Here is a 72,089-nt window from a genome sequence, read left to right as displayed (position 1 = left end):
ACAATACCCTTTTCTAATTTGTTTTGGCGTATATACACCAACTCAATATGCACTCTAATGTAAAATACAGAAATTCTAATTTTACGCGAATCGAAAAAAATCTAAATAATATCTAGGCGCCCCAAAGTTAAAAGAAAATGGCTCTGAATATATTCTGTTAGAAAAAATATACATTGCCTTATTCTACTCTGTACTGTAGTATATACACAAACTCAGTATGCTCTCTCACGTAAAATACAGAAATTCTAATTTTACGTGAATTGAAAAAAATCTAAATATTATCTAGGCACCCCAATGTTAAAAACAAAATTACTCTGAATATAATCTGTCAGAAAATATATACAATGCCCTATTCTACTATGTTTAAAATTATATACACCAACTCAGTATGCTCTCTCTTGTGAAATAGAGAAATTATAATTTTATGTGAATTGAAAAAAATTTAAATATTATCTAGGCACCCCAATGTTAAAAGTAAAATTTCTCTGAATAACATCTGTCAGAAAAATATACAATGGCCTTTTCTACTCTGTTTTGGTGTATATAAATCAACTCAATATGCTCTCTCGTGGAAAATACGGAAATTAAAATTTCACGCGAATCGAAAAAAAACCTAAATAATATCTGGGTGCCCCAAAGTTAAACGAAAATGCCTCTGAATATATTCTGTTAGACAAAATATAAAATGCCTTATTCTAATTTGTTTTGGAGTCTATACACCAACTCAGTATTCTCTCTGATGTAAAATACCGTAATTGTAATTTTACGTGAATCGAAAAAAATTTAAATAATATCTAGGCGCCCCAAAGTTAAAAGAAAATGTCTGTGAATATAGTCTGTTATAATGAATATACAATTTTTTATTCTACTCAGTTTTGGAGTATATACACCAACTCCATATGCTCTCTCTAGTAAAATACAGAAATTGTATATTTAAGTGAATCGAAAAATATCTAAATACTATCTAGGACACCCAATGTTAAAAGCAAAATTTCTCTGAATATAATCTGTCAGAAAAAATATACAATGCCCTTTACTACTGTTTTGCAGTATATACACCAACTCAATATGCTGTCTCATGTAAAATAACGAAATTCAAATTTACGCAAATCGAAAAAATTCTAAATAATATATAGGCGACCCAAAGTTAAAAGAAAATGGCTCTGAATATAGTCTATTAGAAAAATATACAATGCCTTATTCTACTCTGTTTTGGAGTATATACATTAACTCCATATGCTCAATAACGTAAAAAACAGAATTCTATATTAAAGCGAATCGAAAAAAATCTAAATATTATCTAGGCACCGCAATGTTAACAACAAAATTGCTCTGAATATAATCTGTCAGAAAAAATATACAATGCCCTATTCTACTTTGTTTTGGAGTATATACACCAACTCAATATGCTCTCTCATGTAAAATACAAAAATTCTATATTTAATCGAATAGAAAAAAATCTAAATATTATCTAGACACCCCAATGTTAAAAGCAAAATTGCTCTAAATATAATCTCTCAAAAAAAATATGCAATGCCTTTTTCTACTCTGTTTTGTGGTATATACACCAACTCAATATGCTCTTTCATGTAAAATACGGAAATTCTAATTATACGTGAATCGAAAAAAAATCTACATAATATCTAGGCGACCCAAAGTTAAAAGAAAACGGCTCTGAATATAGCCTGTTAGCAAAACATACATTGCCTTATTCTACTCTGTTTTGGAGTATATACATTAACTCCATATGCTCAAACATGTAAAATACAGAAATTCCATATTTAAGCGAATCGAAAAAAATGTGAATATTGTCTAGGCACCCCGATGTTGAAAACAATATTGTTCTGGGTATAATCTGTCAGAGAAAATATACAATGCCCTTTCCTACTTCGTTTGTAGTATATACAATAACTCAATATGCTCTTTCATTCAAAATACAAAAGCTCTAATTTTACCAAAATCGAAAAAATCTAAATATTATCAAGGCACCCCAAAGTTAAAAACAAAGCTGCTCTGAATATAATCTGTCAGAAAAAATATACAATGACCTATTCTACTCTGTTTTGGAGTATATACACCAACTCAATATGGTCTCTCATGTAAAATACAGAAATTCTAATTTTACGCGAATCGAAATAAATATAAATAATATCTAGGCACCCCAAAGTTAAAAGAAAATGGCTCTGAATATAGTCAGTTAGAAAAAATATAGAATGCTTTGTTCTACTCTATTTTGGAGTACATACACCAACTCAGTATGCTCTCTCATGTAAAATACCGAAATTCTAACTTACTCGAATCGAAAAAATCTAAATATTATCTAGGCACCCCAATGTTAAAAGCAAAATTACTCTGAATATAATCTGTCAGAAAAAATATACAATGTTTTTTTCTACTCTGTTTTGGAGTATATACACCAACTCAGTATGCTCTCTCAGTTAAAATACCGAAATTCTAATTTCACGTGAATCGAAAAAAATCTAAATTATGTCTAGGCACAAAAAAGTGACAAGAAAATGGCTCTGAATCTAGTCTTTTAGAAAAAATATACAATGCCTTGTTCTACTCTGTTTTGGAGTATATACACCAACTCAGTATGCTCATATGTAAAATGCAGAAATTATAATTTTATCCAAATCGAAAAAATCTAAATATTATCTGGCACCCCAATGGTAAAAACAAAATTGCTTTGAATGTAATATGTCAGAAAAAATATACAATACCCAATTCTACTCTGTTTTGGAGTATATACATCAACTCAATATGCTCTCTCATGTAAAATACAGAAATTCTAATTTTACCAGAATCGAAAAAATCTAAATATAATCTAGGCACCCCTATGTAAAAAACAAAATTGCGTTGAATATAATCTGTCAGAAAAAATATAGAATGCCCTATTCTACTCTGTTTTGGAGTATATACACCAACTCCATATGCTCTCTCATGGAAAATACAGAAATTCTATATTTAAGTGAATCGAAAACAATTTAAAAATTATCTAGGCACCCCAATGTTAAAAGCAAAATTGCTCTGAATATACTCTGTCAGAAAAAATATAAATGCCTTTTTCGACTCTGTTTTGTAGTATATACACCAAGTTAATATGCTCTATTATGTAAAACACCGAAATTATGATTTTACACGAATCAAAAAAAATCTAAATAATATCTAGGCGCCCCAAAGTTAAAAAAAAATGCCTCTGAATATAGTCTTTTAGAGAAAATATACAATGCTTTATTCTGCTCTTTTTTGGAGTATATACACCAACTCAGAGTGCTCCCTCATGTAAAATACTGAAATTCTAATTTTTCCCGAATCGAAAAATATCTAAATATTATCTAGGCACCCCAATGTTAAAAACAAAATTGCTCTGAATATATTCTCTCAGAAAAAATATACAATGCCCTATTCTACTCTGTTTTGGAGTATATACACATACTACATACGGTCTCAAAAGTAAAATACAGAAATTCTCAATTAAAGCGAATCGAAAAAAATTTAAATATTATCTAGGCACCCCAATTTTAAAGGCAAAATTTCTCTGAATATAATCTGTCAGAAAAAAATATACAATGCTCTTTTCTACTCTGTTTTGGAGTATATACACCAAATCCATACGCTCTCTCATGTAAAATATAGAAATTATATATTTAAGAGAACCGAAAAAAATGTAAATATTATCTAGGCACCCCAACGTTAAAAACAAAATTGCTCTGAATATAATCTGTCAGATAAAATATACAATGCCCTTTTCTACTCTGTTTTGGAGTATATACACCAACTCAGTATGCTCTCTCATGTAAAATAATGAAATTCTAATTTTACGCGAATCAAAAAAAATCTGAATAATATCAAGTCGCCCCAAAGTTAAAAGAAAATAAGTCTGAATATAGTCTGTTAGAAAAAATATACAATGCCTTATTCTACTCTGTTTTGGAGTATGTACACCAGTTAAGTATGCTCTCTCACGTAAAATACAAAAATTCTATATATAAGCGAATCGAAAAAAATCTAATTATATAGGCACCCCAATGTTACAAGCAAAATTGCTCTGAATATAATCTGTCAGAAAAAATATACAATGCTATTTTCTACTCTGTTTTGTAGTACATACATCAACTCAATATGCTCTCTCAGGTAAAATACAGAAATTCTAATTTTACCAAAAACGAAAAAATCTAAATATAATCTAGGCACCCCTATGTGAAAAACAAAATTGCGTTGAATATAATCTGTCGGAAAAAATATAGAATGTCCTATTCTACTCTGTTTTGAAGTATATACACCAACTCAATATGCTCTCTCATATAAAATACCAAAAATCAAGTTTTACGCGAATCGAAAAAAATCTAAATAATATCTAGGCGCGCCAAAGTTAAAAGAATATGGCTATGAATATAGTCTGTCATAGAAAATATACAATGCTTTATTCTAATCCGTTTTGGAGTATATACACCAACTCAGTATGCTCTCTCTTGTAACATACAAAAATTCTATTTTTACCCGAATCGAAAAAATCTAAATATTATCTAGGCACCCCAATGTTAAAAACAAAATTGCTCTTAATATAATCTGTCAGAAAAAAATATACAATGCCCTGTTCTACTCTGTTTTGGAGTTTATACACCAGCTCCATATGCTCTCTCATGTAAAATGCAGAAATTCTATATTTAAGTGAATCGAAAAAAATCTAAATATTATCTAGGCGCCTCAAAGGTAAAGGAAAATGGCTGTGAATATAGGCTGTTACAAAAAATATACAATGCCTTATTCTACTCTGTTTTGGAGAATATACACCAACTCAGTATGCTCTGTCATGTAAAATACCGAAATTCTAATTTTACCCGAATCGAAAAAATCTGAATATTGTCTAGGCAACGCCACGTTAAAAAAAACTGATCTGAATATTATCAGTCAGAAAAAATATACAATGCCCTATTCTACTCTGTTTTGGAGTACATACATTAATTCCATATGCTCTCTCATTTAAAATACAGAAAATCTATATTTAAGCGAATCGAAAGAAATGTAAATATAATCTAGGCACCTTAATGTTAAAAACAAAACTGCTCTGAATACAATCTGTCTGAATAAATATACAATGCACTTTTCTACACTCTTTTAAAGTATATATACCAACTCAAGATGCTCTCTCATGTAAAATACCGACATTCTAATTTACGTCTATCGAAAAAAATCTTAATAATATCTAGGAGCCCTAAAGTTAAAAGAAAAGGGCTCTGAATATAGTTTGTTAAAAAAATATACAATGACTTATTCTACTCTGTTTTTGAGTATATAAACCAACTCAGCATGCTCTCTCATGTAAAATACCGAAATTCTGTATTTAAGCGAATTGAAAAAAATTTAAATATTACCTAGGTGTCTTAATATTTTAAGCAAAATTGCTCTGAATATAATCTATCAGAAAAAATATACAATGCCCTTTTCTACTCTGTTCTGGAGAATATACACGAACTCCATATGCTCTCTAATGTAAAAAACAGTAATTCTATATTAAAGCGAATCGAAAAAATTCTAAATATTATCTAGGCACCACAATGTTAAAATCAAAATTGCTCCGAATAAAATCTGTCAGAAAAAATATACAATGATCTCTTCTACTCTGTTTTGGAGTATATACACCAAATCCATATGCTCTCTCAGGTAAAATATAGAAATTATATATTTAAGAGAATCTAAGAAAATCTAAATATTATCTAGGCACCCCAATGTTAAAAACAGAATTTCTCTGAATATAATCTGTCAGAAAAAATATACAATGCCCTATTCTACTCAGTTCTGGAGTACATACACCAACTCCATATGTTCTCTCATGTAAAATACAGACATTCTATATTTAAGCGAATTGAAAAAATCTACATATTATTTAGGCAACTTAAGGTTAAAAACAAAATTGCTCTGAATATAATCTGTTAGAAAAAATATACAATGCCTTATTCGAATCTGTTTTGGAGTGTATACACCAACTCAGTATGCTCTCTCATGTAAAATACCAAAATTCTAATTTTACCCGAATCGAAAACATCTAAATATTATCTAGGCACCCCAATGTTAAAAACAAAATTGCTCTGAATATAATCTGACAAAATATACAATGCCCTATTCTACTCTGTTTTGGAGTATATACACCAACCCAATATGCCCTCTCATGTAAAATACCGAAATTCTAATTTTACCCGAATCAAAAAAATATAAATATTATCTAGGCAACCCAATGTTAAAAGCAATATTGCTGTGAATATAATCTGACAGAAAAAAAATAAAATGCCCTTTTCTACTCTCTTTTGTAGTATATACTATTCTACTTCTTTTGGTGTATATAAACTTACTCACTATGCTCTCTCATGTAAAATAGAGAAATTCAAATTTACGTGGATCTGAAAAAATCTAAATATTATCTAGGCACCCCAAAGGTAAAAGTAAAATTGCTCTGAATATAATCTGTCAGAAAAAATATACAATGCCCTATTCTACTCAGTTTTGGAGTATATACACCAACTCCATATGCTCTCTCAGGTTAAAAACAGAAATTCTATATTTAAGTGAATAGAGAAAAATCTAAATATTATCTAGGCAATCCAATATTGAAAGCAAAATTGCTCCGAATATAATCTGTCAAAAAAAATATACAATGCCCTTTTCTACTCTGTTGTGGTGTATATACACCAACTCAATATGCTCTCTCATGTAAAATACCGAAATTCTAATTTTACGCGAATCGAAAAAAATCTAAATAATATCTACGTGCCCCAAAGTTAAAAGAAAATGGCTCTGAATATAGTCTGTTAGAAAAAATATACAATACCTTATTCTACTCTGCTTTACAGTATATACACCAACTCAGTAATCTCCCTCATGTAAAATACCGATATTCTAAATTTACGTGAAGCGAAAAAAATGTAAATAACATCTAGGCGCCCCAAAGTTAAAAGAAAATGGCTATCAATATAGTCTGTTAGAAAAAATATACAATGCCTTATTCTACTCTGTTTTGGAGTATATATACCAACTCAGTATGCTCTCTCATGTAAAATAAAAAAATTCAATTTCACCTGAATTGAAAAAATCTAAAGTATCTAGGCACCGCAATGTTAAAAACAAAATTGCTCTGAATATCATCTATCAGAGAAAATATAAAATGCCCGATTCTACTCTTTTTTGGAGCATATACACCAACTCCATAGGCTCTCTCATGGAAAATACAGAAATTATATATTTAAGCGAATCAAAACAAATCTAAATATTATCTAGGCACCCCAATGTTAAAAAAAAATTGCTCTGAATAAAATGTGTCTGAAAAAATATACAATGCCCTTTTCTACTCTGTTTTGGAGTATATAAAACAACTCAATATGCTCTCTCATGTAAAATACCGAAATTCTAATTTTATGCTAATCGAAAAAATTCTAAATAATATCTAGGCGACCCAATGTTAAAAGAAAATGGCACTGAATATATTCTGTTAGAAAAAATATACAATGCTTTATTCTACTCTGTTTTGGAGTATATACACAAACTCAGTATGCTCTCTCATGTAAAATATCAAAATTAGAATTTTACCCGATTCAAAATAATTTCAATATTATCTAGGCACCCCAATGTTAAAAACAAACTTGCTCTGAATATAGTCTGTCATAAAAAATATACAATGCCCTATTCTACTCTGTTTTGGTGTATATTCACCAACTCAGTATGCTCTCTCATGTAAAATAGAGAAATTCTAAATTTACCTGAATCGAAAAAAATCTAAATATTATCTAGGCACCCCGAAGTTAAAAGGAAAATTGCTCTGAATATAATCTGTCAGAAAAAAAATATAGAATGCCCTATTCTACTCTATTTTGGGGTATATACACCAACTCCATATGCTCTCTCATGTAAAATACAGAAATTCCATATTTAAGCGAATAGAGAAAACTCTAAATATTTTCTAGGCACTCCAATGTTAAAAGCAAAATTGCTCTGAATATAATCTGTCAGAAAAAATATACAATGCCGTATTCTACTCTGTTTTGGTGTAAATACACCAACGCAGTACGCTCTCTCATGTAAAATACAGAAATTCTAATTTACTTGAATCGAAACAAATCTAAATATTATCTAGGTACCCGAAGTTTAAAAGCAAAATTGCTCTCAATATAATCTGTCAGAAAAAATATACAATGCCCTTTTCTACTCTTTTTTGGAGTATATACACCAACTCAATGTGCTCTCTCATGTAAAATACAGAAATTCTAATTTTATGTGAATCAAAAAAAATGTAAATATTATCTAGGCACCACAATGTTAAAAACAAAATTGCTGTAAATGTATTCTGTCAGAAAAAATATACAATGCCCTATTCTACTCTGTTTCAAAATATGTACACCAACTCCATATGCTCTCTCATGTAAAATATAGAAATTCTAATTCTACCAGAATCGCAAAAATCTCAATATTATCTAGGCACTGCAATGTTAAAAGCAAAATTGCTCTGAATATAATCTGTCAGAAAAAATATACAATGCCCTCTTCTATTCTGTTTTGAAGTATAAACACCAACTCACTATGCTCTGTCATGTAAAATACAGAAATTCTAATTCTACCCGAATCGAAAAAAATCTAAATATTATCTAGACACCCCAATGTTAAAAGCAAAATTGCTCTAATATAATCTGTCAGAAAAAATATACAATGCCCTTTTGAACTCTGTTTTGGAGTATATACACCAACTCAATATGCTCTCTCATGTAAAATACAGAAATTCTAATTTTAGGTGAATCAAAATAATCTAAATAATATCTAGGCGCCCCAAAGTTAAAAGAAAATGACTCTGAATATAGTCTGTACGAAAAAATATACAATGCTTTATTCTACTCTGTTTGGAGTATATACACCATCTGAGTATGTTCTCTCACGTAAAATACAGAAATTCTAAGTTTACGTGAATCGAAAAAAATCTAAATATTATCTAGGCATCCCAATGTTAAAAACAAAATTGCTCTGAATAAAATCTGTTAGAAAAAATATACAATGCTTTTTTCTACTCTGTTTTGTAGTATATACACCAACTCAATATGCTCACTCACGTAAAATACAGAAATTCAAATTTTACACAAATCGAAAAAAATCTAAATAAAATCTAGACACCCCAAAGATAAAACAAAATGGCTCTGAATATACTGTATTAGAAAAAAAATACATCGCCTTATTCTACTCTTTTTTGAAGTACATACACCAACTCTGTGTGCTCTCTCATGTAAAATACAGAAATTCTAATTTTACGTGAATCAAAAATAATCTAAATATTATCTAGAAACCCCAATGTTAAAAACAAAATTGCTCTGAATATAATCTGTCTGATAAAATAAACAATGTCTAATTCTACTCTGTTTTAAAGTATAAACACCAACTTCATATGCACTCACATGTAAAATACAGAAATTTTATATTTAAGCGAATCGAAAAAAATTGCTCTGAATATAATCTGTCAGAAAAAATATACAATGCCCTATTCTACTCTTTTTTAGGGTACATACACCAAATCCATATGCTCTCTCATGTAAAATACAGAAATTCTAATTTCACCCGAATCGAAAAAATCTAAATATAATCTAGGAACCCCAATGTTAAAAACAAAATAGCTCTGAATATAAACTGTCAAAAAAAATATACAATGCTCTATTCTACGCTGTTTTGGAGTATATACACCAACTCAGTATACTCTCTCATGTAAAATACCAAATTTCTAATTTTACGTGAATCAAAAAATATCTAAATATTATCTAGGCACCCCAATGTTAAAAACAAAATTGTTCTGAATATAACCTGTCATAAAAAGTATAGAATGCCCTTTTCTACTCTCTATTGGAGAATATGCACCAACTCAATATGCTCTCTCATGTACAATGCCCAAATTCTAATTTTACGTGAATCGAAAATAATCTAAATAATATCTAGTCGCGCCAAAGTTAAAAGAAAATGGCTCTGAATATAGTCTGTTAGAATAAATGTACAATGCCATATTCTACTATGTTTTGGAGTATATACACGAACTCAGTATGCTATCTCGTGTAAAATAAAGAAATTCTAATTTTACCCGAATCAACAAAACCTAAATATTATCTAGGCACACCAATATTAAAAACAAAATTGCTCTGAATATATAGTGTCGAAAAAATATACAATGCCCTTTTCTACTATGTTTTGGAGTATGTACACCAACTCCATGTGCTCTCTCCTGTAAAATAGAGATATTCTATATTAAAGGGAATCGAAAAAATTCTAAATATTATATAGGCACCCCATTGTTAAAATCAAAATTGATCTTAATATAATCTGTTAGAAAAAATATACAATGCCCTATTCTTCTCTGTTTTGGAGTATACACACCAACTCCATATGCTCTCTCAGGTTAAATACAGAAATTCTATATTTAAGCGCATCGAAAAAAATCTAAATATTATCTAGTCACCCCAATGATAAAAGCAAAATTTCTCTGAATATAATCTGTCAGAAAAAACATACAATGCCCTTTTCTACTCCGTTTTGGAATATATACACCAAATCAATATGCTCCCTCAGGGAAGATACCAAAATTCTAACTTTATGCGAATCGAAAAAAATTTAAATAATATCTAGGCACCCCAAAGTTAAAAGAAAATGGCTCTGAATATATTTTGTTAGAAAAAATATAAAATGCCTTATTCTACTCTGTTTTGGAATATATACACCAAGTCAACATGCTCTCTCATGTAAAATACCGAAATTCTATAATTAATCGAATCGAAAAATATCTAAATATTATCTAGGCACCCTAATGTTAAAAGCAAAATTGCTCTGAATATAATCTGTAAGAGAAAATACACAATGCCATTTTCTACTCTGTTTTGTATTATATACACCAATTCAATATGCTCTTTCATGTAAAATACAGAAATTCTAATTTTACCCAAATCGAAAAAATCTAAATATTATGAAGTCACGCCAATGTTAAAAACAAAATTGCTCTGAATATAATCTGTCATAAAAAATATACAATGCCCTTTACTACTCTGTTTTGCAGTATGTACACCAACTCAATATGCTCTCTCATTTAAAACACCGAAATTCTGATTTTACACGAATCGAAAAACATCTAAATAATATCTAGGCGACCCAAAGGTAAAAGAAAATGGGTTTGTGTCGTTTGTAGGGACATGGAATAATCTGGAAAACATCATACTCAGCAAACTGACACAAGAACAAAAAATGAAACACCGCATATTCTCACTCATAGGTGGGTGATGAATAATGAGAACACATGGACACAGAAAGGGGAGTACTAAACACTGGGGTCTATTGGGGGAAAAGGGGAGGGCCAGTGTTAGGGGTAGGTGGGGAGGGATAGCCTGGGGAGAAATGTTAAATGTGGGTGAAGGGGAGAAGAAAAGCAAAGCACACTGCCATGTGTGTACCTACGCAACTGTCTTGCATACTATGCTCATGTACCCCAAACCTAAAATCCAATAACAAATTTAAAAAAAAAAAAAAAGAAAGGAAATGGCTCTGAATATAGTTTGTTAGAAAAAAATACAATGCCTTATTCTACTCTGTTTTGGAGTATATACACCAACTCAGTATGCTCTCACATGTAAAATACCGAAATTCTAAATTTACGTGAATCGATAAATATCTAAATATTATGTAGGCACACGAATGTTAAAAGCAAAATTGCTCTGAATATAATCTGTCAGAAAAAATATACAATGCCTTTTTATACTCTGTTTTGGACTATATACAATAACCCAATATGCCCTCTCATGTAAAATACAGAAATTATAATTTTACGCAAATCAAAAAAATCTAAATAATATCTAGGCACCATAAAGTTAAAAGAAAATGGCTCTAAATATAGTCTGTCAGAAAAAATATACAATGCCTTATTCTACTTTGTTTTGGAGTATATCCACCAAATCAATATGCTGTCTAATGTAAAATAACGAAATTCAAATTTTACACGAATCGAAAAAATCTAAATATTATATTGACACCCCAATGTTAAAAGCAAAATTTCACTGAATATAATCTGTCCGAGAAAATATACAATGCCTTATTCTTCTCTGTTTTGGAGTACATACACCAACTCCATATGCTCTCTACTGTAAAATTCAGAAATTTTATATTTAAGCGAATCGAAAAAAATCAAAATATTATCTAGGCACCCCAATGTTAAAAGCAAAATTGCTCTGAATATATTCTGTCAGAAAAAATATACAATGGCTTATTCTACTCTGTTTCGAAGTACATACACCAACTCAGTATGCTCTCTCATGTAAGATACAGAAATTCTAATTTTACGTGAATCGAAAAAATCTAAATATTACCTAGGCACCCAAATATTAAAAACAAAACTGTTCCGTATATTATCTGTCAGAGAAAATATACAATGCCCTATTCTACTCTGTTTTGTAGAATATACACCAACCCCATATGCTCTCTTATGTAAAACACCGAAATTCTAATTTTACGCAAATCGAAAAAAATCTAAATAATATCTAGGCACCCCAAAGTTAAAATAAAATGCTTCTAAATATAGTCTGTTTGAAAAAATATACAATGCCTTATTCTACTCTCTTTTGGAGTATATACACCAACTCAGTATGCTCTCTCAAGTAAAATACAGAAATTCACATTTTACCCAATTCAAATAAATCTAAATATTTTCTAGGCACCCCAATGGTAAAAACAAAATTTCTCTGAATATAATCTGTCAGAAAAAATATGCAATGCCCTATTCTCCTCTGTTTTGGAGTATATACACCAACTCCACATGCTCTCTCATATAAAATACAGAAATTCTATATTTAAGCGAATTGAAAAAAATATAAATATAATCTAGGCACCACTATGATAAAAGCAAAATTGCTCTGAATATTATCTCTCAGACAAAATATACAATGCCCTTTTCTACTCTCTTTTGGCGTATATACACCAAATCAATATGCACTCTTATGTAAAATAAAGAAATTCTAATTTTACGTGAATCGAAAAAAATATAAATAATATCTAGACGCTACAAAGTTAAAAGAAAATGGCTCTGAATATAGTCTGTTAAAAAATATATACAATGCCCTATTCTACTCTGTTTTGGAGTATATACACCAACTCAGTATCCTCTCTCATGTAAAATACCGAAATTTTAATTTTACGTGAATCCAAAAAATCTAAATATTATCTAGGCACCCCAATGTTAAAAGCAAAATTTCGCTGAATATAATCTGTCTGAAAAAATTTACAACGCCCTTTTCTACTCTGTTTGGGAGTATCTACACCAACTCAATATGCTCTCTCATGTAAAATACCGAAATTCTAATTTTACGCGAATCAAAAAAAATCTAAATAATATCTAGGCACCCCAAAGTTAAAAGAAAATGGCTCTGAATATAGTCTGATCGGAAAAATATACAATGCCTTATTCTACTCTGTATTGGAGTATATACACAAACTCAGTATGCTCTCTCATGTAAAATACCGAAATTTTAATTTTACATGAATGAAAAAAAATCCAAATAATATCTAGGGACCCCAATGGTAAAAACAAAATTGCTCTGAATATAATCTGTCAGATAAAATAAACAATGCCCTATTCTACTGTGTTTTGGAGTATATGCACCAAATCCATATGCTCTCTCATTTAAAATACAGAAAGTCTATATTAAAGTGAATCGAAAAAAATCTAAATATTATCTAGGCACCCCAATGTTAAAAGCAAAATTGCTGTGAATATAATCTTTCAGAAAAAATATACAATGCCTTATTCTACTCTGTTTTGGAGTATATACACCAACTGAGTATGCTCTCTCATATAAAATACCGAAATTCTAATTTTACAAAAATCAAAAAAAATCTAAATATTACCTAGGCACCCGAATGTTAAAAGCAAAATTTCTCTGAATATAATCTGTCAGAAATAATTTACAATGCCCTTTTCTACTCTGTTTTGGAGGATCTACACCAACTCAATAGGCTCTCTCATGTAAAATAGCGTAATTCTATTTTTACGCGAATCGAAAATTCTAAATAATATCTAGATGCCTCACAGTTAAAAGAAAATAACTCTGAATATAGTCTGTTAGAAAAAAAATACGATGCCCTTTACTACTCTGTTTTGCAGTATATACACCAACTCAATATGCTCTCTCATGTAAAATACCGAAATTCTAATTTACGCGAATAAAAAAAATCTAAATAATATCTAGAAGACCCAAAGTTAAAAGAAAATGCCTCTGAATATAGTCCGTTAGAAAAATATACAATGCCTTATTCTACTCTGTTTTGGAGTATATAAATTAACTCCATATGCTCAATCATATAAAATACAGAAATTCTATATTAAAGCAAATCGAAAAAAAATCTAAATATTATCTAGGCACCCCAATGTTAACAACAAAATTGCTCTGAATATAATCTGTCAGAGAAAATATACAATGCCCTTTTCTACTCTGTTTTCTAATATATACATGAACTCAATATGCTGTCTCATGAAAAATACAGAAATTCTAATTTAACCAGAATCGAAAAACCAAAATTTATCTAGACACCCCATTGTTGAAAACAAAATTGCTCTGAATATAATCTGTTGGAAAAAATGTACCCTGCCCTATTCTACTCTGTTTTGGAGTATATATACCAACTCAGTATGCTCTCTCATGTCAAATAACGAAATATTCATTTTAGGTGAATCGAAAAAAATCTAAATATTATTTAGGCACCCCAATGGGAAAAACAAAATTGCTCTGAATATAATCTGTTAGAATAAATATACAATGCCCTATTCTACTCGCTTTTGGAGTATATACACCAACTCAGTATGCTCTCTCATGTAAAATACCAAAATTCTAATTTTACGTGAATCGAAAAAATTCTAAATATTAGCTAGGCACCCCAATGTTAACAGCAAAATTGCTCTGAATATAATCTGTCAGAAAAAATATACTATGCCCTTTTCTACTCTGTTTTGGGGTATATACACGAGCTCAATATGCTCTCTCCTGTAAAATACTGAAACTCTAATTTTACGCGAATCGAAAAAAATCTAAATAATATCTAGGCACCACAAAGTTAAAAGAAAATGGCTCTAAATATAGTTTGTTAAAAAAAATATACAATGCCTTATTCTACTCTGTTTTGGAGTATATACACCAACTCCATATGCTCTCTCATGTAAAATACCGAAATTCTAATTTTACGTGAATCAAAAAAATCTAAATATTATCTTGACACCCCAATGTAAAAACAAAATTGCACTGAATATAATTTGTCAGAAAAAATATACAATGCCTTATTCTACTCTGTTTTGTAGTACATACATCAACTCCATATGCTCTCTTATGTAAAATACAGAAATTCTATATTTAAGCGAATCGAAAAACTCTAAATATTATCTAGGCACCCCAATGTTAAAATCAAAATTGCTCTGAATATTATCTGTCAGAAAAAATATACAATGGCTTATTCTACTCTGTTTTGGAGTATATACACCAACTCAGTATGCTCTCTCATGTAAGATAAAGAAATTCTAATTTTACGTGAATCGAAAAAATCTAAATATTTCCTAGGCACCCAAATGTTAAAAACAAAATTACTCTGTATATAATCTGTCAGAGAAAATATACAATGCCCTATTCTACTATGTTTTTGAGTATATACACCAACCCCATATGCTCTCTCATGTAAAATACCGAAATTCTAATTTTACGCGAATCGAAAAAAATCTAAATAATATCTAGGTGCCCCCAAGTTAAAAGAAAATGCCTCTGAATATAGTCTGTTAGAAAAAATATACAATGCCTTATTCTATTCTGTTTTGGATTATATACACCAACTCAGTATGCTCTCTCATGTAAAATACCGAAATTCTAATTTTACCCAATTCGAATAAATCTAAATATTTTTTAGGCACCGCTATGTTATAAACAAAATTGGTCTGAATAAAATCTGTCAGAAAAAAAATACAATGCCCTATTCTCCTGTGTTTTGGAGTATATAAACCACCTCAATATGCTCTCTCATTTAAATACCAAAATTGTATATTTAAGTGAATTGAAATAAATATAAATATAATCTAGACACCACTATGTTAAAAGCAAAATTGCACTGAATATAATCTCTTGGACAAAATATACAATGCCCTTTTCTATTCTCTTTTGGCCTATATACACCAACTCAATATGCACTCTCATGTAAAATACCGAAATTCTAATTTTACGTAAATCGAAAAAAATCTAAATAATATATAGGCGCCACAAAGTTAAATGAAAATGGCTCTGAATATAGTCTGTTAAAAAAAATATACAATACCCTATTCTACTCTATTTTGGAGTATATACACCAACTCAGTATGCTCTCTTATGTAAAATACCGAAATTCTAATTTTACCTGAATCGAAAAAATATAAATATTATCTAGGCACCCCAATATTAAAATCAAAATTGCTCTGAATATAATCTGTCAGAAAAAATATACAATACCCTATTCTACTCTGTTTAGTGTATACACCAACGCCATATGGTCTCTCATGTAAAATACCAAAATTCTATATTTAACCAAATCGAAAATATCTAAATGCAATCTAGGCACCACAATGTTAAAAGCAAAATTGCTCGGAATATAATCTCTCAGAAACAATATACATTGCCTTTTCTAATTTGTTTTGGCGTATATACACCAACTCAATATGCACTCGCGTGGAAAATACGGAAATTATAATTTCACGCGAATCAAAAACAATCTAAATAATATCTAGGCACCCCAAAGTTAAATGTAAATGCCTCTGAATATAGTCTGTTAGAAAAAATATAAAATGCCTTATTCTACTTTGTTTTGGAGTCTACAAACCAACTCAATATTCTCTCTGATGTAAAATACCAAAATTCTCATTTTACGTGAATCGAAAAAAATCTAAATAATATCAAGGAACCCCAATGTTAAAAACAGAATTGCTCTGAATATAGTCTGTCAGAAAAGATAAACAATGCCCTATTGGACTCTGTTTTGAAGTATATGCACCAACTCCATATGCTCTCTCATGTAAAATACAGAAATTCTATATTTTAGCGAATTGAAAAAAATCTAAATATTATCTAGGCACCCAAATATTATAAGCAAAATTGCTCTGTATATAATCTGTCAGAGAAAATATACAATGCCCTTTTTTACTCTGTTTTGGAGTATATACACCAACTCAATATGCTCTCTCATGTAAAATACGGAAATTCTAATTTTACGCGAATCGAAAAAAATCTAAATAATATCTAGGTGCCCCAAAGTTAAAAGGAAATGGCTCTGAATATAGTCTGTTAGAAAAAATACACAATACCTTATTCTACTCTGTTTTTGAGTATATACACCAACTCAGTTTGCTCTCTCATATAAAATAGAGAAATTCTAATTTTACCCAATTCGAAAGAATCTAAATATTATCTAGTCACCCCAATGTTAAAAACAAAATTGCTCTGAATATAATCTGTCAGACAAAATATACAATGCCCTATTCTACTCTGTTTTGGGGTATATACACCAACTCCATATGCTCTCTCATGTAAAATACAGACATTCTATATTTAAGTGAATCGAAAAAAATATAAATATTATCTAGGCACCCAAATATTATAAGCAAAATTGCTCTGTATATAATCTGTCAGAGAAAATATAAAATACCTTATTCTACTCCGTTTTGGAGTATGTACACCAACTAAATATGCTCTCTCATGTAAAATACCGAAATTCTAATTTTATGTGAATCAACGAAAATCTAAATATTATCTAGGCATCCTAATGTTAAAAGCAAAATTTCTCTGAATATAATCTGTCAGAAAATATATACAATGCCCTTTTCTACTGGGTTTTGGAGTATATACACCAACTCAATATGCTCTCTGCTGTAAAATACCGAAATTCTAATTTTACGTGTATCAAAAAAAGTCTAAATAATATCTGGGCGCCCCAAAGCTAAAAGAAAATGGCTCTGAATATAGTCTGTTAGAGAAAATATACAATGCCCTATTCTACTCTCTTTTGGAGTTTATACACCAACTCAGGATGCTCTCTCGTGTAAAATACCGAAATGTTAATTTTATGAGAATCAAAAAAAATCTAAATATTATGTAGGCACCCCAATGTTAAAACAAAATTGCTCTGAATATAATCTGTCAGAAAAATATACAATGCCCTATTCTACTCTGTTTTGTAGTATAGACACCAACTTCATATGCTCTCTTATGTAAAATACAGAAATTCTATATTTATGCGAATCAAAAAAATCTAAATATAATCTAGGGACCCCAATGTTAATAGCAAAATTACTCTGATTATAATCTGTCAGAAACAATATACAATGCCTTATTCTACTCTGTTTTGGAGTATATACACCAACTCAGTGTTCTCTCTCATGTAAAATACCGAAATTCTATTTTTACGTGAATGGAAGAAAATGTAAATGTTATCTAGGTATTCCAATGTTAAAAAAAAATGGCTCTGAATATAGTGTGTTTTTAAAAATATACAATGCCTTATTCTACTCTGTTTTGGAGTATATACACCAACTCAGTATGCTCTCTCATGTAAAATACCGAAATTCTAATTTTACCTGAATCGAAAAAAGCTAAATATTATCTAGGCACTCCAATGTTATAAACAAAAATGCTCTGAATATAATCTGTCAGTAAAATATACAATGCCCTTTTCTACTCTGTTTTAAAGTATATAAACCGACTTAATATGCTCTCTCATGTAAAATACAGAAATTCTATATTTAAACGAATTGAAATAATCTAAATATTATCTAGGCCCACCAATGTTAAAAACAAAATTGCTCTGAATATAATCTTTCAGAAAAAATATACAATGCCCTATTCTATTTTGTTTTGGAGTGTATACACCAACTCCATATGCTCTCTAATGTAAAATTCAGAAATTATATATTTAATCGAATCAAAAAAAATCTAAATATAATCTAGGCACCCCAATGTTAAAAGGAAAATTGCTCTGAATATAATCTCTTAGAAAAAATATTCAATGCCTTTTTCTACTCTGTTTTGTAGTATATACACCAACCCAATGTGCTCTTTCATGTAAAATACAGAAATTATAATTAAACTCGAATCGAAAAAAATCTAAATATTATCTAGGCACCCCAATGTTAAAAACAAAATTTCTCTGAATATTATCTGTCAGGAAAAATATACAATGCCCTATTCTACTCTTTTTAGGAGTATATACACCAACTCAGTATGCTCTCCCTTGTGAAATACAGAAATTCTAATTTTACGTGAATCAAAAAAAATTTAAATATTATTTAGGCACCCCAATGTTAAAAGCAAAATTTCTCTGAATATAGTCTGTCGAAAAAAATATACAATGCACTTTTCCACTTTGTTTTGGAGTATATACACCAACTCAATATGCTCTCTTATGTAAAATACCGAAATTCTTATTTTACGGGAATCAAAAAAAATCTAAATAGTATCTATGCGTCCCAATGTCAAAAGAAAATGGCTCTGACTAGAGTATGTTAGAGAAAACATACAATGCCTTATTCTACTATGTTTTGGAGTATATACACCAACTGAGTGGGCTCTCTATTGTAAAATAGAGAAATTCTAATTTTACCCGAATTGAGAAAATCTAAATATTATCTAGGCACCCCAATGTTAAAAACAAAATTGCTCTGAATGTAATTTGTCCGAAAAAGTATACAATGCCCTATTCTACTCTTTTTTGGAGTATATACACCAACTTTATATGCTCTCTCATGTAAAACACAGAAATTCTATATTTAAGCGAATTGAAAAAAATCTAAATATTATCTAGGCACCCTAATGTAAAAATCAAAATTGCTCTGAATATAAACTGTCAGAAAAATATACAATGCCCTATTCGACTCTGTTTTGGAGTATATACAACAACTCCATATGCTCTCTCATGTAAAATACAGAAATTCTATATTTAAGGGAATCGAAAGTAATCTAAATATTATCTAGTCACCCCAATGTTAAAAGCAAAATTTCTCTGAATTTAATATGTCAGAAAAAATATACAATACCCTTTTCCACTTTGTTTTGGAGTATATACACCAACTCAATATGCTCTCTCTTGTAAAATACCAAAATTCTAATTTTACGCAAATCGAGAAAAATCTAAATAATATCTAGGCGACCCAACATTAAAAGAAAATGGCTCTGAATATAGTCTGTTAGAAAAAAAATACAATGCCTTATTCTACTCTGTTTTGGAGTATACACATCAACTCAGTATGCTCTCTCATATAAAATAACAAAACTCAAATTTTACCCGAATTGAAGAACTCTAAATAATATATAGGCGCCGCAAAGTTTAAAGAAAACGGCTCTAAATATAGTCTGTTAGAGAAAAGATACAGTGCCTTATTCTACTCTGTTTTGGAATATATACACCAACTCACTATACTCTCTCATGTAAAATACCAAAATTCAAATTTTACCCGAATCGAAAAAATCTAAATATTATCTTGGCACTTCAATGTTTGAAACAAAATAGCTCTGAATATAGTCTGTCAGAAAAAATATACAATGCCCTATTCTACTCTGTTTTGGAGTATATACACCAACTTCATATGCTCTCAAATAACAAATACTTAAATTCCATATTTAAGCCAATCGAAAACAATCTAAATATTATCTAGGCATCCCTATGTTAAAAGCAAAATTGCTCTGAATATAATCTGTCAGACAAAATATAAAATTCCTTTTTCCATTCTGTTTTGGTGTATATTCACCAACTCAATATGCTCTCTAATAGAAAATACATAAATTCTGTATTTAAGCGAATCGAAAAATATCTAAATACTATCAAGGCATCCCTATGTTAATAGCAAAATTTCACTGAATATAATCTGTCAGAAGAAATATCCAATGCCGTTTTCTACTCTGTTTTGGAGTATATACAACAACTCAATATGCTCTCTCATGTAAAATACGGAAATATAAATTTTACATGAATAAAAAAATCTAAATATTATCTAGGCACACCAATGTTAAAAAGAAATTTGCTCTGACTATAGTCAGAAAAAATATACAATGCCCTTTTCTACTCTGTTTTCGAGTATATACAGAAACTCAGTATGCTCTCTCATGTAAAATACAGAAATTCTAATTTTACGTGAATCGAAAAAAATCTAAATATTATGTAGGCACCCCAATGTTAAAAACAAAATTGCTCTGAATATAATCTGTCAGAAGAAATATACAATGTTCTATTCTACTCGGTTTAGGAGTATATACACCAACTCAGTATGCTCTCTCTTGTGAAATACAGAAATTCTCATTTTACGTGAATCAAAAAAAAATTTAAATATTATCTAGGCACCCCAATGTTAAAAGCAAAATTGCTCTTAATATCATCTGTCAGAAAAAATATACAATGCCCTTTTCTACTCTCTTTTGGTGTATATACACCAACACAATGTGCTCTCTCGTGGAAAATATGGAAATTATAATTCACGCTAATCAAAAAAATATAAATAATATCTAGGCGCCCCAAAGTTAAACGAAAATGCCACTGAATATAGTCTGTTAGAAAAAATATAAAATGCCTTATTATACTTTGTTTTGGAGTCTATACACCAACTCAGTATTCTCTCTGTTGTAAAATACCGAAATTCTAATTTTACATGAATCGAAATAAATCTAAATAATATCTAGGCACCCCAATGTTCAAAACAAAATTGCTCTGAATATAGTATGTTAGAAAAAATAAACAGTGCCCTATTCTACTCTGTTTTGGAATATATGCACCAACTCCATATGCTCTCTCATGTAAAATACAGAAATTCTATAATTAAGCGAATCGAAAAAAATCTAAATATTATCTAGGCACCCCAATATTTTAAGCAAAATTGCTCTGTATATAATCTGTCAGAGAAAATATACAATACTCTTTTCTACTCTGTTTTGGAGTATATACACCAACTCAATATGCTCTCTCATGTAAAATACGGAAATTCTAATTTTAGGCGAATCGAAAAAAATCTAAATAATATCTAGGTGCCCCAAAGTTAAAAGGAAATGGCTCTGAATATAGTCTGTTAGAAAAAAAACACAATACCTTATTCTACTCTGTTTTTGAGTATATACACCAACTCAGTTTGCTCTCTCATGTAAAATAGAAAAATTCTAATTTTACCCAAATTGAAAGAATCTAAATATAATCTAGGCACCCCAATGTTATAAACAAAATTGCTCTGAATATAATCTGTCAGAAAAAATATACAACGCCCAATTCTACTCTTTTTTGGAGTATATACACACACTCCATATGCTCTCTTTTGTAAAATGCAGACATTCTATATTTAAACGAATCGAAAAAAATCTAAATATTATCTAGGCACCCAAATGTTAGAAGCAAAATTGCTCTGAATATAATATGTCAGAAAAAATATACAATGCCTTATTCTACTCTGTTTTGAAGTATATACACCAACTCAATAGGCTCTCCCATGTAAAATACCGAAATTCTAATTTTACGTGAATCTAAAAAAATCTAAATAATATTTAGGAGCCCCAAAGCTGAAAGAAAACGGCTCTGAATGTAGTCTGTTAGAGAAAATATACAATGCCCTATTCTACTCTCTTTTGGAGTTTATACACAAACTCAGAATGCTCTCCCGTGTAAAATACCGAAATTCTAATTCTACCCAAATCGAAAACATCTAAATATTATCTAGGCACCCCAATGTTAAAAGCAAAATTTCTCTTAATAAAATCTGTCAGAAAAAATATAGAATGCCCTTTTCTACTCTGTTTTGGAGTATGTACACCAACTCCATATGCTCTCTTATGTAAAATACCGAAATTCTAATTTTAGGCGAATCAAAAAAAATCTAAATAATATCTAGGCACTCCAAAGTTAAAAGAAAATGGCTCTGAATATAATCTGTCAGAGAAAATATACACTGCCTTATTCCACTATGTTTTGGAGTATATACACCAACTCAGTATGCTCTCTTATGTAAAACACAGAAATTCTAATTTTACCCGAATCGAAAAAATCTATATATTATTTAGTCAACCCATTGTTAAAAACAAAATAGCTCTGAATATAATCTGTCAGAAAAAATATAGAACGCCCTATTCTACTCTGTTTTGGAGTATATACACCGACTCCATATGCTCTCTCATCTAAAATACAGAAATTCTATATTTAAGCAAATCTAAAAATATCTAACTATTATCTAGGCACCCCAATGTTAAAAGGAAAGTTGCTCTGAATATAATCTGTTAGAAAAAATACACAATGCCATTTTCTACTCTGTTTCTTAGTATATACACCAACTCAGTATGCTCTCTCATGTAAAATACCAAAATTCTAAATTTACCCGAATTGAAAAGATCAAAATATTATGTAGGCAACCCAATGTTACAAACAAAATTGCTCTGAATATAATCTGTCAGAAAAAATATTCAATTTCCTATTCTACTCTGTTTTGGAGTATATGCAGCAACTCCATATGCTCTCTCATGTAAAATACCGAAATTCCAATTTTACGCGAATCGAAAAGAATCTAAATAATATCTAGGCGCCCCAAAGTTCAAAGAAAATGACTCTGAATATAGTCTGTTAGAAAAAATATACAATGCCTTATTCTACTCTGTTTTGGGGTATATAAACCATCTCAGGATGCTCTCTTATGTTAAATACCGAAATTCTAATTTTACCTGAAATGGAAACATCTAAATATTATCTAGGCGACACAATGTTAAAAACAAAATTGCTCTGAATAGAATCTGTCAAATAAAATATACAATGCCCTATTATACTCTGTTTTGGAGTAAATACACCAACTTTATATGCTCTCTAATGTAAAATACAGAAATTCTAATTTTACACGAATCAAAAAATATCTAAATAACATCTAGGCGCCCCAAATTTAAAAGAAATTGGCTCTGAATATAGTCTGTTAGCAAAAATATACAATGCCTTATTCTACTCTGTTTTGGAGTATATACACCAACTCAGTATGCTCTCTTATGTAAAATACAGCAATTCTAATTTTACGTGAATCAAAAAAAATCTAAATATTATCTAGGCACTCCAATGTTAAAAACAAAATTGCTCTGAATATAATCTGTCAGAGAAAATAAACAATGCCCTATTCTACTTTGTTTTGGATTATATACACCAACTCAGTATGCTCTGTCATTTAAAATACAGAAATTCTATATTTATATGAATCGAAAATAGTCTAAATATTATGTAGGCACCCCAATGTTAAAAGCAAAATTGCTCTGAAAATAATCTGTCAGAAAATATATACAATGCCCGATTCTACTTCGTTTTGGAGTATATACACAAACTCCTTATGCTCTATCATGTAAAATACCGAAATTCTAATTTTACCCGAATCGAAAAAATCAAAATATTATGTAGGCACCCCAATGTTAACAACAAAATTGCTATGAATATAATCTGTCAGAAAAAATATACAATGCCCTATTCTACTCTGTTTTGGAGTATATACACCAACTCCATATGCTCTCTCATGTAAAATACAGAAATTCCATATTTAAGCAAATCATAAAAAAGCTATATATTATCTAGGCACGCGAAAGTTAAAATCAAAATTTTTCTGAATATAACTTGTCAGAAAAAATAAACAATGCCCTATTCTACTTTGTTTTGGAATATATACACCAACACAGTATGCTCTTTCATGTAAAATATAGAAATTCTAAATTTACGTGAATCGAAAAAAATCTAAATATTATGTAGGCACCCCAATGTTAAAAGCAAAATTGCTCTGAAGATAATCTGTCATAAATATTATACTATGCCCTTTTCTACACTGTATTTGAGTTTATACACCAACTCAATATGCTCTCTCATGTAAAAAACAGAAATTCTAATTTTACCCAAATCAAAAAAATCTAAATAATATCTAGGCTCTCCAATGTTAAAAGCAAAATTATTCTGAATATAATCTGTGAGAAAAAATATACAATGCTCTTTTCTACTCTTTTTTGTAGTACATACACCAATTCAATATGCTCTCTCATGTAAAATAACGAAATCCTATTTTTACACGATTCGAAAAATATCTAAATAATATCTAGGTGCACTAATGTTAAACGAAAATGCCTCTGAAAATAGTCTGTTAGAAAACATATACAATGCCTTATTCTACTCTCTTTTGGAGTATATACACGAACTCAGTATGCTTTGTCATGTAAAATATAGAAATTCTAATTTTACCCAAATCAAAAAAATCTAAATAATATATAGGCGCCCCAAAGTTAAAAGAAAATGGCTCTGAATATAGTCTGTTAGAAGAAATATACAATGCCTTATTCTAGTATGTTTTGGAGTATATACACCAACTCAGTATGCTCTCTCGTGTGAAATACAGAAATTCTAATTTTACCCGAATTGAAAAAACCTAAATATTATCTAGGCACCCCAATGTTACAAGCAAAATTTCTCTGAATATACTCTGTCAGAAAAAATATACAATGCCCTTTCTACTCTCTTTTGGAGTATATAAACAAACTAAACATGCTCTCTTATGTAAAATACACAAATTCTAATTTTACGTGAATCGAAAAAAATCTAAATAATATCTAGGCACTCCAAAGTAAAAAGAAAATGCCTCTGAATATAGTCTGTTATGAAAAATATACAATGCCTTATTCTACTCTGTTTTGGAGTAAATACACCAACTCAGTACGCTCTCTCATGTAAAATACCGCAATTCTTATTTTACGTGAATCGAAAAAAATCTAAATAGTATCTAGGCACACCAATGTTAAAAGCAAAGTTGCTGTGAATATAATCTCTCAGAAATAAAATACAATGCCCTTTTCTACTTTATTTTGTAATATATACACCAACTCTACCTGCTCTCTCACTTAAAATACAGAAATTCTATATTTCAGCGAACCAAAAAAAATCTAAAAAATATCTAGGCACTCCTAAGTAAAAAGAAAATGCCTCTGAATATAGTCTGTTAGAAAAAATATACAATTCCTTATTCTACACTGTTTTGTAGTAAATACACCAACTCAGTATGCTCTCTCATGTAAAATACCCAAATTATAATTTTACGCGATTCGAAAGAAATCTAAAAAATATCTAGGTGCGGCAGAGTTAAAAGAAAATGGCTCTGGATATAGTCTGTTAAAATCAATATACAATGCCTTATTCTACTCTGTTTTGGAGTAAATACACCAACTCAGTATGCTCTCTCATGTAAAATACAGAAATTCTAATTTTACCAGAATCGAAAAAATCTAAATATTATCTAGGATCCCCAATGTTAAAAACAAAATTGTTCTGAATATAAACTGTCAGAAAAAATATACACTGCCTTATTCTACTCTGTTTTGGAGTATATACACAAACTCAATATGCTGTCTCATGTAAAATACCGAAATTCTAATTTTACGCGAATCGAAAAAAAACTAAATCATATCTAGGCGCCCCAAAGTTAATAGAAAATGGCTGGAATTTTGTGTGTTAGAAAAAAATATACAATGCCTTATTCTACACTTTTTTGGAGTATATACACCAACTCAGTATGCTCTCTCATGGAAAATACCGAAGTTCTAATTTTACATGAATTGAAAAGAATCTAAATATTATCTTGCAACCCCAACGTTAAAAGCAAAATGGCTCTGAATATAATCTGTTGGAACAAATATACAATTCCTTATTCTACTATGTTTTGGAGTATATACACCAACTCAGTATGCTCTCTCAGGTAAAATATAGAAATTCTAATTTTCACCGAATCAAAAAAATCTAAATATAATCTAGGCACTTCAATGTTAAAAACAAAATTTCTCTGAATATAATCTGTCAGAATAAATATACAATGCCCTATTCTACTTCGTTTTGGAGTATATACACCAACTCCATATGCTCTCTCATGTAAAATACAGAAATTCTATATTTAAGCGAATCGAAAAAAATCTAAATATAATCTACGCTCCCCAATGATAAAACCAAAATTGCTCAGAATATAATCTGTCAGAAAAAATATACAATGTCCTTTTCTACTCTGTTTTGTAGCATATACACCAACTCAATATGCTCTCTCATGTAAAATACCAAAATTCTAATTTTACACGAATCGAAAAATATCTAAATAATATCTAGGCACCCCATATTTAAAAGAAAATGGCTATGAATATAGTCTGTTAGAAAAATATACAATGCGTTATTCTACTTTGTTTTGGAGTATATACACGAACTCAATAAGCTCTCTCATGTAAAATAACGAAATTCTAATTTTACATGAATCAAAAAAAATCTAAATATTATCTAGGCACCCCAATGTTAAAAGCAAAATTGCTCTGAATATAATCTGTCAGAAAAAATATACAATGTCTTGTTCTACTCTGTTATCGAGTATATACACCAACTCCATATGCTCTCTCATGTAAAATACAAAAATTCTATATTTAAGCAAATCGAAAAAAATCTAAATATTATCTAGGCAACCCAATGTTAAAAACAAAATTCATCGGAATATAATCTTTCATAAAAAATATAAAATGCCCTATTCTACTCTTTTTCGGACTATATACAACAACTCAGTATGCTCTGTCATGGAAAATACAAAAATTCTAATTTTACGCAAATCGAAAAAATCTAAATATTATTTGGCACCCCAACGTTAAAAGCAAAATGTCTGTGAGTATAATTTGTTGGAACAAATATACAATGCCTTATTCTACTATGTTTTGGAGTATATACAACAGCTCAATATGCTCTCTCATGTAAAATACAGAAATTCTCATTTTAACCGAATCGAAAATATCTAAATATAATCTAGGCACTCCAATGGTAAAAACAAAATTGCTCTGAATAGAATCTGCCAGAAAAAATATACAATGCCCTATTCTACTCTGTTTTGGAGTATATACACCAACTCCATTGGCTCTCTCATGTAAAATAAAGAAATTCTATATTTAAGCGAAGCGAAAAAAATCTAAATATTATCTACGCACCCCAATGTTAAAACCAAAATTGCTCTGAATATAATCTGTCAGAAAAAATATACAATGCCTTTTTCTACTCTGTTTCAGTAGCATACACACCAACTCAATATGCTCCCTCATTTAAAATACCGAAATTCTAATTTTACGCGAATAGAAATAAATCTAAATAATATATTGGCACCCCAAATTTAAAAGAAAATGGCTATGAATATAGTATGTTAGGAAAAATATACAATGCCTTATTCTACTCTGTTTTGGAGTATATATACCAACTACATATGGTCTCTAATGTAAAATACAGAAATTCTAATTTTACGAGCATCGAAATAAATCTGAATAATATCTAGGCACCCCAAAGTTAAACGAAAATGGCTCTGAATATAGTCAGTTAGAAAAAATATAGAATGCTTTATTCTACTTTATTTTGAAGTATATACACCAGCTGAATATGCTCTCTCATGTAAAATACAGAAATTCTATATTTAAGCAAATTGAAAAAATCTAAATATTATCTAGGCACCCCAATGTTTAAAACAAAATTGCTCTGAATATAATATGTCAGAAAAAATATACAATGCCCTTTTCTACTCTGTTTTGGAGTATATACACCAACTCCATAAGCTCTCTCGTGTAAAATACAGAAATTCTATATTTTAGCGAATCGAAAACATCTAAATATTATCTAGGCACCCCAATGTTAAAAACAAAATTGCTCTGAACATAATCTGTCAGCAAAAATATACAATGCCCTATTCTACTCTGTTTTGGAGTGTATACACCAACTCCATATCCTCTCTCATTTAAAATACAGGAATTCTATATTTAAGCGAATCAAATAAAATCTAAATATTATCTAGGCACCCCAATATTAATAGCAAAATTTCTATGAATATAGTCTGTCTGACAAAATATAAAATGCCCTTGTCTACTGTGTTTTGGAGTATATACACCAACTCAATATGCTATCTCATGTAAAATACAGAAATTCTAATTTTACACGAATCGAAAAAAATCTAAATAATATCTAGGCGCCCCAATGTTAAAAGAAAATTGCTCTGAATATAGTCTGTTAGAAAAAATATTCAATGCCTTATTCTACTATATTTTGGAGTATACACACCAACTCAGTATGCTCTCTCATGTAATACCGAAATTCTAATTTTACGCGAATTGAAAAAATCTAAATGATATCTAGGCACCACAAACTTAAAAGAAAATGGCTCTAAATATAGTCTGTCAGAGAAACTATAAAATGGCTTATTCTACTCTGTTTTGGAGTATATACACCAACTCAGTTTGCTCTCTCATGTAAAATATAGAAATTCTAATTTTACACGAATCGAAAAAATCTAAAAATTATCTAGGCACCCCAAAGTTAAAAAGAAAATTGCTCCGAAAGTAATCTGTCAGAAGAAATATACAATGCCCTATTCTACACTGTTTTGGAGTATATACACCAACTCCATATGCTCTCTCATGTAAAATACAGAAATTCTATATTTGAGCGAATCGAAAAAATTCTCAATATTATCATGGCAACCCAATGTTAAAAGCAAAATTGCTCTGAATATAAGCTGTCAGAGAAAATATACAATGGCCTTTTCTACTCTGTTTTGGAGTATATACACCAACTCAATACGCTCTCTCCTGTAAATTACCGAAATTCTAATGTTACGCGAATTGAAAAAAAATCTAAGTAATATATAGGCGCCCCAAAGTTAAAAGAAAATGTCTCTCAATATAGTCTGTTATAAAAAATATACATTTCCTTATTCTACTCTGTTTTGGAGAATATACACAACTCAATATGCTTTCTGATGTAAAATACAGAAATTCTAATTTTACATGAATTGAAAAAAATCTAAATATTATCTAGGCACGCGAATGATAAAAGTACAATTGCTCTGAATAAAATCTGTCAGAAAAAATATACAATGCCCTAATCTACTCTGTTTTGGAGTATATACACCAAATCCATATGCTCTCTCATGTAAAATAGAGAAATTCTATATTTGAGCAAATTGAAAAATATGTCAATATTATCTACGCACCCCAATGTTAAAAGCCTAATTGCCCTGAATATAATATGTCAGAGAAAATATACAATGCCCTTTTCTACTTTGTTTTGTAATATATACACCTACTAAATATGCTCTCTCAGGTAAAATACAGAAATTCTAATTTTACCAGAATCGAACACCAAAATTTATCTAGGCACCCCAATGTTAAAAACAAAATTGCTCTGAATCTAATCTGTCAGAAAAAATATACAGCCCTATTCTACTCTGTTTTGGAGTATATACACCAACTCAGTATGCTCTCTCATGTAAAATACAGAAATTCTATATATAAGCGAATCGAAATAAATCTAAATATTATCTAGGCAACCCAATTTTAAAAGCGAAATTGCTATAAATATAATCTGTCAGAAAAAATATATAATGCCCATTTCTACTCGGTTTGTAGTATATATACCAACTCAATATGCTCTCTCATATAAAATACCGAAATTCTAATTTTACGCGAATCGAAAAAACTCTCAATAATATCTAGGCACCACAAATTTAAAAGAAAATGGCTGTAAATATAGTCTGTCAGAGAAAATATACAATAACTTATTCTACTCTCTTTTAAAGTATATACACCAACTTCATATGCTCTCTCATGTAAAATACTGAAATTCTAATTTTACCCGAATCGAAAAAATCTAAACATTATTTTGACACCCTAATGTTAAAAACAAAATTATTGTGAATAAAATCTGTCAGAAAAAATATAAAATGCCTTATTCTACTTTGTTTTGGAGTATATACACCAACAACATATGCTCTCTTATGTAAAATACAGAAATTCTATATTTAAGTGAATCGAAGAAAATCTAAATATTATCTAGGCACCCCAATGTTAAAAGCAAAATTGCTCTGAATATAGTCTGTCAGAAAACATATACAATGCCCTTTTCTACTCTGTTTTGGAGTATATACACCAACTCCATATGCTCTCTCATGTAAAATACAGAAATTCTAATTTTACTGGAATAGTTAAAATCTAAATATTACCTAGGCACCCCAATGTTTAAAACAAAATTTCTCTGTATATAATCTGTCAGAAAAAATATACAATGCCCTATTCTACTCTGTTTTCGGGTATATACAACAACTCCACATGCTCTCTCATGTAAAAAACAGATATTCTATATTTAAGTGAATCGAACCAAATCTAAATATTATCAAGGCACCCCAATGTTAAAAGCAAAATTGCGGTGACTATTTTCGGTCAGAAAGAATATACAATGCCCGTTTCTACTCTGTTTTGTAGTATATACACCAACTCAATATGCTCTCTCATGTAAAAGAGAGAAATTCGAATTTTACTCGAATCAAAAAAATATAAATATAATCTAGGCACCCCAATGTTATAAACAAAATTGCTCTGAATATAATCTGTCAAAAAAATATACAATGCCAAATTCTACTTTGTTTTGGAATATATACACCAACTCAGTATACTCTCTCATGTAAAATACTGAAATTCTAATTTTACGTGAATCAAAAAAAATCTAAATGTTTTCTAGGCACCCCAATGTTAAAAGCAAAATTACTCTGAATATAATCTGTCATAAAAATTATACAATGCCCTTTTTTACTTTGTATTGGAGTATATACACCAACTCAATATGCTCTCTCATGTAAAATAATCAAATTCAAATTTTACGTGAATCAAAAAAAATCTAAAAAATATCTAGGCTCTCCAAAGTTAAAAGAAAAAAGCTCTGAATATAGTCTGTTAAAACAAATATACAATGCCTTATTCTACTATGTTTTGGAGTATATACAGGAACTCAGTATGCTCTCTCCTGTAAAATAAAGATATTCAAATTTTACCCGAATCGAAAAAATCTAAATATTATCTAGGAACTCAATGTTAAAAACCAAATTGCTCTGAATATAATCTGTCAGAAAAAATATACAATGCCTTATTCTACTCTGTTTTGGAGTATATACACCAATTCAGTATGCTCTCTCATGTAAAACACAGCAATTAAAATTTTACCCGAATCGAAAAGAATCTAAATATTATCTAGGCAGCCCAATGTTAAAAACTAAATTGCTCTGAATATAATCTGTCATAAAAATTATACAATGCCCTTTTCTACTCTGTTTTGGAGTATATACACCAACTCAATATGCTCTCAAAAGTAAAATACTGAAATTCTAATTTTACGAGAATCAAAAGAAACCTAAATGATATCTAGGAGCCCCAAAGTTAAAGAAAATGGCTCTGAATATAGTGTGTTAGAAAAAATATACAATGCCTTATTCTAATCTGTTTTAAAGTATATACACCAACTCCGTATGCGCTCTCATGTAAAATACCGAAATTCTAATTTTAACAAACCGAAAAAATCTAAATATTATTTAGGCACCCAAATGTTAAAAACAAAATTGCTCTGAATATAATCTCTCAGAAAAAATATACAATGCCCTATTCTACCCTGTTTTGGAGTATATACACCAACTCCATATGCTCTCTCATGTAAAATACAGAAATTCTTTATTTAAGCGAATCGAAAAAATTCTAAATATTATCTAGGCTTCCCAATGTTAAAAGCAAAATTGCTCTGAATATAATCTGTCAGAGAAAATATACAATGCCCTTTTCTACTCTGTTTTGGAGTATATACACCAACTCAATATCCTCTATCTTGTAAAATACCAAAATTCCAATTTTATGTGAATCGAAAAATATCTAAATAATATCTAGGCGCCCCAAAGGTAAAAAAAAAGTCTCCGAATATAGTCTGTTAGAAAAAATATACAATGCCTTATTCTACTATGATTTCAAGTATATACACCAACTCTGTATGTTCTCACATGTAAAATACCGAAATTCTAATTTTACGTGAATCGAAAAAAATCTACATGTTATCTAGGCACTCCAATATTAAAAGCCAAACGGCTCTAAATATAATCTGTCAGAAGAAATGTACAATGCCCTTTTCTACTCTGTTATGGAGTATATACAAGAACTCAATATGCTCTCTCATGTAATATACTGAAATTCTAATTTTACGAGAATGAAAATAATCTAAATAATATCTAGGCATCCCTAAGTTAAAAGAAAATGGCTCTGAATATAGTCTGTTATAAAAAATATACAATGCCTTATTCTACTCTGTTTTGGAGTATATACACCAACTCAGTTTGCGCTCCCATGTAAAATACAGAAACTCTAATTTTACCCGAATCGAATAAATCTAAATAATATCTTGGCACCCCAATGTTAAAAGCAAAATTGCTCTTTATATAATCTGTAAGAAAAAATATACAATGCCGTATTCTACCCTGTTTTGGAGTATATACACCAACTCCATATGCTCTCTTATGAAAAATACAGAAATTTTATATTTAAGCGAATTGAAAAAAAATCTAAATATTATCTATGCACCCCAATGTTACAAGCAAAATTGCACTGAATATAATGGGTCAGAAAAAATATTCAATGTACTTTTCTACTATGTTTTTGTGTATGTACACCAAGTCCATATGCTCTCTCATGTCAAATACTGAAATTCTATATTTAATTGAATCGAAACAAATCTAAATATTATCTAGGCACCCCAATGTTAAAAGCAAAATTGCTCTGAATATAATCTGTCAGAAAAAATATACAATGCTTTTTCTACTCTGTTTTGAAGTATATACACAAACTCAGTATGCTCTCTCATGTAAAATACTGAAATTCTAATTTTACGTGAATCTAAAATAATCTAAATAATATCTAGGTGCCCAAAGGCTAAATGAAAATGACTCTGAATATAGTCCGTTAGAAAAAATATACAATGCCTTTTTCTACTATGTTTTGGAGTATATACATAAACTCAGTATGCTCTCTCATGTAAAATACCGGAATTCTAATTTTACGTTAATCGAAAAAAATCTAAATATTATCTAGGCACCGTAATGTTAAAAACAAAATTGCTCTGAATATAATCTGTCAGAAAAAATATATAATTACATATTCTACTCTGTTTTTTAGTATCTACACCAACTCCATATTCTCTCTCATGTAAAATACAAAAATTCTATATTTAAGCGAATGGAAAAAAATCTAAATATTATCTATGCACCCCAATGCTAAAAGCAAAATTGCTCTGAATATAATCTGTCAGAAAAAATATCCAATGCCCTTTTCTACTCTGTTTTGTAGTATATACACCAACTCAATATTCTCTCTGACGTAAAATAGGGAAATTCTAATTTTACACGAATCGAAATAAATCAAAGTAATATCTAGGCGCCCCAAAGTTAAACGAAAATGGCTCTGAATATAGTCTGTTTGAGAAAATATACAATGCCTTATTCTACTCTGTTTTGGAGTATATACACCAACTCAGTATGCTCTCTCATGTAAAATACAGAAATTCTAATTTTACGTGAATCGAAAAAAATCAAATATTATTTAGGCACCCGAATGTTAAAAGCAAAATTTTACTTATTATAATCAGTCAGAAAAAATATACAATGCCCTTTTCTACTCTGTTTTCTAGTACATACGTGAACTCAATATGCTCTCTCAAGTAAAATAACGAAATTTTAACTTTTCATGAATCGAAAAAAGTTTAAATAATATCTAGGCGCCCCAAACTTAAAAGAAATTGGCTCTGAATATAGTCTGTGTGAAAAAATATACAATGCCTTACTCTACTCTGTTTTGTAGTATATACACGAACTCAGTATGCTCTCTCATGTAAAATACCGAAATCCTAATTTTAAGTGAATCGAAAAAAATCTAAATATTATTTAGGCACTTGAATGTTAATAGCAAAATTGCTCTTAATATAATCTGTCAGGAAAAATGTACAATGCAGTATATACACCAACACATTATGCTCTCTCATGTAAAATAAAAAAAATTCTAATTTTATGCGAATCTAAAATAATCTAAATAATATCTAGGCACCCAAAATTTAAAAGAAAATAACTCTGAATATAGTCTGTTTGAAAAATATACAATGCCTTATTTTACTCTGTTTGGAATATATACACAACTCAGTATGCTCTTTCATGTAAAGTACCGAAATTCTAATTCTACGTGAATTGAAAACAATTTAAATATTATCTAGGCACCCCAATGATAAAAAAAAATTGCTCTTAATATAATCTGTCATAAAAAATATACAATGACGTATTCTGCTCTATTTTTTAGTATCTACACCAACTCCATATGCTATCTCAGGTAAAATACAGAAATTCTATATTTAAGAAAATCGAAAAAAATCTAAATATTATCTAGGCAGCCCAATGCTAAAAGTAAAATTTCTCTGAATATTATCTGTCAAAAAAATATACAATGCTTTTTTCTACTTTGTTTTTGGGTATATACACCAACTCAATATGCTCTCTCATGTAAAATACCGAAATTCTAATTTTATGCGAATTCAAATAAATAAATAATATCTAGGTGCCCCAAAGTTAAAAGAAAATGGCTGTGAATATATTCTGTTAGAAAAATTATACAATGCCTTATTCAACTCTGTTTTGAAGTATATACACCAACTCAGTATGCTCTCTCATGTAAAATACAGAAATTCAAATTTTAGGCGAATCCAAAAAAATCTAAATAATATCTAGGCGCCCCAAAGTTAAAAGAAAATGGCTCTAAATATAGTCTGTTAGAAAAAATATACAATGCCTTATTCTACTTTGTTTTGGAGTAAATACACCAACTCAGTATGCTCTCTCATGTAAAATACTGAAATTCTAATTTTACGTGAATCAAAAAAAATCGAAATATTATCTGGGCACCCCAAAGTTAAAAGCAAATTTGCTCTTAATATGGTCTGTCAGAGAAAATATACAATGCCCTTTTCTACTCTGTTTTGGAGTATATACACCAACTCAATATGCTCTCTCATGTAAAATACAGAAATTCTATATTTAAGCATATTGAAAAAAATCTATATATTATCTAGGCACCCCTTGTTAAAAACAAAATTGCTCTGAATATAATCTGGCAGAAAAAATATACAATACCCTATTCTACTCTGTTTTGGAGTATATACACCAAAACCAACTCCATATGCTAGCTAATGTAAAATACAGAAATTCTATATTTAAGCGAATCGAATAAAATCTAAATATTATCTAAGCACCCCAATGTTAAAAGCAAATTTTCTCTGAATAGAATCTGTCAGAAAAAATATAAGATGCCCTTTTATACTCTGTTTTGTAGTACATACACAAACTCAGTATGCTCTCTCATGTAAAATACAGAAATTCTATTTTTACCCGAATCGAAAAAAATCTAAATATTAACTAGGAACACTAATGTTAAAAACAAAAATGCTCTGAATATAATCTTTCTGAAAAAATATACAATGCCCTATTCTACTCTGTTTTGAAATATATACACCAACTCAGTATGCTCTCTCATGTAAAATACAGAAATTCTAATTTTACACGAATCAAAAATATCTAAATATTATCTAGGTACCCCAATGTTAAAAAGAAAATTTCTCTGAATATAATCTGTCAGAAAAAATACACAATGCCCTATTCTACTCTGTTTTGGAGTATATACACCAATTCCATATGCTCTCTCATGTAAAATGAAGAAATTCTATATTTAAGCAAATCGAAAAAAATTTAAATATTATCTAGGCAACCAATGTTAAAAGCAAAATTGCTCTGAATATAATCTGTCATAAAAAATATACAATGCCCTTTTCTACACCCTTTTGGAGTATATAAACCAACTCAATATGCTCTCTCATGTAAAATACCGATATTCTAATTTTAGGCGAATCGAAAAAAGTCTAAATAAAATCTACGCACACCAAAGATAAAAGAAAATGTCTCTAAATAGAGTGTGTTAGAAAAAATATACAATGCCTCATTCTACTCTGTTTTGGAGTGTATACACCAACTCAGTATGCTCTTTCATGTAAAATATCGAAATTCAATATTTACGCGAATTGAAAAAAATCTAAGTATTATCTAGGCACGCCAGTGTTAAAAGCAAAATTGCTCTGAATATAATCTGTCAGGATAAATATACAATTCCCATTTCTACTTTGTTTTGGAGTATATACAGCAACTCAATATGCTCTCTCATGTAAAATACCGAAATTCTAATTTTATGTGAATCGAAAAAAATCTAAATAATATCTAGGGCCCTCAAAGTTAAAAGAAAATGGCTCTGAATATAGTCTGTTAGAAAAATATACAATGCCTTATTCTACTTTGTTTTGGAGTATATACACCAACTCAGTATGCTCTTTCATGTAAAATAAAGAAATTGTAATTTAACCGGAATCAAAAAAATCTAAATATTATCTAGGCATCCCAATGTTAAAAACCAAATTTCTCTAAATATAATCTCTCAGAAAAAATATACACTGCCCTATTCTACTCTGTCTTGGAGTATATAAACCAACTCCATATGCTCTCTTATCAAATACAGAAATTCTATATTTAAGCCAATCAAAAAAAATCTAAATATTATGTAGACACCCCAATGTTAAAAGCAGAATTGCTCTGAATATAATCTGTCAGAAAAAATATACAATGCCCTTTTCTACTTTGTTTTAGAGTACATACACAAACTCCATATGCTCTCTCATGTAAAATAAAGAAATTCTAATTTTACTCGAATTGAAAAATCTAAATATTTTCTAGGCACCCCAATGTTAAAAACCAAAATGCTCTGAATATAATCTGTCACAAAAAATATACAATTCCTTTTTCTACTCTGTTTTTTAGTATATACAGCAACTCAATATGCTCTCTCATGTAAAATAGAGAAGTTCTATATTTGAGCAAATCGAAAAATATCTCAATATTATCTAGGCACCCCAATGTTAAAAGCATAATTGCTCTGAATATAATCTGTCAGAAAAAATATACAATGCCCTTTTCTACTCCGTTTTGTAATATATACACCTACTAAGTACGCTCTCTCAGGTAAAATACAGAAATTCTAATTTTACCAGAATCGAAAACCAAAATTTATCTAGGCACCCCAATGTTAAAAACAAAATTTCTCTGAATCTAATCTGTCAGAAAAATTATACAGCCCTATTCTACTCTGTTTTGGAGTATATACACCAACTCAGTATGCTCTCTCATGTAAAATACAGAAATTCTATATATAAGCAATTCGAAATAAATCTAAATATTATCTAGGCAACCCAATTTTAAAAGCGAAATTGCTCTAAATATAATCTGTCAGAAAAAATATATAATACCCATTTCTACTCGGTTTCTAGTATATACACCAACTCAATATACTCTCTAATGTAAAATACCGAAATTCTAATTTTACCCGAATCGAAAAAAATCTAAATAATATCTAGGCGCCACAAATTTAAAAGAAAATGGCTCTAAATATAGTCTGTCAGAGAAAATATACAATAACTTATTCTACTCTCTTTTGGAGTATATACACCAACTTCATATGCTCTCTCATGTAAAATATCGAAATTCTAATTTTACCCGAATCGAAAAAATCTAAATATTATCTTGACACCCTAATGTTAAAAACAAAATTGCTCTGAATATAATCTGTCAGAAAAAATATAAAATGCCTTATTCTACTTTGTTTTGGAGTATATACACCAACTCCATATGCTCTCTTATGTAAAATACAGAAATTCTATATTTAAGCAAATCGGAAGAAATCTAAATAATATCTAGGCACCCCAAAGATGAAGAAAATGGCTCTAAATATAGTCTGTTAGAGAAACTATACAATGTCTTACTCTATTTTGTTTTGGAATACATACACCAACTCCACATGCTGTCTCATGTAAAATACATAAATTGTATATTTAAGCGAATTGAAGAAAATCTAAATATTATCTAGGCACCCCAATGTTAAAAGCAAAATTGCTCTGAATATAGTCTGTCAAAGAAAATATACAATGCCGTTTTCTACTCTGTTTTGTAGTATATACACCAACATAATATGCTATCTCATGTAAAATACGAAAATTCTAATTATACGTGAATCAAAAAAAATCTAAATAATTACTAGGCGCCCCAAAGTTAAAAGAAAATGTCTCTGAATATAGTCTGTTAAAGAAATATACAATGTTTTATTATACACTGTTATGCAGTATATACACAAACTTCGGGTACACTCTCATGTAAAATATAGAAACTCTAATTTTACCAGAATAGTTAAAATCTAAATATTACCTAGGCACCCCAATGTTTAAATCAAAATTTCTCTGAATATAATCTGTCAAAAAAAATATACAATGCCCTATTCTACTCTGTTTTGTAGTATATACACCAACTCCATATGCTCTCCCATGTTAAATACAGAAACTCTATATTTTAGTGAATAGAGAAAACTCTAAATATTATCTAGTCACCCGAATGTTAAAAGCAAAATTTCTCTGAATATAATCTGTCAGAAAAAATATGCAATGCCCTTTTCTACTCTGTTTTCGAGTATATACACCAACTCAATATGCTCTCTCTTGTAAAATACCGAAATTCTAATTTTACGAGAATCGAAAAAAATCTAAATAATATCTATGCGCCCCAAAGTTCAAAAAAATGTTTCTGAATATAGTCTGTTAGAAAAAATATAAAATGCCTTATTCTAATCTGTTTTGGAGTATATACACCTACTCAATGTGCTATTTAATGTAAAATACAGAAATTCTATAGATAAGCGAGGAGATAAAAATCTAAATATTATCTAGGCACTCCAATTTTAAAAGCAAAATTGCTCTGAATATAATCTGTCAGAAAAAATATACAATGCCCTATTCTACTCTGTTTGGGAATATATACACACACTCAGTATGCTCTCTAATGTAAAATACCGAAATTCTAAATTTACCCGAATCGAAAAAATTCTAAATAATATCTAGAAACACGAAGTTTAAAAGCAAAATTGCTCTGAATATAATCTGTCAGAAAAAATATGCAATGCCCTTTTCTACTCTGTTTTGGGGTATATACACCAACTCAATATGCTCTCTGTTGAAAAATATCGAAATTCAAAATTTACGTGAATCGAAAAAAATCTAAATATTATCTCAGCACCCCAATCTTAAAAACAAAATTGCTCTTAATATTATCTGTCAGAAAAAATATACAATGCCGTATTCTACACTTTTTTGGAGTATATAGACCAACTCCATATGCTCTCTCATGTAAAATACAGAAATTGTATATTTAAGCATATTGAAATAAATCTAAATATTATCTAGGCACCACAATGTTAAATGCAAAGTTGCTCTGCATGTAATCTGTCACAAAAAATATACAATGCCCTTTTCTACTTCTTTTGTAGTATATACACCAACTCAATATGCTCTCTCTTGTAAAATACCGAAATTCTAATATTATGCGAATCGAAAATAATCTAAATAATATCTAGGAGACCGAAAGTTAAAATATAATGACTCTGAATATAGTCTGTTAGGAAAAATATACAATGCCTTTTTCTACTCTGTTTTGGAGTATATACAGAAACTCAGTATGCTCTCCCATGTAAAATTCCAAAATTGTAATTTTACGTGAATCGAAAAAAATCTAAATATTATCTAGGCACCCGAATTTAAAAAACAAAATTTCTTTGAATGTAGTCTGTCTGAAAAAATATACAATGCCCTATTCGACTCTGTTTTGGAGTATATACACCAACTCCATAGGCTCTCTCATGAAAAATACAGAAATTATAATTTTACTCGAATCGAAAAAATCTAAATATTATCTAGGCACCCCAATGTTAAAAACAAAATTGCTCTGAATATAATCTGTCAGAAAAAATATACAATGCCTTAATCTACTCTGTTATGGAGTATATACACCAACTCATTATGCTCTCTCATGTAAACTACTGAAATTCTAAATTTACGTGAATCGAAAAATATCTAAATATTAGCTAGGCACCCCAATGTTATAAAAAAAATTGCTCTGAATATAACATGTCAAAAAAAATATACAATGCCCTATTCTACTTTGTTTTGGAGTATATACACCAACTTCATTTGCTCTCTCATGTAAAATACAAAAATTCTATATTTAAAGGAATCGAAAAAAATCTAAATAATATCTAGGCACCCCAGTGTTAAAAGCAAAATTTCTCTGAATATAATCCCTCAGAAAAAATATACAATGCCCTTTTCTGCTCTGTTTTGTAGTATATACACTACCTCAATATGCTAGCTCATGTAAAATACCAAAATTCTAATTTTACGCGATTCAAAAAAAATTCAAATAATATCTAGGCCCCTCAAAGTTAAAACAAAATGGCTATGAATATTCTCTGTTAGAAAAAATATACAATGCCTTATTCTACTATGTTTTGGAGTATATACACCAACACACTATGCTCTCTCATATATAATACCGAAATTCTAAATTTACGTGATTGGAAAAAAATCTAAATATTATCTAGGCACCCGAATGTTAAAAGCAAAATTGCTCTGAATATAATCTGTCAGAAAAAATATACAATGCCCTTTTCTACACTGTTTTCGAGAGTATACACCAACTCAATATGCTCCCTTAGTTAAAATACGGAAATTCTAATTTTACGCAAATCGAAAAAAATCTAAATAATATCTAGGCGCCCCAAATTTAAAAAAAAATGGCACTGAATATAGTCTGTTAGAAAAAATATACAATGTTTTATTCTACTCTCTCTTGGAAAATATAAACCATCTCAATATGCTCTCTCATGTAAAATAACGAAATTCTAATTTGAACCGAATCAAAAAAATCTAAATATTATCTAGGCTCCCCAATGTTAAAAGCGAAATTTCTCTGAATATAATCTGTCAGAAAAAATTTAAAATGCCCTATTCTATTCTGTTTTGGAGTATATACACCAAATCAGTATTCCCTCTCATGTAAAATACCGAAATTGTAATTATACGTGAACTGAAAAACCTCTAAATATTATCTAGGCACCCCAATGTTAGAATCAATATTTCTCTAAATATTATCTGTCAGAGAAAATATACAATTCCCTATTCTACTCTGTTTTTGAGTATATAGACTAACTCCATACGCTCTCTCATGTAAAATACAGAAATTCTATATTTAAGCGTATCGAAAAAAAACTAAACATTATTTAGGCACCCCAATGTTAAAAGCAAAATTGCTCTGAATATAATATGTTAGAAAAAATATACAATGCTTTTTTCTACGCTGTTTCAAAGTATATACACCAACTAAATATGCTCTCACATGTAAAATAGAGAAATTCAAATTTTATCCGAATCTAAAAAATCTAAATAATATCTAGGCGCCCCAAAGCTAAAAGAAAATGGCTTTGAATACAGTCTTTTAGAAAAAATATACGATGCATTATTCTACTCTAATTTGGAGTATATACACCAACTCAGTATGCTCTCTCATAAAATACAGAAATTCTAATTTTACATGAATCGAAAGACATCTAAATATTATCTAGGCACCCCAATGTTAAAAGCAAAATTGCGCTGAATATAATCTGTCAGAAAAAAAAAAAACAATGCCCTTTTCTACTCTGTTTTGGAGTATATACAACAACTCAATATGCTCTCTCATGTAAAACACAGAAATTCTAATTATACGTGAATTGAAGAAAAACTAAATAATATCTAGGCGCTTTAAAGCTAAAAAAATTACTCTGAATATAGTCTGTTCGAAAAATTATACAATGCCTTATTCTACTCTATTTAGAAGTATATACACGAACTCAGTATGCTCTCTCATGTAAAATACCGAAATTCTAATTTTACGCTAATCGAAAACAATCTATATAATATCTAGGCGCCCCAAAGTTAAAAGAAAATGGCTCTGAATATAGTCTGTTAGAAAAAATATACAATGCCTTATTCTACTCTGTTTTGGAGTATATACACCAACTCAGTATGCTCTCTCATGAAATATACCGAAATTCTAATTTTACGTGAATCGAAAAATATCTTAATATTATCTAGGCACCCTAATGTTCAAAACAAAATTGCTCTGAATATAATCTGTCAGAAAAAAATATACAATGCCCTATTCTACTTTTTTTTGGAGTATATACACCAACTCCATATTCTCTCTCATGTAAAATACAGAAATTCTATATTCAAGCGAATTGAAAAAAGTCTATATACTATCTAGACACCCCAATGTTAAAAGCAAAATGGCTCTGAATAAAATCTGTCAGAAAAAATACACAATGCCCTTTTCTACTCGGTTTTGAAGTATATACACCAACTCAATATGCTCTCTCATGTAAAAAACTGAAATTCTAATTTTACTCGATTCGAAAAAAAATGAAAAATATCTAGGCGTCCCAAAGTTAAAAGAAAATGGCTCTGAATATTGTCTCTTAGAAAAAGTATACAATGCCCTTTTCTACTCTGTTTTGGAGTATAAACACCAACACAATATGCTCTCTCATTTAAAATACCGAAATTCTAATTTTACGTGAATTGAAAGAAATCTAAATATCATCTAGGCACCCCAATGTTAAAAGCAAAATTGCTCTGAATATAGTCTGTCAGAAAAAATATACAATGCCCTATTCTACTCTGTTTTGAAGTATATACACCAACTCCATATGCTCTCTCATGTAAAATACAGAAATTATATATTTAAGCGAATGGAAAAAAATCTAAATAATATCTAGGCGTCCAAAAGTTAAAAGAACCTGGCTCTGAATATAGTCTGTTAAAAAAAATATACAATTCCTTATTCTACTCTGTTTTGTAGTATATGCACCAACTCAGTATACTCTCTTAAAAAATATACCGAAATTCTAATTTTACGTAAATCGAAAAAAATCTAAATAATATGTAGGCACCCCAATGTTAAAAAAAATTGCTCTGAATATAATCTGTCAGTAAAAATATACAATGCTCTATTCTACTCTGCTTTGGAGTATATACACCAACTCCATATTCTCTCTCATGTTAAATACAGATATTCTATATTTAAGCAAATCGAAAAAAATCTAAATATTATCTAGGCACCCCAATGTTAAAAGCAAAATTGCTCTGAATATAATCTGTCAGAAAAAATATACAATGCTTTTTTCTACTCTGTTTTGTACTATATACACAAACTCAATATGCTCTTTCATGTAAATACCGAAATTCTAATTTTACGTGAATCGAAAAAAATCTAAATAATATCTAGTCGCCCCAAAGTTATAAGAAAATAGTTCTGAATATAGTCTGTTATAAAAAAATGTACAATGCCTTATTCTACTCTGTTTTCGAGTATATACACCAACTCAGTATGCTCTCTCATGTATAATACAGAAATTCCATATTTAAGCGAATAGAAAAACATGTAAATATTATCTATGCACCCCAATGATAAAAGTAAAATTGCTCTGAATATAGTCTGTCAGAAAGAATGTACAATGTCCTTTTCTACCGTGTATTTGGAGTATATACAGGAACTCAAAATGCTCTGTCAGGTAATATACCGAAATTCTAATTTTATGCGAATCAGAAAAAATCTAAATATTATCTAGGAAACCTAATGTTAAAAGCAAAATTGCTCTTAATATAATTTGTCAGACAAAATATACAATGCCCTTTTCTACTCTGTTTTGGATTATATAAACCAAGTCAATATGCTGTTTCATGTAAAATACTTAAATTCTAATTCTACATGTATCAAAAAAATCTAAATATTATCTACTCACCCCCATGTTAAAAGCAAAATTTCTCTGAATACAATCCAACAGAAAAGATAAACCGTGCACTTATTTACTATATTATAGAGTACATACACCAACTCAATATGCTCTCTCATGTAAAATACCGAAATTCTAAATATACGCGAATTGAAAATAATCTAAATATTATCTAGACACCCCAATGTTAAAAGGAAAATTGCTCTGAATATAACCTGTCAGTAAAAATAAAAAATGCCCTTTTCTACTTTGTTTTGGAGTATATACACCAATTCAATATGCTCTCTCATGTAAAATACCGAAATTCTAAATGTGCATGAATCGAAATAAATCTAAATATTATCGAGTCAATCCAATGTCAAAAGCAAAATTGCTCTGAATATAATCTGTCAGAAAAAATATACAATGCCCCATTCTACTCTGTTTTCGAGTATATACACCAACTCAATATGCTATCACAGGTAAAATACCGAAATTCAAATTAAACGTTAATCAAAAATAATCTAAATATTATATAGGCAATCTAATTTTGAAAGCAAAATTGCTCTGCATATAGTCTGTTACAAAAAATACACAATGCCCTTGTCTACTTGTTTTGGAGTATATACACCAACTCAGTATGCTCTCTCATGTAAAATACTGAAATTCAAAATTTACAGGAATCGAAAAAAAATCTAAATATTATCTAGGCACCCCAATGTTAAAAGCAAAATTGCTCTAAATATAATCTGTCAGAAAAAATATACAATGCCCTATTCTACTCTTTCTTGAAGTATATACACCAACTCCATATGCTCTCTCATGTAAAATACAGAAATTATAATTTTACCCGAGTCAAAAAAATCTAAATATTATCTAGGCACCCCAATGTTAAAAACAACATTGCTCTGAATATAATCTGTCAGAAAAAATATACAATGCCCTATTCTACTCTGTTTTGGAGTATATACACCAACTCAGTATGCTCTCTCATGTAAAATACCAAAATATTAATTTCACGCACATCTAAAAAAATCTAAATAATATCTAGATGCCCCAAAGTTTAAAGAAAATGGCTCTGAATATAGTCTGTTAAATGAAATATACAATGCCTAATTCTTCTCTGTTTTGGAGTACATAAACCAACTCAGTATGCTCTCTGATGTAAAATACTGAAATTCTAAATTTACGGGAATCGAAAAAAATCTAAATATTATCTAGGCACCCCAATGTTAAAAGCATAATTGCTCTGAATATAGTCTGTCAGAAAAAATATACAATGCTTTTTTCTACTCTGTTTTGGAGTATATACACCAACTCAATATGCTCTCTCATGTAAAATACCAAAATTCTAATTTTACGTATATCGAAAAATATCTAAATAATATCTAGGCGCCCCAAAGTTAAAAGAAAATGGCTCTGAATATAGTCTGTTAAAACAAATATACAATGCCTTATTCTACTCTGTTTTGGAGTATATACACAAACTGAGTACGCTCTCTTATGTAAAATACAGAAATTCTAATATAACGTGAATCAAAAAAAATCTAAATATTATCTAGGCACTCCAATGTTAAAAACAACATTGCTCTGAATATAATCTGTCAGAAAAAATATACAATGCCCTTTTCTACTCTGTTTTGTAGTATATAAACCAACTGAATATGCTTTCTCATGTAAAATACCGAAATCCTAGTTTTACGTGAATCGAAATAAATCTAAATAATATCTAGGTGCACCAAAGGTAAACGAAAATGGCTATGAATATAGTCTCTTTGAAAAAAATATACAGTGCCATATTCTACTCTGTTTTGGTGTATATACAAATACTCAGTGTGCTCTCTCATGTAAAATACAAAAATTGTAACTTTACGTAATTCGAAAAAAATCTAAATACAATCTAGGCACCCCAATGTTAAAAACAAAATTGTTCTGAATATAATCTGTCAAAAAAAATTACAATTCCCTATTCTACTCTGTTTTGGAGTATATACACCAACACCATATGCTCTCTCATGTAAAATACAGTAATTCTATATTTAACCTAATCGAAAAAATCTAAATATTATTTAGGCACCCCAATGTTAAAAGCAAAATTGCTCTGAATATAATCTGTCAGAAAGAATATACAATGCCCTTTTCTACTATGTTTTGGAGTATATACCCAAACTCAATATTCTCTCTCATGTAAAATACCGAAATTCAAATTTTACACGAATCGAACAAATCTAAATATCATCTAGGCACCCCAATGTTAAAAACAAAATTGCTCTTAATATAATCTGTCCAAACAAATATACAATGACCTATTCTACTCTGTTTTGGAGTATATAAACCCACTTTATATGGTCTCTCATGTAAAATAACAAAATTCAAATTTTATGCCAATCGAAAAAAATCTAAATAATATCTAGGCGCCTCAATGTTAAAAGAAAATGGCTCTGAATATAGTCTGTTAAAAAAATATACAATGTCTTATTCTACTCTGTTTTGGAGTATATACACCAACTCAGTATGGTCTCTCATGTAAAATACCGAAATTTTAATTATACGTGATTAAAAAAAAATCTAAATATTATCTAGGCACCCCAATGTTAAAAGCAAAATTGCTCTGAGTATAATCTGTCAGAAAAAATATACAATGCTTTATTCTACTCTGTTGTGATGAATATAAACCAACTCAATATGCTCTCTCAAGTAAAATACCAAAATTCTAATTTTACGTGAATCAAAAAAAATCTAAATTATATCTAGGTTCCCCAAAGTTAAAAGCAAATGACTCTCAATATCGTCTGTTAGAAAAAATATACAATGCCTTCTTCTACTCTGTTTTGGAGTATATACACCAATTGAGTATGCTCTCTCATGTAAAATACCAAAATTCTAGATTTACGTGTATCGAAAAAACCTAAATATAATCTAGGCACCCAAATGTTAAAAGAAAAATTGTGCTGAATATAATCTGTCAGAAAAAATATACAATGTTCTTTTATACTCTGTTTTGGAGTATAAACACCAACTCAATATGCTCTCTCATGTAAAATATCGATATTTTAATTTTACATGAATCGAAAAAGTCTAAATAATATCGAGGTGCCCCAAAGTTAAAAGAAAATGGCTCTGAATATAGTCTGTCAGAAAAAATATACAATGCCTTATTCTACTCTGTTTTAAAGTATATACACCAAATCAGTATGCTCTCTCATGTAAACTACAGAAATTAAAATTTTACCAGAATCGAAAAAATCTAAATAGTATCTAGGCAACCCAATGTTAAAAACAAAATTGTTCTGAATATAATCTGTTATAAAAAATATACAATGCCCTATTCTACTCGTTTTGGAGTATATACACCAACTCCATATGCGCTCTCATGTAAAATACTGAAATTCTATATTTAAGCGAATCAAAAAATCTTAATATAAACTAGGCACCGCAATGTTAAAAGCAAAATTGCTCTAAATATAATCTGTCAGAAAACATATACAATGCCCTTTAATACTCTGTTTTGTAGTATATACACCAACTCAATATGTTCTCTCATGTAAAATACCGAAATTCTAATTTTAAGAGAGTCGAAAAAATTCTAAACAATATCTGGGTGCTTAAAAGTTAAAAGAAAATGGCTCTGAATATATTCTGTTAGAAAAAATATACAATGCCTTATTCTACTCTGTTTTGGAGTATATACACCAACTCAGTATGCTCTCTCACGTAAAATACCGAAATTAAAACTTTAAGTTAATTGAGAAAAATCTAAATATTATCTAGGCACACGAATGTTAAAAGAAAAATTGCTCTGAATATAATCTGTCAAAAAAAATATACGGTGTTTTTTAACCCTGTTTTGGAGTATATACACCAACTCAATATGCTCTCTCATGTAAAATGCAGAAATTCTAATTTTACACGAATCAAAAAAATCTAAATATTATCTAGGAACCCCAATGTTATAAACAAAATTGCTCTGAATAAAATTTGTCAGATAAAATATACAAGGCCCTATTCTACTCTGGTTTGGAGTATATACACCATCTCAGTATGCTCTCTCATCTAAAAAAGAGAAATTCTAATTTAACGTAAATCGAAAAAAATCTAAATAATATCTGGGCACGCCAAAGTTAAAACAAAATGGCTCTGAATATAGTCTGTTAGAGAAAATATACAATGCCTTAATTTACTCTGTTTTGGAGTATATACACCAAGTCAGTATGCTCTCTGATGTAAAATACCGAAATTCTAATTTTAAGCGAGTCGAAAAGAATCTAAATAATATCTGGGCACCCGAATGTTAAAGGCAAAATTGTGCTAAATATAATCTGTCAGAAAAAATATACAATGCCCTTTTCTACTCTTTTTTGTAGTATATAGACACACTCAATATGCTCTCTCATGTAAAATACCGAAATGATAATTTTACCCACTTCGAAAATATCTAAATGTTATCTAGGCACCACAATGTTAGAAACAAAATTGCTCTGAATATAATCTATCAGATAAAATATAGAATGCCCTATTCTACTCTGTTTTGGAGTATACACAGCAACTACATATGCTCTCTCATGTAAAATACAGAAATTCAATATTTAAGCAAATTGAAAATAATCAAAATATTATCTAGGCACCCCAATGTTAGAAACAAAATCGCTCTGAATATAATCGTTCAGAAAAAATATCCAATGCCCTTTTCTACCCTTTCTTCCACTATATACTCCAAAACCATATGCTCTCTCATGTAAAATACAGAAATTCTATATTTAAACGAATCGAAAAAAATCTAAATATTATCTAGGCACCCCAATGTTGAAAGCAAAACTGCTCTGAATATAATTTGTCAGATAAAATATACAATGCCCTTATGTACTCTATTTTGTAGTATATACACCAACTCAATATGCTCTCCCATATAAAATACAGAAACTCTATATTTCAGGAAATCGAAAAATAATCTAAATATCATCTAGGCTCTTCAATGTTAACAACAAAATTGCTCAGAATATAATCTGTCAGAAAAAATATATAATGCCCTATTCTACTCTGTTTTGGAGTATATACACCAACTCAGTGTGCTCTCTCATGTAAAATACCGAAATTCTAATTTTACGTGAACTGAAAAAATTTTAAATATTATCTGGGCACCCCAATGTTAAAAAAAAATTTCTCTAAATATAATCTGTCAGAAAAAATATACAATGCCTTTTTCTACTCTGTTTTGTAGTATATACACAAACTCAATATGCTCTGTCATGTAAAATACCGAAATTCTAATTTTACGTGAATCGAAAAAAATCTAAATATTATCTAGGCACCCCAATGTTAAAAACAAAACTGCTCTGAATATAATCTGTCAGAAAAAATATTCAATGCCCTATTCTACTTTGTTTTGGAGTATATACACCAACTCCATATACTCTCTCATGTAAAATACCGAAATTCTATATTTAAGCGAATCGAAAAAAATGTAAATATTATATACGCACCCCAATGTTATAAGCAAAATTGAACTTAATATAATCTGTCAGAATAAATATACAATGCCCTTTTGTACTTTGTTTTGTAACATATACACCAACTATATACGCTCTCTCATGTAAAATACAAAAATTCTAATTTTACCCGAATCGAAAAAATCTAAATATTATCTAGGTACTCCAATGTTAAAAACAAAATTGCTCTGAATATAATTTTTCAAAAAAATATATACAATTTTCTTTTCTACTCTGTTTTGGTGTATATACACCAACTCAATATGCTCTCTCATGTAAAATACCGAAATTCTAATTTTACGCATATTGAAAAAAAACTAATTAATATCTAGGCGCCCCAAAGTTAAAAGAAAATGGCTGTGAATATAGTCTGTTAGAGAAAATATACAATGCCTTATTTTACTCTGTTTTGGAGTATATACACCAACTGAGTATGCTCTCTCATGTAAAATACAGAAATTCTAATTTTACGTGAATCGAAAAAAATCTAAATATTATCTAGGCACCCCAATATTAAAATCAAAATTTCTCTGAATATAATCTATCAGAAAAAATATACAATGCCCTATTCTACTTTGTTTTGGAGTGTATACACCAACCCAGTATGCTCTCTCATGTAAAATAGAGAAATTGTAATTTTACCCGAATCGAAAAATCTAAATATTATCTAGGCACCCCAATATTAAAAGCAAAATTGATCTGAATACAATCTGAAAGAAAAAATATACAATGCCCTTTTATACTCTGTTTTGTAGTATATACACCAACTCAATATGCTCTCTCATGTAAAATACAAAATTGTATATTTAAGAAAATCGAAAGAAACTAAATATAATCTAGGCTCACCAATGTTAATAGCAACATTGCTCTGAATATAATCTGTCAGAAGAAATACACAATGCCCCTTTCTACTCTGTTTTGGAGTATATACACAAACTAAATATGCTCGCTCATGTAAAATACCAAAAATTTAAATTTATGTGAATCGAAAAAAATCTAATTATCTAGGCACCCCAATGTTAAAAGAACAATTGCTCTGAATATATTCTGTCAGAGAAAATATACAATGCCTTTTTCTACTCTGTTTTGGAGTATATACAGTAACTCAATATGCTCTCTCATTTAAAATACCGAAATTCTAAATTTAGGCGAATCGAAAAAAATCTAAATATTATCTAGGCACCCCAATGTTAAGAGCAAAATTGCTCTGAATATAATCTGTCAGAAAAAATATACAATGCCCTTTTCTACTCTGTTTTGAAGTATATATACAAACTCAATATGCTCTCTCATATAAAATACCAAAATTCTAATTTTAAGTGAATCGAAAAAAAAGTAAATATTATCTAGGTACCCGAATGTTAAAAGAAAATGGCTCTGAATATAATTTGTCAGAAATATTATACAATGCCTTATTCTACTCTTTTTTGGACTATATAAACCAACTCAATATGCTTTTTCATGGAAAATACCTAAATTCTAATTTTACGTGAATCGAAAAAAATCTAAATTTTATCTAGGCACCCCAAGTTTAAAAGAAAATGTCTCTAAATATTATCTGTCAGAAAAATTATACAATGCCTTATTCTACTTTGTTTTGGAGTATTTACACCAAATCAATATGCTGTCTCATGTAAAATACAGAAATTATAATTATACGCTAACTGAGAACAATCTAAATATTATCTAGGCACCGCAATGTTAAAAGCAAAATTGCTCTGAATATAATCTGTCAGAAAAAATATACAATGCCCTTTTCTACTCTGTTTAGTACTATATACACCAACTTAATATGCTCTCTCATGTAAAATACCGAAATTCTAAATATACGTGAATTGAAAAAATCTAAATATTATCTAGGCACCTGAATGTTAATAGCAAAATCGCTCTGAATATAATATATCAGAAAAAATATACAATGTTCTTTTCTACTATGTTTTGGAGTATATACACCAATTCAAATTGCTCTCTCATGTAAAATACCGAAATACTTATTTTACACGAACAGAAAAAAATCTAAATATTATCTAGTCACTTCGATGTAAAAAGCAAAATTGCTCGGAATATAATCTGTTAGAAAAAATATACAATGCTTTTTTCTACTTTGTTTTGGAGTATATACACCAACTCAATATGCTGTCTCATGTAAAATACCAAAATTCTAAATATACGTGAATCGAAATAAATCTAAATATTATCTAGGCACCCCAATGTTAAAATCAAAATTTCTCTCAATATAATCTGTCATAAAAAATATACAATGCCCTTTTCTACTCTGTTTTGGTGTATATACACCAACTCAATTTGCTCTCATGTAAAATACCAAAATTCTAATTTGACGCGAATCGAAAAAAATCTAAATAATATCTAGGCTCCCCAAAGTAAAAAGAAAATGTCTCTGAATATAGTCTATTAGAAAAAAATATACAATGTTTTATTCTACTGTGTTTTTTAGTATATACACCAACTCAATACACTGTCTCATGTAAAATACAGAAATTCTATATGTAAGCAAATCGAACAAAATCTAAATATTATCTAGGCACCCCAATGTTAAAAACAAAATTTCTCTGAATATACTCGGTCAGAAAAAATATACAATGCCCTATTCTACTGTGTTTTGTAGTATATACACCACCTCAATATGCTCTCTGATGTAAAATACAGAAATTCTATATTTAAGCGAATCGAAAATAATGTAAATATAATTTAGGCACACCAATGTTAAAAGCAAAATTGCACTGAATATAATCTCTCAGAAATAATATACAATGCCCTTTTCTACTACGTTTGGATTATATACACCTACTCAATATGCTCTCTCACTTAAAATACCGAAATTCTAATTTTACGCGAATGGAAAAAAATCTAAATAATATCTCTTAGCCCGAAAGTTAAAATAAAATGGCTCTGAATATAGTCTGTTAGAAAATATATACAATGCCTTATTCTACTCTGTTTTGGATTATTTACACCAACTCAGTATGCTCTCTCATGTAAAATACCAAAATTCTAATTTTACACGAATCGAAAAAAATCTAAATAATATCTATTCGCACCAAAGTTAAAAGAAAATGGCTCAGAATAGAGTCTGTTAGAAAAAATACACAATGCCTTATTCTACTCTGTTTTGGAGTATATACACCAACTCAGTATGCTCTGTCATGTAAAATACAGAAATTATAATTTTACACGAATCAAAAAAATCTAAATATTATTTAGCACCCCATTGTTAAAAAGAAAATTTCTTTGAATATAATCTGTCACAAAAAATATACAATGCCCTATTCTACTCTGTTTTGGAGTATATACTCCAACTCAATATGCTCTCTCATGTAAAATACAGAAATTCTATATTTAAAAGAATCGACAAAAATTTAAATAATACCTAGGCGCCCCAAAGTTAAAAGAAAATTGCTCTGAATACAGTCTGTTAGAAAATACATACAATGCCTTATTCTACTCTGTTTTGGATTATGTACACCAACTCAGTATGGTCTCTCATGTAAAATACCAAAATTCTAATTTTACGTGAATCGAAAAAAATCTAAATATTATCTAGGCACGTGAATGTTAAAAGCAAAATTGCTCTGAATATACTATGTCAGAAAATATATACAATGCACATTTCTACTCTGTTTTGGAGTATATACACAAACTCAATATGCTCTCTCCTATAAAATACCGAAAGTCAAATTTTACGCCAATTGAAAACAATTTACATAATATCTAGGCGCCCCAAAGTTAAAAGAAAATGGCTCTAAATATAGTGTGTTAAAAAAATATACAATGCCTTATTCTACTCTGTTTTGGAGTATATACAGCAACTCATTTTGCTCTTTCACGTAAAATAGAGAAATTTTAATTTTACCCGATCGAAAAAATCTAAATATTATCTAGGCATCAGAATGTTGAAAACGAAATTGCTATGAAAATATACTGTCAGAAAAAATATACAAACCTATTCTACTCTGTTTTGGAGAATATACACCAACTCCATATGCTCCCTCATGTTAAATACACAAATTCTATATTTAAGCAAATCAAAAAAAATCTAAATATTATCTAAGCACCCCAATGTTTAAAACAAAATTGCTCTGAATATAATCTATCAGAAAAAATATACAATGCCCTATTCTACTCTGTTTTGGAGAATATACACCAACTTAATATGCTCTCTCACGTAAAATACAGAAATTCTATATTTAAGTGAATTCAAAAAAATCTAAATATTATCTAGGCACCCCAATGTTAAAAGCAAAATTGGTTTGAATATAATCTGTAAAAAAAAAATACAATGCCTTTTTCTATTCTTTTTTGAAGTATATACACCAACTCATTATGCTCTCTCATGTAAAATACCAAAATTATAATTTTACGTGAATTGACAAAAATCTAAATAATATCTAGTCTCCCCAAATTGAAAAGAAAATGGCTCTGAATATAGTCTGTTAGAAAAAATATACAATGCCTTATTCTTCTCTGTTTTGGAGTATATACACCAACACAGTATGCTCTCTCATGTAAAATACAGAAATTCTAATTTTACGTGAATAGAAAAAAATCGAAATATTATCTAGGCACCCCAATGTTAAAGCAAAATTGCACTGAATATAATCTGTCAGAAAAAAATATACAATGCCCTTTTCTACTTTATTTTGGGTATATACACCAGCTCAATATGCTCTCTCCTGTAAAATACAGAAATTCTAATTTTACGCGAATCGAAACAAATCTACATAATATCTAGGCGCCCCAAAGTTAAAAAAAAGTGGCTCTGAATATAGCCTGTTAGAAAAAATATACAATGCCTTATTCTATTCTGTTTAGGAGTATACACACAAACTCAGTGTGCCCTTTCATGTAAAATAAAGAAATTTTAATTTTACACGAATCGAAAAAATCTAAATACTACCTAGGCATCCCAATGTTAAAAACAAAATTAGTCTGAATATAATTCATCAGAAAAATTATACAATGCCCCTTTCTACTTTTTTTTGGAGTATATACACCAACTCCATATGCTCTCTCATGTAAAATAGAGAAATTCTATATATAAGCGTATCGAAAAAAATCTAAATATTATCTAGGCACCCCAATGTTAAAAAGAAAATTGCTCTGAATATAATCTGTCAGATAAAATATACAATGCCCTTTTCTACTTTGTTTTGGAGTATATACAGCAACTCAATATGCTCTCTTTTGTAAAATACCAAAATTCAAATTTTACGCGATTCGAAAAAAGTCTAAATAATATCTAGGCACCGCAAAGTTAAACGAAAATGGCTCTGAATATAGTCGGTTAGAAAAAATATACAAAGCCTTACTCTACTCTGTGTTGGCGTATATACACCAAATCATAATGCTCTCTCATGTAAAATACCGAAATTATAATTTTACGTGAATTGAAAAAACTCTAAATAATATCTAGGCACCCCAAAGTTAAAAGAACATGGCTCTAAATATAGTGTATTAGAACAAATATATAATGCCTTATTCTACTTTGTTTTGGAGTATATACACCAACTCAGTTTGCTTTCTCATATAAAAAAGAGAAATTCTAATTTTACCCAAATAGAAAAAATCTAAATATTATCTAGGCACTCCAATGTTAAAAACAAAATTGCTCTGAATATAATCTGTCAGAAAAAATATACAACGCCCAATTCTACTCTGTTTTGGAGTATATAAACCACCTCCATATGCTCTCTCATGTAAAATACAGAAATTGTATATTTAAGCGAATCGAAAAAAAAATCTAAATATAATTTAGGCTCACCAATGTTAAAAGCAAAATTTCTCTGAATATAATCTCTCAGAAAAAATATACAATGCTCTTTTCTACTAAGTTCTGGAGTATATACACCAACTCAATATGCTCTCTCATGTAAAATACCGAAATTCTAATTTAACGCAAATCGAAAAAAATGTAAATAATATCTAGGTGCCCCAAAGTAAAAAGAAAATGGCTCTGAACACTGTCTGTTAGAAAAAATACACAGTGCCTTATTTTACTCTGTTTTGGGGTATATACACGAACTCAGTATTCTCTCTCATGTAAAATACCGAAATTCTAATTTAACGCGAATCGTAAAAATTCTAAATAATATCTAGGCGCCCCAAAGTAAAAAGAAATTGGCTCCGAATATAGTCTGTTAGACAAAATATACAATGCCTTATTCTACTCTTACTTAGAGTATGTACCCCAGCTCAGTATGCTCTCTCATGTAAAATACAGAAATTCTAATTTTACCCGAATCGAAAAAATCAAAATATTATCTTGGCACCCCACTGTTAAAAACAATATTTCTCTGAATATAATATGTCAGAAAAAATATACAATGCCCTGTTCTACTCTGTTTTGGAGTAGATACACCAACTCCATATGCTCTCTCATGTAAAATACAGATATTCTATATTTAAGCGAATCGAAAAAAATATAAATATTATCTAGGCACCCCAATGTTAAAAACAAAATTGTTTTGAATATAATCTGTCAGAAAAAATATACAATGCCCTATTCTACTCTGTTTTGGAGTATATACACCAACTCCGTATGCTATCTAATATAAAATACAGAAATTAAATATTTAAGCGAATCGAAAAAAATCTCATTATCTAGGCACCCCAAAGTTAAAAGAAAAATTTTCTGAATATAATCTGTCAGAAAAAATATACAATGCCCTATTCTACTCAGTTTTGGAGAGTATACACGAACTCAGTATGCAATCTCATGTAAAATACAGAAATTATAATTATACACGAATCGAAAAAAATCTACATGATATTTAGGCGCCCCAAAATTAAAAGAAAATGGCTCTAAATATCGTCTGTTACAAAAATATACAATGCCATATTCTACTCTGCTTTGGAGTATATCCACCAACTCAGTATGCTCTCTCATGTGAAACACAGAAATTCTAATTTTACCCGAATCAAAAAAATCTAAATAATATCTAGGTACCCAAATGTTAGAAACAAAATTGCTCTGAATATAATCTGTCAGAAAAAATATACAATGCCCTATTCTACTCTTTTTCGGAGTATATACAACAACACTATATGCTCTCTCATTTAAATATAGAAATTCTAAACTTATGGGAATCGAAAAAAATCTAAATATTATCTAAGAACCGCAATGTTAAAAGCAAAATTGCTCTTAATATAATCTGTCACAAATAATATACAATACCCTTTTCTACTGTGTTTTGGAGTACATACACCAAGTCAATATGCTCTCTCATGTAAAATAAAGAAATTCTAATTTTACGGGAATCGAATAAAATATAAATATTATCTAGGCACCCCAATTTTAAAACAAAATTGCTCTGAATATAATCTGTTAAAAATTATATACAATGCCCTATTCTACTTTCTTTTGGAGTATATACACCAACTAAATATGCTCTCTCATGTAAAATACAGAAATTCATAATTTACGGGAATCGAAGAAAATCTAAATTTAATCTAGGAACCCCAATGTTAAAAGCAAAATTGATCTGAATATAATCTGTCAGAAAAAATATACAATGCCCTTTTCTACTCTGTTTTGGGGTACATACACCAAATCAATATTCTCTCTCATGTAAAACAGAAATTCTAATTTTACGCATATCAAAAAATCTAAATATTATATAGGCACCCCAATGATAAAAGCAAAATTGCGCTGAATATAATCTGTCAGAGAATATACACAGTGCCCTTTTCTACTCTGTTTTTGAGTATATACACCAACTCAATATGCTCTCCCATGTTAAATACCGAAATTCAAATTTTACACGAACTGAAAAAATCTAAATATTATCTAGCCACCCCATTGTTAAAAGAAATATTGGTCTGAATATAATCTTTCAGAAAAAATATACAATGCCCTTTTATACTCTGTTTTGGAGTATATACACCAACCCATTATGCTCTCTCATGTAAAATACCGAAATTCTATATACACGCGAATCGAAAAAAATTTAAATATAATCTAGGCACCGCAATATGGAAAGAAAATGGATCTGAATATAATCTCTCAGGGAAAATATACAATGCCCTTTTCTACTCTGTTTTGGGGTATATACACCAACTCAATATGCTCTCTTATGTAAAATACCAAAATGCTAAATTTACGCTAATAAAATGAAATCTAAATATTATCTAGGCTCCCTAATGGTAATAGAAAAATTGCTCTGAATATAATCTGTCAGAAAAAATATACAATGCCAATTTATACTCTGTTTCGGAGTATATACACCAACTCAATATCCTCTCTTATGTAAAATACTGAAACCCTAAATTTACTCGAATCGAAAATTATCTAAAAATTATCTAGGCACCCCAACGTTAAAAGCAAAATTGCTATGAATATAATCTGTCAGAAAAAATATACAATGCCCTATTCTACTCGGATTTGAGGTATATACACCAACTCAATATGCTCTCTCATGTAAAATACCGAAATTCTAATTTTAAGGGAATCGAAAAAAATCTAAATATTATTTAGGAACCCCAATGTTAAAAGCAAAATTGCTCTCAATATAATCTGTCAGAAATATTATACAATGCCCTTATCTACTGTGTTTTGGAGTATATACACCAACTCAATATGCTCTCTCATGTAATATATCGAAATTCTAATTTTAAGGGAATCGAAAAAAATCTAAATATTATCTAGGCACCCCAATATTAATAGCAAAATTCCTCTGAATATAATCTTTCAGAGATAATACACAATGCTTGTTTCTACATTTTTTGGAGTATATACACCAACTCAATATGCTCTCTCATGTAAAATACAAAAATTCTAATTGTACACGAATTGAAAAATATAAATATTACCTATGCACTTCAATGTTAAATACAAAATTGCTCTGAATATAATCTGTTAGAAATAATATACAATGCCCTATTCTACTCTCTTTTGGAGTATATACACCAACTCAATATTCTTTGTCATGTAAAATACAAAATTCTAAATTCACGAGAATCGAAAAAAATCTAAATATTATCTAGGAACCCCAATGTTAAAAGCAAAATTGCTCTGAATATAATCTGTCAGAAATAATATGCAATGCCCTTTTCTACTCTGTGTTGGAGTACATACACCAAGTCAATATGCTCTCTCATGTAAAATAAAGAAATTTTTATTTTACGTGAATCGAAACAAATCTAAATATTATCTAGGCACCCAAGTGTTAAAAGCTAAATTGCTCTGAATATAATCTGTCAGAGAATATACACAGTGTACTTTTCTACTTTGTGTGGAGTATAGACACCAACTCCATATACTCTCCCATGTAAAACACCGAAATTCAAATTTTACACGAACCGACAAAATCTAAATATTATCTAGGCACCCCATTGTTAAAAGCAAAGTTGCTCTGAATATAATCTTTCAGAAAAAATATACAATGCCCTTTTCTACTCTGTTTTGGAGTATATACACCAACTCAATATGCTCTCTCATGTAAAATACCGAAATTCTAATTTTAAGGGAATCGAAAAAAATCTAAATATTATTTAGGAACCCCAATGTTAAAAGCAAAATTGCTCTGAAAATAATCTGTCAGAAAATATATACAATGCCCATTTATACTCTGTTTTCAAGTATGTACTCCAACTCAATATACTCTCCCATGTAAAATACGAATTTCTAATTTTACGCGAATCGAAAAAGTCTAAATATTATCTAGGCACCTTAATGTTAAAAGCAAAATTGCTCTAAATATTATCTGTCAGAAAAAATATACAATGTCTATTTCTACTCAGTTTTGGAGTATATACACCAATTCAATATGCCCTCTCATGTAAAATACCGAAATTCTAATTTTACGCGAATCAAAAAAAAATCTAAATATTATCTAGGCACCCCAATGTTAAAAGAAAATGGCTCTGAATATAATCTGTCATAAAAAATATACACTGCTATTTTCTACTTTCTTTTCGAGTATATACACCAACTCAATATGCTCTCTCATGTAAAATGCCAAAATTCTAATTTTACAGGAATCGAAAAAAATCTAAATATTATCTAGTCACCCCAATGTTAAAAGGAAAATTGTGTTCTCATTTTTCATCACCCATGGACATAGAAAAAGGAGTACTAAACACTGGGGTCTATTGGGGGAAAAGGGGAGGGCCAGTGGGAGGGGGAGGTAGGGAGGGATATCCTGGGGAGAAATGCCAAATGTGGTTGAAGGGGAGAAGAAAAGCAAAGCACACTGCCATGTGTGTACCTACGCAACTGTCTTGCATGCTATGCTCATGTATCACAAAACCTATACTCCAATAAAAAATTAAAAAATAAATAAATAAATAAAATAAAATTAAAAAAAATTGTGAATATGATCTGTCACTAAAAATATACAATGCCTATTTCTACTATTTTTTGGAGTATATACACCAACTCAATATGCTCTCCCAAGTAAAATATTGAAATTCTAAATTTACACAAATCGAAAAATATCTAAATATAATCTAGGAACCCCAATTTTAAAACCAAAATTGTTCTGAATATAACCAGTCAGAAAAAATATACAATGCCCTTTTCTACTTTGTTTTGGAGTATATACAACAACCCAATATGCTCTCTCTTGTAAAATACCGAAATTCTAATTTTACGTGAATCCAAATAAATGTAAATAATATCTAGGCACCCCAATATTAAAAGCAAAATTGCTATGAATGCAATTTGTCAGAAAAAATATACAATGGCATTTTCTACTCTATTTTGGAGTATATACACCAACTCAATATGCTCTCTCAGGTAAAATACCGAAATTCTAAAATTATGCGAATCAAAACAAATTTAATATTATCTAGGCACCCCAATTTTAAAAGAAAAATTTCTCTGAATACAATTTGTCAGAAAAAATATACAATGCTCTTTTTTACACTTTTTTGATGTATATACACCAACTCAATATTCTCTCTCAGTAAAATACCGAAATTCGAATTTTACGTGAATCGAAAAAAATCTAAATATTATCTAGGCACCACAATGATAAAAGAAAAATTTCTCTGAATATAATCTGTCAGAAAAAGAATAGAATGCCCTTTTCTACTCTGTTTTGGAGTATATACACCATCTCGATATTCTCTCTCATGTAAAATACCAAAATTATAATTTTATCTGAATCGAAAATAATCTAAATATTATCGAGGCACTTCAATGTGAGAAGAAATTGGCTCTGAATATAATCTGTCAGAAAAAATATACAATGCCCTTTTCTACTTTGTTTTGTAGTATATACACCAACTCAATATGCTCTCTTATATAAAATACCAAAACTGTAAATTTACGTGAATCGAAATAAATCAAAATATTGTCTAGGCACCCCAATGTTAAAAGCAAAATTGCTCTGAATATAATCTGTCCGAAAAAATATACAATGCCCTTTTCTACTTTGTTTTGGACTATATATACCAACTCAAAATGCTCTCTCTTGTAAAATACCAAAATTCTAATTTTACTCGAATCAAAATAAATCTAAATATAATCTAGGCACCCTAATGTTAAAAACAAAATTGCTTTGAATATAATCTGACAGAAAAAAATATTCCATGCCCTTTTCTACTCTGTTTAGGAGTATATTCACCAACTCAATGTGCTCTCCCATGTAAAATACCTAAATTCTAATTTTATGCAAATCGAAAATATCTAAATATTATCTAGGCACCCCAATGTTAAAAGCAGAAATACTCTGAAGATAATCCGTCAGAAAAAATATACAATGCCCTCTTCTACTATGTTTTCATGTATGTACACCAACTCAATATGCTCTCCCATGTAAAATACCGAAATTCTAACTTTACGTGAATCGAAAAAAGTCTAAATATTATCTAGGCAACCCAATGTTAAAAACAAAATTGCTCTGAATATTATCTGTCAGACAAAATATATAATGTCTCTTTCTACTCTGCTTTGGAGTATATACACCAACTCAATATAATCTCTCATGTAAAATACAGAAATTCTAATATTACGTGAATCGAAAAAAATCTAAATATTATCAAGGCACCCCAATGTTAAAAGAAAATGGCTCTGAATATAATCTGTCATAATAAATATACACTGCTATTTTCTATACGTTTTTGGAGAATATACACCAACTCAATATGCTCTCTCATGTAAAATACAGAAATGCTAATTTTACGGAAATCGAAAAAAATCTAAATATTACCTAGTTACCCCAACGTTAAAAGCAAAATTTCTCTGAATATAATCTGTCAGAACAAATATAAAATGCTTTTCCCTACTCACTTCTGGAGTATATACCCCAACTCAATATGCTCTCTCATGTAAAATACCGAAATAGTAAATTCACGCGAATCGAAAGAAATCTAAATATTATCTAGTCACCTTAATGTTAAAAGCAAATTTGCTCTGAGTATAATCTGTCAGAAAAAATACACAATGATTTTTATACTTTGTTTTGTACTATATACACCAACTCAGTATGCTCTTCCATGTAAAATACCGGAATTGTAATTTTACTGGAAGCGAAAAAAATCTAAATATTATGTAGGCAGCCCAATGTTAAAAGCAAACTTGCTCTGAATATAATCTGTCAGAACACATATACAATGCCCTTTTGTACGCTGTTTTGGAGTATATACACCAACTCAATATGCTCTCTCATGTAAAATACCGAAATTCTAAATTTACGTGAATCGAAAAGTATCTAAATATTATCTAGGCATGCCAATGTTAAAAGAAAAATTGCTCTGAATATAATCTGTCAGAAAAATATACAATGCCCTTTTCTAATCTGTTTTGGAGGATAAACACCAACTCAATATTCTCTCTCATGTAAAATACCAAAATTCTAATTTTACGCAAATAAAAAAAAATCGAAATATTGTCTAGGCACCTGAATGTTAAAAGAAAATGCCTCGGAATATAATCTGTCAGAAAAAATATACAATGCCCTTGTCTACTCTGATTTAGAGTATATACAGCACTGAATATACTTTCTCATGGAAAATACAAAAATTTTAATTTTACCCGAATCAAAAACATCTAAATATTATCTAGGCACCCCAATGTTAAAAACAAAATTACTCTGAATATAATCTGTCAGACAAAATATACAATGCCCTATTCTACTCTGTTTTGGAATATATACACCAACTCAATATGCTCTCTCATGTAAAGTACCGAAATTCCATATTTACGCAAATCGAAAAAAATCTAAATATTATCTAGGCACCACAATGTTAAAAGCAAAATTGCTCTGAATATACTCTGTCAGAAAAAATATACAATGCCCTTTTCTACTCTGTTTTGTAGAATATACACCTACTCAATATGCTCTCTCATGTTAAATACTGAAATTCTAATATTACGCCAATCGAAAAAAATTTAAATAATATCTATGTGCCTCAAATTTGAAAGAAAATGTCTCTGAATATAGTCTGTTATAAAAAATATACAATGCCTTATTCTACCCTGTTTTGGAGTATATACACCACTTCAGAATGCTCTCTCATGTAAAATACCAAAATGCTAAATTTACGCGAATCGAAAAAAATCTAAATATTATCGACGCACCCGAATGTTAAAAGCAAAATTGCTGTTAATATAATCTGTCAAAAAAAATATACAACGCCCTTTTCTACTCTCTTTTGGAGTATATACACCAACTCAGTATGCTCTCTCATGTAAAATACCGAAATTCTATATTTAAGCGAATCCAAAAAAATCTAAATATTATTTACGCTCCCGAATGTTAAAAGCAAAATTTCTCTGAATATAATCTGTCAGAAAAAATATACAATGCCCTTCTTTACTCTGTTTTGTAGTATATACACCAACTCAATATGCTCTCTTATGTAAAATACAGAATTTCAAATTTTACCCAAATCAAAAAAATCTAAATATTATCTAGGCACCCCAATGTTATAAACAAAATTGCTCTGAATATAATTTGTCAGAAAAAATATACAATGCCCTATTCTACTCTGTTTTGGAGCATATACACCTACTTAGTATGCTCTGTCATGTAAAATACCGAAATACGAATTTACGCAAATCGAAAAAAATCTAAATATAATCTAGGCGCTCCATAGTTAAAAGAAAATGGCTCTGAATATACTCTCTTAGATAAAATATACAATGCGTTATTCGAGTCTGTTTTGGAGTATATACACTAACTCAGTATGCTCTCTCATATAAAATACCGAAATTCTAATTTTACGTGAATCGAAAAAATTCTAAATATTATTTAGGCACCGAATGTTAAAACCATAATTTCTCTGAATATAATCTGTCAGGGAAAATATGCAATGCCCTTTTCTACTCTGTTTTGGAGTATATACACTTACTAAATATGCTCTCTGATGTAAAATACCGAAATTCTAATTTTACGTGAATCGAGAAACATGTAAATAACATCTAGGTGTCCCACAGTTAAAAGATAATGGCTCTGAATATAGTCTGTTAGAAAAAATATACAATGCTTTATTCTACTGTTAAGTAGTTTATACACCAACTCAGTATGCTCTCTCATGAAAAATACAGAAATTCCAATTTACGTGAATCGAAAAAAAATCTAAAAATTATATAGGCACCCCAATGTTAAAAACAAAATTGCTCTGAATATAATCTGTCAGAAAAAATATACAATGCCCTATTCTACTCTGTTTTGGAGTATATACACCAACTCCATATGCTCTCTCATGTAAAATACAGAAATTCTAAATTTAAGTGAATCGAAAAAAATCTACATATTATCTAGGTACCTTAATGTTAAAAACAAAATTGCTCTGAATATAATCTGTCAGGAAATTATACAATGCCCTTTGCTACTCTGTTTGGTAGTATATACACCAACTCAATATGCTCTCTCATGTAAAATACCGAAATTCTAATTTTATGCGAATTGAAAAAAATCTAAATAATATCTAGGTGCCCTAAAGTTAAAATAGAATGTCTCTGAATATAGTCTGTTAGAAAAAATATACAATGCCCTATTCTACTTTGTTTTGGAGTATATAGAACAACTCAATATGCTCTCACATATTAAATACCGAAATTTTAATTTTACGCGAATTGAAAAAAATCTTAATAAAATCTTGGCGCACCAAATTTACAAAAAAATGGCTCTGAATATAGTCTGTTAAAACAATACACAATGCCTTATTCTACCCTGTTTTGGGGTATATACACAAAGTCAGTATGCTCTCTCATGTAAAATACCAAAATTCTAATTTTACGCGAATCGAAAAAAATCGAAATAATATCTAGGTGCCGTAAAGTTAAAAGAAAATGGCTATGAATATAGTCTGTTAGAAAAATATAGAACGCCTTATTCTTCTGTTTTGGAGTATATACTCCAACTCAGTATGCTCTCTCATGTAAAATACAGAAATTCTATATTTAAGAGAATCCAAAAAAATCTAAATATTATCTAGGCACACCAATGTTAAAAGCAAAATTGCTCTGAATATAATCTGTCAGAAAAAATATACAATGCCTTCTTCTACTCTGTTTTGTATTATATACACCAACTCAATATGCTCTCACATGTAAAATACAGAAATTCTAATTTTACCCGAATCGAAAAAATGTAAATATTACCTAGGCACGCCAACGTTATAAACAAAATTGCTCTGAATATAATCTTTCAGAAAAAATATACAATGCCCTATTCTACTCTGCTTTGGAGTATATAAACCAACTCCATATGCTCTCTCATATAAAATACAGATATAATATATTTAAGCGAATCGAAAAAAATCTACATACTATCTAGGCACCCCAATGTTAAAACGAAAATTGGTCTGAATATAATCTCTCAGAAAAAATATACAATGCCCTTTTCTACTCTGTTTTGTAGTATATACACCAACTCAATATGCTCTCTCTTTTAAATACTGAAACTCAATTATAGGCGAATCAAAAAAAATCTAAATAATATCTTGGCGCCCCAAAGTTAAATGAAAATCCCTCTAAATATAGTCTGTTAGATAAAATACACAATGCCTTATTATACTCTGTTTTGGAGTATACACCCATACTCTGTGTGCTCTCTCATGTAAAATACCGAAATTCTAATTACACGTGAATCAAAAATAATCTAAATATTATCTAGGCACCCCATAGTAAAAAACAAAATTGCTCAGAATATTATTTGTCATAAAAAATATCCAATGCCCTATTCTACTCTGTTTTGGAGTATATACACCAACTCCATATGCTCTCTCATGTAAAATACAGAAATTCTAAATTTAAGCGAATCGAAAAAAATCTAAATATTATCTAGGCACCCGAATATTAAAAGCAGAATTGCTCTGAATATAATCTGTCAGAAGAAATACACAATGCCATTTTCTACTTTTTTTTGTAGTATATAAACCAACTCAATATGGTCTCTCATGTAAAATACCGAAATTCTAAATTTACACGAATCGAAAAAAATCTAAATAATACCTAGGCGCCCAAAAGTTAAAAGAAAATGACTCTGAATATATTTTGTTAGGAAAAATATACAATGCCTAATTCTTCTCTGTTATGTAGTATATACATTGACTCAGTATGCTCTCTCATGTAAAATACAGAAATTGAAATTTTACCCGAATCAAAAAATCTAAATATTATCTAGGCACCCCAATGTAAAAAACAAAATTGCTCTTAATATAATCTGTCAAAAAAAATATACAATGCCCTATTCTACTCTGTTTTGGAGTATATAAACCATATCAGTGTACTCTCTCATGTAAAATGACAAAATTCTAAATTTACGTGAATCGAAAAAAATCTAAACTTGATCTAGGCACCCCAAAGTTAAAAATAATATTGCTCTGAATATAATCTGTCAGAGAAAATATACAATGCTTTACTCTACTACGTTGTGGTGTATATACACGAACTCCATATGCTCTGTCATGTTAAATGCAGAAATTTTTATTTTACCCGAAATGAAAAAATCAAAATATTATCTAGGCACCCCAATGTTAAAAACAATATTAATCTGAATATAATCTGTCAGAAAAAATATACAATGCCCTATTCTACTCTGTTTTGGTGTATATACACCAACTCCATAAGCACTCTCATGTAAAATACAGAAATTCTATATTTAAGCGAATCAAAAGTAATCTAAATAGTATCAAGAAACCCCAATGTTAAAAGAAAAATTGCTGTGAATATAATCTGTCAGTATAAATATACAATGCCCTCTTCTACGGTATTTTGGAGTTTATACACCAACTCCATATGTTCGCTCATGTAAAATAAAGAAATTAAATCTTTAAGTGAATCGAAAAAAATCTAAATAATATCTAGGCACCCCAAAGTCAAAAAGAAATGGCTCTGAATATAGTCTGTTAGAAAAAATATACAATGCCTTATTCTACTCTGTTTTGGAGTATATAATACAACTCAGTATGCTCTCTGATTTAAAATACAGAAATTCAAATTTTACCCGAATAGAAAAAATTTAAATATTATCTAGGCACCCCAATGTTAAAAATAAAATAGCTCTGAATATAATCTGTCAGAGGAAATATAGAATGCCCTATTCTACTCTGTTTTGGAGTATATACACCAACTCAGTATGCTCTCTCATGTAAAATACATAAATTCTATATTTAAGTGAATCGAAGATAATATAAATAATATCTAGGTGCCCCAAAGTTAAATGAAAATGGCTCTGAATATAGTCTGCTAGAAAAAATATACAATGCCTTATTCTACTCTGTTTTGGTGTATATACACCAACTCCATATGCTCTCTCATGTAAAATACAAAAATTCTAATTTTACGTGAATAGAAAAAAATCTAAATACTATCTAGGCGCCCCAAAGCTGAAAGAAAATGGCTATGAATATAGTCTGATAGAAAAAATATACAATACTATATTCTACTCTGTTTTGGAGTATATACCCCAACACAGTATGCTCTCTCATGTAAAATACAGAAATTTTAATTTTACCAAAAACAAAGAAATCTAAATGTTATATAGGCACCCCAATGTTAAAACCAAAATTTATCTGAATATCATCTGTCAGAAAAAATATACAATGCTTTTCTTTCCTCAGTTTTGGAGTATATACACCAACTCAATATGCTCTCTCATGTAAAATAACGAAATTCTAAATTTACGTGAATCGAAAAAATCTAAATATTATCTAGGCACCCCAATGTTAAAAGCAAAATTGCTCTGAATATAATCTGTCAGAAGAAATATACAATGCACTTATGTACTATTTTTGTAGGATATTAACAAACTCAATATGCTCTCTCATGTAAAATACCGAAATTCTAATTTTACATGAATCAAAAAAAATCTAAATAATAGCTAGGCACGCAAAAGTTAAAAGAAATTCACTCTGAATATAGTCTGTTAGAAAAAATATACAATCCCTTATTCTACTCTGTTTTGTAGTATATACACCAACTCAGTATGCTCTCTCATGTAAAATACAGAAATTGTAATTTTCCCCAGATCGAAAAATCTAAATATTATCTAGGCACCCCTATGTTAAAAACAAAATTGCTCTTAATATAAACTTTCAGAAAAAATATACAATGCCCTATTGTACTCTGTTTTGGAGTATATACACGAACTCAGTATGCTCTCTCTTGTAAAATACAGAAATTCTAATATTACCCGAATTGAGAAAATCTAAATATTGTCTAGGCACCCCAATGTTAAAAGAAAAATTGCTCTGAATACAATCTGTCAGACAAAATATACAATGCCATTTTCTACTTTGTTTTGGAGTATATACAAAAACTCAATATGCTCTCTCATGTTAAATAGCGAAATTCTAAATTTACGTGAATCGAATAAAATCAAAATATTATCTAGGCACCCCAACGTTATAAGTAAAATTGCTCTGAATATAATCTCTCAGAAAAAATACACAATACCATTTTCTACTCTCTTTTGGAGTATATACACTAACTCAATATGCTCTCTCATGTAAAATACGGAAATTCTAAAGTTACACGAGTGGAAAAAAATATAAATATTATCTCGGCACCCCAATGGTAAAAACAAAATTGCTCTGAATATTATCTGCCAGAAAAAAATATACAATGTTCTACTCTACTTTGTTTTGGAGTATATACACCAACTCCATTTGCTCTCTCATATAAAATAGAGAAATTCTAAATTTAAGCGAATCGAAAAAAATCTAAATAATATCTAGGCGCCCTAAAGTTAAAAGAAACTGGCTCTGAATATAGTCTGTTAGAGAAAATATACAATGCCTTATTCAACTCTGTTTTGGAGTATATACACCAACTCACTATGCTCTCTCATGTAAAAAACCGAAATTCTAATTTTACGTGAATCGAAAAAATTCTGAATATAATCTAGGCAACCCAATGTTAAAAGCAAAATTGCTCTGAATATATTCTTTTAGAAAAAATATACAATGCTTTTTTCTACTCTGTTTTGGAGTATATACTCCAACTCAATATGCTCTCTCATGTAAAATACCGAAATTCTAATTTTACGGGGATCTAAAAAAATCTAAATAATATCTAGGAGCCCCAAAGGAAAAACAAAATGGCTCTGAATATAGTCTGGAAGAAATAATATACAATGCCTTATTCTACACTGTTTCAGAGTATATAAACCAACTCAGTGTGCTCTCTCATGTAAAATACAGAAATCACAATTTTACGTGAATCGAAAAAAATCATAATATTATCTAGGCAACACAATGTGAAAAACAAAATTGCTCTGAATATAATCTGTCAGAAAAAATATACAATGCCCTATTCTACTCTGTTTTGGAGTATATACAACAACTCCATATGCTCTCTCTCGTAAAATACAGATATTCTATATTTAAGCGAATCGAAAAATATCTAAATATTATCTAGGCCCACCAATGCAGAAAGAAAAATAGCTCTGAATATATTCTGTCCGAAAAAATATACAATGCCCTTTTCTACTCTTTTTTGTAGTATATACACCAACCCAATATGATCTCTCATGTAAAATACAGAAATTCTAATTTTACCAGAATCAAAAAAATCTAAATATTATTTAGGCACCCCAATATTAAAAACAAAATTGCTCTGAATATAATCTGTTAGAGAAAATATACAACGCCCTATTATACTTTCTTTTGGAGTATATACACCAACTCAGTATGCTCTCTCAAGTAAAATACAGTAATTCTAAATTTACGTGAATCAAAAAAATCTACTTATTATCTAGGCACCCCAATGTTAAAAGAAAAATTTCTCTGAATATAATCTGTCAGAAAAAATATACAATGCCCTTTTCTACTCTGTTTTGGAGTATATACACCAACTCAATTTGCTGTCTCTTGTAAAATACCGAAATTATAATTTTACGCGAATCGAAAAAATCTGAATTATATCTACGCGCCCCAATGTTAAAAGAAAATGGCTCGGAATATAGTCTATTAGACAAAATATACAACATCGTATTCTAAACTGTTTTGGAATATATACACCAACTCAATATGCTCTCTCATGTAATATACAGAAATTCTTTATTTAAGCGAATCGAAAAAAAATCTAAATATTATCTAGGCTGTTAAAAGCAAAATTGCTCTGAACATAATCTGTCAGAAAAAATATACAATGCCCTTTTCTACTCTGTTTTTTAGTATATACACTATCTCTGTATGCTCTCTCATGTAAAATACAGAAATTCTAATTTTACCCAAATGAAAAAATCTAAATATTATCTAGGCACCCGAACGTTAAAAACAAAATTGCTCTGAATATAATCTGTCAGAAAAAATATACAATGCCCTATACTACTCTGTTTTGTAATATATACCACAACTCAGTATGCGCTCTCATGTAAAATATATACATTCTAATTTTACTTGAATCGAAAAAAATCTAAATATTATCTAGGCACCCCAAAGTTATAAGGAAATTTTTCTGAATATAGTCTGTTAGAATATATATACAGTGCCTTATTCTACTCTGTTTTGGAGTATATACACCAACGCACTATGCTCTCTCATGTAAAATATAGAAATTCTAATTTTACGTGAATTGAAAAAAAGCTAAATATTATCTAGGCTCCCCAATGTTAAAAGCAAAGTTGCTTTCAATATAATCTGTCAGAAAAAATATACAGTGCCCTTTTCTACTCCGTTTTGGAATATATACACAAACTCAATATGCTCTATCATGTAAAATACAGAATTTTCAATTTTACACGTATCAAAAAAAATCTAAATAATATCTAGGCACCCCGAAGTTAAAAGAAAATCGCTCTAAATATAGTCTGTTAGAAAAAATATACAATGCCCTATTCTACTGTGTTTTGAAGTATATACACGAACTCAGTATGCTGTCTCATGTAAAATATATACATTCTAATTTTACTTGAATCGAAAAAAATCTAAATATTATCTAGGCACCCCAATGTTAAAAGAAAAATTTCTCTGAATATAATCTGTCAGAAATAAACATACAATGCCCTATTCTACTCTGTTTCGGAGTATATAAACCAACTCCATATGCTCTTTCATGTAAAATACAGAAATTCTGTATTTAAGCGAATCGAAAAAAATCTAAATATTATCTAGGCACCCCAATGTTAAAAGCAAAATTGCTCTGAATATAATCTGTCAGAAAAAATATACAATGCCCTTTTCTACTCTGTTTTGTAGTGTATACACAAACTCAATATGCTATCTCCTGTTAAATACCGAAATTCTAATTTTACGCGAATCAAAAATAATCTAAATAATATCTAGGAGCCCCAAATTAAAAGAAAATGACTCTGAATGTAGCCTGTTAGAAAAAATATACAATGCCTTGTTCTACTCTGTTTTGGAGTATATACAACAACGCAGTATGCTCTCTCATGTAAAATAATAAAATTCTAATTTTACGTGAATCAGAAAAAATCTAAATATTATCTAGGCACCCCAATCTAAAAAGAAAAATTGCTCTGAATATAATCTGTCAGAAAAAATACACAATGCCTTTTTCTGCTCTGTTTCGAAGTATATA

Source organism: Callithrix jacchus, chromosome 20, assembly GCF_049354715.1.
Source record: "Callithrix jacchus isolate 240 chromosome 20, calJac240_pri, whole genome shotgun sequence".
Lineage (NCBI taxonomy): Eukaryota > Metazoa > Chordata > Mammalia > Primates > Cebidae > Callithrix > Callithrix jacchus.
The sequence above is the reverse complement of the archived record's forward strand: the minus strand, read 5'-3'. Positions refer to the sequence as shown.